A 63,338-nucleotide genomic window follows, 5' to 3' on the forward strand; every position below is an offset into this window, starting at 1 on the left:
AAGGAATAAATCAACTGGGCCGAAAAATTACCTCCAAAAAATCTAGATAAAATCGTTCTGTCTAAGTAAAGGACAAATTGTCAGAAGTGGAATTCGAACACTCGCCTCTAGAGGAAATTACAACCTAAACAGAGCGCCTTAGACCATTCGGTCATTCTGACCTCCTGATTCAAAACCTAATGACCCTGCAGTTACACACTGAGGTAAACAAAACGCGAACTGTTGCTGGAAGGCCCTGGGATTTCACTGTCAATGTGTTCTGTGTATGAGGAGGCCTCGCTGGGCCATGTGGTATCTTGCTTCACTGGCAGTAATGCGCTGCTTTCGCTGCAGTGGGTCCCCCGGTGATGGGTATTAGGATTATTTCTTTTCTTGTTTTATATAAATGACCTGGAGTTGGGTATAGCGAGTCAAATGTCAAAGTTTGTGGATGTGTTGGCAACGTAATAAGTAGTGAGTATGTTATTGGCAGATTTCAGGAGGACATAGACAGACCGGCGAAATGGTCATGGCAGATGAAATTTGACAAATTAATTAAGTTTGGTAGGAAGTATCAGGAGAGTCAAAATAAACCACGTGTTTCATTTAAAGTGGGGGCAGGAACAGAGCGACCTGGGGGTGTACGTTCACATGTATTTGCAGGTGGTGGGACAAGTTGAGAAGGCTGTAAGGAGGGCATTCACGGTCCATGACTTTATAAATCGAGGAATTGAGGAAAAAGCAAGGAATTTATGTTCAAACTTCATAAAATACTAATTAGGCACAAGCTGGAGTATTGTGGCCAATTCTGGGCTCCACAGTGAGGAATCATGTCAAGCCCTCAGAGAGTGTGCAGTGGAGATTTACTGGAATGGTACAAGTGATGAAAGACTTCAGTTAGGTGCAGAGCTGATTCAATACTAACATTTAAAAGGTAATTAGATAAACACTTGGAAATAAAACAATATGCTGGACTATGGGGAACCCGCAGGGGAGTGGGATTAATTGGTTCACTCTTACAAAGGCTCGATGGGCCGAATGCCCCCTACTGTGCTGTAATATTCTATGATTCTATGTTATCGATCTCCATGGTGTCACCTATAGGCGAGAGATGCAAAGCTCTGCAGAACTCTGCTTCAGTGGTATCTTGTTCCCCAGAAATGGGCTGTAATGCGCTGTCTGAGGCCACATTCGCTGCTATTTGCCAGCAGCGGGTTATTGAAGAGAGCTGCTTTCGCGGCCTCACTCATTCCAGGCTCTAGAAAACAGCAACCAAACGATAGATTTGTTGCCGTGTCTGAAATGTAGATTAAAACAGTTGTTATTAACCGAGGCAGCCCTGCAGGATCTTATAATGATCTCTCACAAATCAACTGAAGCCAGTGAGGATGTGAATATCATTTTGCTTTTCTAAAATAAACGGTGTGACATTCATTGTGGAAACATGGAGAGAGTCTGGTGTGGCTCACTGCGGAAATATCCATGTCACAGTGAACCAGCTCTCCTGCAACCAGTGCGGCCTCCCATCCGTCCTTTCGGGGCCTAGTCTGCTAAGATGAATTCTGATTTCCGTGAAGCCAGTCTCAGGCTTTTATATATTTTTGATGTGCTTGCTATCCGACCGCAGGGTAAATGTTGGGAATATCAGCCGGGCCCAGCTGGCAATGTTTGCAGCACATTTGTGTTCATTCGTTGAAACCTGAAACAGTGAGACAATAAGGTAAAGATTACTCGATCGTTAATGGAACCATCAGTTATTTGAGCTGACAGCTGACCTTGTCAACCGATTGTGCCAACGAGACCCAACCCTTTCCAAACTGAAACACCGAGCTACAACCTCAGATTACAGCGACCAGTATGGATCGATGATGTATTACAAATTACTTTCAGTCTGATGCAGATAAGTGGAGCATTGGAGACTGCATTTTATACATTCCGAATTCCAATGCCCTGTCAGCTCAGCCCGCTGATCTATTCCCATTCCCAGCCCTTTTTCAAATTTCGATGACGTCCACCCTATAACCAAGTTTGCTGATGGCATTAAGTTAGGCGGCAAAGTAAGTAGTGTAGGTGGGAGCAGAAAGTTCCAAAGGAACATTGATAGATTAAATGAGTGGGCAAAACTGTGGCCGATTGAGTTCAAAGTGGAGAACCGTGAGATCATCCACTTTAGACCTGAGAAATATAGATCAGAGTATATTCAAAAAGGTGAGAATTTAGGAACCGTGGAGGAGCAGAAAGTGTTAAAAGTCTACGTACATTAATTACTTCAAACTGCTGGACAGGTACAAAAGAAGATGAAAGGTTCATGGAATTGTAGCCTTCATCTCAAGTTGGCAGTAATACAGAGTGGTGGAAGGTCTGCTGGACGTCTACAGGAAAGATAGGGAAATGGTACAGGGGGGAGCAGTAGTCTTAGTGACTAAGTGTGAAATGACTTCAATCATAAGAGAGACTATAATGAGAGACAAGCAGGCAATGGAGACTTTATGGTTAGAATTAAGAGCTAGGAAAAATTTAAGACTGCAGTGGGAGTTGAGTAGAGGCCCTCTGATCGCAGCTGTGAAGTGCTAGATTTTATAAAGAACATAAGAACATAAGAAATAGGAGCAGGAGTAGGCCAATCGGCCCCTCGAGCCTGCTCCACCATTCAATAAGATCATGGCTGATCTGATCCTAACCTCAAATCTTCTATCACTCTGCATCCACCCGAACCCATGTGAGGCGAAAAACCAGATAAAGACCCAATGGCCAATTTGGGAGAAAAAAATCTGGGAAATTCCTCTCCGACCCATCTAGGCGATCGAAATTCTTCCAGGAGATCACTCTGTCCCTATATTTTCTACAGTACTTACCTTCTGTAAAGGCGATCTCCACCCCAGCCAGGAACAGGAATAAAACCATCTCCTGAAATCTAACACAGAATTAGAGCACAGTAGGTGCAGAACAAGGCTACACGGCCCCTGGGCCCACTCGACTACCCACAGGGCCATGACCATTCCGAACCTAGACTCATGTCCAATTTCCTGCCCGCTCCCCGTAACCCTTAATTCCCTTTACTTCTAGGAAACTATCTATTTCTGTTTTAAATTTATTTAATGATGTAGCTTCCACAGCTTTCTGGGGCAGCAAATTCCACAAACCTACCACCCTCTGAGTGAAGAAGTTTCTCCTCATCTCAGTTTTGAATGAGCAGCCCATTATTTTAAGATTATGCCCCCTAGTTCTAGTAAAAGCAGAAATTAGACAAGCGTGTAGGAAAAGCAGAGTGGTTTTAATGGAGGATGTAAATTTTCATATAGATAGGGATAAGCAGACTAGCACCTATCAGAAAGTTAATTTATTGAGTGCATCCGGAATAGTTTTCGACAACAATATGCCTTAGAAACAACACACGGGCAGGCCATATTTGATTTAGGAATGAGTAATGAGTCAGATTTATTCAACAGACTAAAGGTGCATGAACATTTATTTAATAGTGATCATAACATGATCAAGTTCAACGTAGTGTTTGAAAGGGAGAAACGCGACACAACTACTAAGATTCTAGATTTGGGTGGGGCCGACTTCAACGGATGAGGAAGAGACTGTCCACATTAAACTGGGCAAATCTGTTAATAGGTAAAATGACAGAAGATCAGCGGGAGGTGTTCAAAATAAATTTAACATGGTACGGAATCAGTTTATATCCCTGTGGGGCAAGAACTCTACTGGACAAAAAAACAGGCATGGACGACTAAAGAGGTAAGAGACAGACAGCGTTAAAATAAAATAAAAAGCATACAAAAATGCTAAACATAGCACAGATCCTGGCGAATGGGAAAGATACAAAGAACAGAGAGTAAGAGCAGATAGTAATAGCTACAAAGAGGGAGTATGAACAGAAAGAGACTGGTGAAATGGGCAGACACATGGCAGATGAAAGTTAACGCAGAGAAGTGCAAAGTGATATATTTTGGTCGGAAGAATGAGGAGAGGCAATGTAAACTAAATGGTACTAATTTAATGGGGCCGATTATTTCCTTTTATCGGCTCCCTCTGGAGATCACTGGCCCCGAAACTGCTCACAATGCTCTCCCCTGCAATTTATTAACCAGCTCTAAATGGTTCAATTTTAAAGAGGGTGCAGGAACAGGGAGACATTGGCTGTGTGCACACAAATCTTTGAAGGTGGGAGGACAAGGTGAGAAGGATGTTAAAAATGATTAGGGTTCCTTTCTTTTATTAATAGATGAATAGAGCATAAAAGCAAGGAAATTATGCTAAACATTTATAAAGCACAGGTGTATTGCGTTCAATTCTGGGCACCACATATTAGGAAAGAAGTCAAGGCCTTGGAGAGAGTGCAGACTAGAGTTACTGGAATGGTACCAGGGATGGGGGACCTCATTTATGGGAAGAGACTGGAGAAGCTGGGATTTTTCTTCTTGGAGCAGTGAATGTCAAGAGGAGATTTGATAGAAATATTCAAAATTATGAATGGTTTTGATAGAGATAAAAAAGGAGAAACCTTAAAAATGTAAAAAAAATATGATAAAATCCACCCAGGCGCAGTTGGGGGTCGAACCCATGATATTCGGCTTATGTGACAGATGGCCTTACCACCTGGCCACCACGCCGTACATCAGCCTTTGCCTTGAGGTTGAGGGAAGGCAGAACAGACACTTGTATACAGGAATAAAATGAGATGGTGGAGCCAGCAAATAACCGCCTCATTTAGATGAATCTTTTCATAAAACCTTTCAGAGAATCAGAGAATCCTACATCACAGAAGGAGGCCATTTGCCCCGTCGTGCTCTTGGAAGAGCAATCCAATTATTCCCAGTTCGTTCCCCATACCCCTGCAAAATTTTCCAATTCAAGTATTTATCCAATTCCCTTTTGAAAGTTACTATTGAATCTGCTTCCTCCACCATTTCAGGCAGAGCATTAAGATGATAATAACTTGTAATGTAAAAAAGAAAATCTCCTCATCTCCCCTCTGGATCTTTTCCAATTCGATGTCGTCTGTTGTCGTCTGGGTGTTGCCAGGAGTGGAGGATTTTGACTCTGAGGAAAGATTGGAGAGTCTGGAGTTGCTTTCTTTGGAACAGAGGAGGCGGAGGGGAGGCTTAATTGAAGTGTATAAAATTATGAGCGGCCGAACTATAGTGGATAGGAAGCACCCATTTTAGTTAGCAGAGAGGCCAATAACAAGGAGGAATAGATTTAAAGTAATTGGTAAAAGAATTAGAGGGAAGTTGAGGAGAACTTTTATCACCCAAAGGGTGGTGGGGTCTGTAGCTCACTACCTGAAATGGTGGTAGAGGCAGAAACCCTCATCATATTTGAGAAGTACTTGGATATGTACTTGATGTGCCGTAAACTGCAAGGCTATGGACCAAGAGCTTGAAAGTGGGATTAGGCTGGATAGCTCTTTCGACCAGAGCCGATGACCCTCCTTCTGTGCTGCAAATTTCAAAGATTCTATGATTCTAAGAGGTACTGATTTTCCTAGCTGTCCTGGGCATAGCTGTGTCCGACTGCCAACATCAATTCAATTTCAATTTTATTTGTCACGTAACCAAATACAACAAGTGAAATCCAGTAAGTGAAATGCTTTTTCCTTAACAAACCGAGCGCACCAAGCAGCAAGGACACTTTGCTACCTGGTACACACGGAGCCCGCAAGGACGGCAGCCATCTTCATCGGCGCCATAAAACAGCGCCCAAACAGGGACAGGAACAACATCACAGTGGGACCTTTCTGTGTAGAAATCGGCCGCCGTGTTTTCTTATATTATAAGCAGTGACTACGCTTCAAAAAGTACTTCATTTTCTGTAAAGCAATTTAAACAAAAATCACCATTCATGGGATGTGGATGTCGCTAACAATATCAGCATTTATTGCACAATCCCACTTGCCCTTGAGAGGGTGGTGATGAGCCCCTTTTTGAACCACTGCAGTCCGTGAGGTGAAGGGACCCAGAGTGCTGTTAGGGAAGGATGTCCCGGATTTTGACCCAGCGACAATGAAGGAATGACGATATATTTACAAGTCAGGATGGTGCATGCCTTGGAGGGGAACTTACAGGTGGTGGTGTTCCCATGCGCAAACTGCTCTTGACCTTCTAGGAGGTACAGGTCGCGGTTTTGGGAGGTGCTGTGGAAGAAGCTTTGGCACTTGTGCAGCGCGATTTTTACTTTCCACATATCAGCCCAAGCCGGAATGTTGTGCAGGTCTTTCTGCATGCAGGCCAGGATTGCTTCATTATCTGATGAGATGTGAATGGAACTGAACACTTTGCGATCATCGCTGAACATCCCCACGTCTGACCTTATGATAGAGGGAAGGTCATTGATGAAGCAGGTGAAGATTAACTCCTGCAGTGATGTCCTGGTGCTGACATGATTGACCTCCAACAACCACAAGCATCTTCCTTTATGCTAGGTATGTCTCTAACAGTGGACTTTCCCCTGTGTCCCCCCACAGGTTCCATTGACTTCAATTTTACTCGGGCTCCTTGATGCAACACTTGGTCTAATGCTGTTTTGCTGCTAAGAACAATCACTCTCACCTCGCCTTTAGAATCCAGCTCCTTTGTCCATGTTAGGATCAAGGCTGTAATGAGGTCTGGAAACTAGTGGTCCTGTCGGGACTCAAACTGAGCATTGGTGAGCATTAGGACGTCCCAAGGTCGTGAAAGTTGCTATAGGAGTGCAAGTTCTCTTTTTTACTGTTTAAAAACGACTAACATATGCATGATGTTTATTTGTAGGAACAGATGGTCATCGAGCTGAAACCTTAACCCTACCTTCCTCTTCCCACAGATCGTGCCAGGGTGTCCCAGCATGGCTCATTTATAAATGTTGATATTAAATAAGTGGTTCCTTCTGCAGTGGGGGAAGAGTTAAACTGACACCGCTGGCAGTTTTACTGAATGGTGTAATAAAGAAAAAATCTAATAGGTATTTGCTGTAGTAAACTTTTTCTAAAGTGCTGAACTGGCAGTTGAGACAACCTAAGCAATAGTGTTAGAACTGCATACTGTGTCAATTAGAGACAATTGGAAATAGTCGGATGTGGAAACCATAAGAGGCCTAGAGGATGTAAGTTCTGTTCTGGCAGGAAAGTAAAATAATGAGTTGGAAGTAAAGAGACCTACAGAGGCAGGAATGGAGGACAATGAGTCAGAAGTACAATGTTGATGAGACCCTATCTGGCATAAACAAAGGTCATAGGTGCAACAATAGCTTGGGGGATAACGGACATATAGGTTTGCGATAATAAAAGTGGTACATTAATGTAACGCAGCATAGGCAACCAATCAGTGAAGATGCATACGAGCCAAGATCCAATCAGGTGGCAGGAATGAATTCTGACCGAGCTGGACAGAGCGGAAGATTGGGAACAGTTTAAGATAGAGCAAAGGAGGGCAAAGGGCATAATCAAGAGGGGCAAAATAGCTTACGAAAACAAGCTGGCGGAAAATATAAAAACTAACTCCAAAAGCTTTTATAAGTATATCAAAAGGAAAAGACTGGTGAAAACCAAAGTTGGTCCATTGCAGTCAGATACGGGGGAATATATAATGGGAAATAAGGAAATGGCAGATCAACTAAATGCATACTTTGGGTCAGTCTTTACGAAGGAAGACACAAAAAACCTCCCTGGGATATCGGGAAAAATAGGGACATTGGCAAAGGAGGAACTGACGCAAATCAATATCTCTAAGGATATGGTGTTAAGGAAGCTAAAGGGATTGAAGGTGGACAAATCCCCAGGGCCTGATAACATGCATCCTAGGGTACTGAAGGAGGTGGCCCTAGAGATAGCGGATGCACTAAGGATGATTTTTCAGAATTCATTAGACTCGGGAACAGTGCCGATGGATTGGAGGGTAGCTAACGTTACCCCACTATTCAAAAAGGGGGGTAGGGAAAAAGCAGGTAATTACAGACCTGTAAGCCTTACATCAGTTGTGGGCAAAATGCTGGAGTCCATCATTAAGGATGAAATAGCGGAGCACTTAGCAAATGGGGACAGGATAGGACAGAGTCAACATGGATTTACAAAGGGTAAATCGTGCTTGACTAATCTATTGGAATTTTTTGAGGGAGTAACTGGTAGAATAGATGGGGGAGAGCCAGTAGATGTGGTGTACCTGGACTTCCAAAAGGCCTTCGATAAGGTCCCACATAAAAGATTAGCATGGAAAATTGAGGCTCATGGGATAAAGGGGAAAGTTTTGGCGTGGATAGGGAACTGGCTGTCAGATAGAAAACAGAGAGTTGGAATAAACGGCTCATTTTCTGAATGGCAGGCAGTAACAAGTGGGGTACCACAGGGATCTGTCCTGGGCCCCCAGCTGTTCACAATTTACATTAATGACCTGGATCAGGGAGTCGGATGCAGCATTTCCAAATTTGCAGACGACACTAAACTAGGAGGGGGGGTGGGCTCAGAGGAAGAGACCAGGAAGCTCCAGAGCGATTTGGACAGACTGGGCGATTGGGCGGATAAATGGCAGATGCACTATAATGTGGACAAGTGCGAAGTTATCCACCTTGGGTGCAGGAACGGGAGGGCAAATTATTATTTAAATGGCAATAGATGGGAGAGGGGGAAGTACAGAGAGACCTGGGTGTTCTTGTACACCAGTCACTGAAGGCGAGCATGCAGGTGCAACAGGCGGTCAAGAAGGCAAACGGTATGCTGGCCTTCATAGCAAAAGGGTTAGAATACAGGAACAGGGATACCTTGCTGCAGCTGTACAGGGCACTGGTGAGACCACACCTCGAGTACTGTGTACAGTTTTGGTCGCCTCATCTGAGGAAGGATGTTCTTGCCATGGAGGGGGTGCAGCGGCGATTCACCAGGCTGATACCAGGAATGGCGGGAATGACCTATGAGGAGAGACTATGTAGTTTAGGGATGTACACACTGGAGTTTAGAAGATTGAGAGGGGACCTCATAGAAGTGTATAAAATTCTGACAGGTCTAGACAGACTGGATGCAGAAGGAATGTTTCCCTTGGCGGGTGAGAACAGAACTAGAGGACATAATTTAAGGATAAGGGCTAAACCATTTAGGACAGAGATGAGGGGGAATTTCTTCACTCAGAGAGTGGTGAACCTGTGGAACTCATTGCCACAGAGGGCAGTGTATGCCAGCTCATTAAATATATTTAAGAGGGAATTAGATATATTTCTACGGGCAAAAGGGGTTAAGGGTTACGGAGAGAAGGCGGGGACGGGATACTGAATTAAAGGATCAGCCATGATCTCATTAAATGGCGGAGCAGGCACGAAGGGCCGAATGGCCTACTCCTGCTCCTATCTTCTATGTATCTATGTATCTATGTATATGTTTTAATGTATAAAAATGTAGTGTTTGCTGCACCAATTTGGTGAAATCTGGCTATGACAGAGCAGATTGTCTCCCCACCAATGTAATAAAGATGATTGTTTATCGATCCGAAAACCTTGTGTCGAGTGTTGGTTTAAAATACTCCACAGCAATTGGCATCACGAACAGGATCCCACATGGATGGGTGGCATGGACGAGTGAAGCTGAGCAAAAATGTGAGTTATTTTGAAAAACCACGTACAGTTAGGGCAAGGCAACACCGTCTCGTGTCCACCGCCCCCTTTGGAATCAAAGAACTAAAAGATTTGAATCAATAAGTCAAGCGGTCTTGGGGTTCAGGTGAAATACGCAGAACTATAGGCGTGGTATGTGTTGCAAGTAGTGCGTTAACTTTGGAGTAAAAGTCTAAAGCATACCTCTGACAGCTCGAGTTACAAGCAATGCAGAAAGTTTAAGCTTACCTCTGACAACTCCAGTTGCAGGTAGTGCTAAGCATACATCTGACAACAAATTACCCGAACAAAATTGTTGCAAGTATGGACTCACCCTGCGAGAGTAAATAAGGGAGCTACCTCTGACAACTGCGGTTGCAAGTACCGTCTCACACTGTGAGAGTAAAGCAAGGATGGTACCTCTGACAACTGCGGTTGCGAGAGTAAAGGATGGGACATACCGCTGACAACAATTAACCATGGAAAGTGAAAAACTCGAGGGGGCTCGGTGGGGTTGCTGATACACTATTTAATGGACAAAAATAAAAGATTCAATGACAAAATTGTTAATAACGATTGGCAACCGAACGACCCACCGGCCAAACAAAGAGAATGGTGGGCTAAAGAAACAAAATTAAAGGAAGAAAGGGCCATCATTTTAGTGGCTCATGCATATTATGAGTTGAGCAGCTGTGCTCGAGTTTGGACCAAAAACGGGTGCCAAAATTGTACCCAAGTACCCATAATGGCAACAGCTCCTGTAGTGCCATCTGAGGTGAAAAGAGTAGAGGAGGACAGGATAGACTGGGATGCGCTGAGCCGAAAAGTTGCTGAACATGACCCCGACTATAATGATGGGGAAAACTCGCCCCCATATGACGACATAAAAGTGGCATCTATTAAGGTGGAATTTATTCCGGTCACCCCGGCGGTGCCTATACTTTTAGGGGCACCCCCAGGCACCGTAGCGATCCCAGCAGTACCAGTTCAGGTATAAATCACTTATGTATCTTTCTCCACAGGAGATAAATTAAAGTTGCTTCAAATTCTGCTGGAACTAAAGCTCCGACAGAGTAATGCCATATTCTGGCAGAAACTAAGCGAAATGAGAATATGTCACAACTTCCACAACTGGGATGTTGATGGATTAGCGAGGGCAAAAATGAGCGAAGATATGTTGGGTCAATTACCTCAACAATATAGGGAGGGGACATGGTGTCAAGATGTAGCCCCTGTAAACCAGCAATGAGATGTGGATTATACAGCTTTTTGGACCGCTGTTACACAAGTTTTAGGATTAGTACCAGTAAACTGGGGACTAGTCATGGGAATTAGTCAGGGGAAAGGGGTGTCAACCCATGATTATGGAGAACGGAAGTGGACTAGTTTTGTAGCCCACTCCAGTATAATAGCACCACAACGAGACAATTTGGCATTTTTGAAAATGTACAAGGGCTGAGTCGTGCCCATCAGGCCATAGTACAAATTGGATTGGTCACCATACAGACCTTTGATGAATTGATCAGATGGGCGACTGAGGTAGACAACCAGCAGAAAGTTAAGGTGGCTGCCTTGGAGGAACAGATAGCTGCAGTAAAGGAGATGGAAGTCTGTATAAAATGCAATAGGCTTGGGCACAAGAGTTATCATTGCACATTAACTAGGAAAGACACAGGAAGGAGATGTAAAAACTGTAACAAACCTGGACACGAACAGCGAGACTCTTGGTCCAAGGGAGGGGGGAAGGAAGGTCAAGGCTCAAGACAACAAGAGGCAGCGTGTAGCGAGAAGATAACGGGCGAGGCCAATATGAATAAGATTCAATTGATCGAACTAATCAAAACCATGTCACAGTCCCGCTAGGTATCATCGGCCCTCGGTACAGGCACCGATCCCCGTCTGGAGCTAACAGCACTGTTATGGGGCCAGCAGTGCTATATGTTAGTTGACACAGGGGCATCAGTGTCTATAACCAATTTGGACCTCCCGTACACAAAAACCTCAAAACCTCAATAATGATACAAGGAGTGGGCGGGAAGAGCAATCGCGCTGACAAAAACGGGACAGAATTATTGGAACTAGGGGGAATTTTTCTCACATTCCAGTTATGGGCATGTGATAACCCAGAGGGATCAATCTTAGGAGTGGATAAAACGAGTGAACTGGACCATGTGACAGATGTATGAAATAAGACTGTATTATGAAAGCGCGTAAGTGATGATAAATTTGAAGCCAGGATTATGGCCAGTTATATGATAAAGATCGGTAGTAAAGCGATTGGGAACAATATGGAATATAGGGAGTCCTATGCCAGGCGGTGGAAGGAGTATGGGTCACCTCTAAACAGGACTGTGGACTAACTACAATTAACCCTATCATGATACCCGGGCCGGAGCACAAGGCGCATAGACAATACCCGATAAAACCAGCAGCCAAAGAGGCCGTATTCAGGATACTAACAGAGTTACTGAAACAGGGAGTGTTAAAAGAAACCACAGCAACCACAAACTCACCAATTTGGCCGGTAGGTAAACCAGACAGATCAGAACTAGTGACTCTCACGGAAGCATTGAAATTGGCAAAAGGAAAATGAGTAAATATATACACAGACAGTAGATATGCATTTGGGGTAGTGAATGATTATATGATAGCATGGAATAGGAGAGGATATGTAACCTCCGGAGGAGGACAAATACAGCATGAGGAAGTAGTGAGAGACCTAGTAGAAGCGGTAAAAGGAGCAGAAGAGGGAGCAGTGATTAAAATAAAGGCACACCGCAAGGTAGTGAGCGAGCAACAAAAAGGAAATATGCTAGCTGATCAGGCAGCAAGAACAGCAGCGGACACAGAGATCCCTACACCAATAGCTGCAGGTAGAATAACAGCAGAGGAAGTGAACATTAAAAGAATCCAAGAGGAGACCGAAATGGAGGAGCAGGAGCCGTGGATAAAGAGAGGCGCAGCCAAAGGTACAGATGGAATATGGAAAAAGGATCACAGGGGAACTTGTTGAAAATGTACCATGAGCCAGACCATGGGGGGCGGAATGGCATGATAGGTAGGCTAAGTACAGATTGGTGGTGGAGTGGAGTGGGAAAAGATGTGGCAAGATACTGCAGACGCTGCATCATCTGTGGACAACACAACCCAGGTAGGCCCATAAAGGTTGGAATAGCCCACCAGCCACGACACAAAGGCCCCTGGGAAAACCTCCAATTAAACTTTACTGGAACCCTACCTCACAGTAGAGGGAAGAAATACTGATTAGTGATCATAGACCAGTTTACAAGTTGGGTGGAAGCATTCCCTACTGTAGTGCTCAGACTATGGCCCGAATATTTGCATACGACGTGATACTGAGATGGGGGTCCCATTGCAAATAGGTTCAGATCAAGGTACCCACTTTACGGGAAAGGTAATGAAAGAAACTTGTAAGTTACTGGGGGTAAGACAGAAGTTCCAAATCCCCTACCATCCGCAAAGCTCAGGCATGGTAGAGCGAATGGACAGAACCCTGAAAACAGCCTTAAGCAAGGCCATAGCCGAAACTGGACAGGGGTGGGTGGATGTCCTTCCATGTATCCTGATGAGGCTGAGAGCCAACTCAAACAGGATGACCGGACTGACACCATATGAACTCATGAGTGGACAAGCAATGTGTCTGCCGGAAGTATTAGCATCTGGTAGCGAGGGACTAGGACCATTAAACAATAAAATTATGAAGTACGTACAAACATTGGATAATCAATTGAAAGTGCTCTAACAAGAAGTTAAAGAACAACAAGACATCAGAGATAAAAATACACAAAAGTAGTGGTCCTCGGAGCACCTACCCCAGGTAGGCGAGCAGGTAGTTATTAAAATATTGCCAGAGAGATCGGGATTCTCACCTAGATGGACCAGAACATTTGAGGTTATCATGACCAGCGATATGTGCGCATGTATACATATGAGGGGAAAGGATAGATGGAAACATTGGACACAGCTAAACCGGTACAACAATAACCCATCTGATCTTATGTCCGACAGAAACAACGGAATAAACACCAGAGATGAGCTACCTCTGGTGACAACCAGACCTCTGTTTAAATTACAGATAAACATGGATCCCGTAAGATGGATTGTCATAACTACCCTGATGACAGCATTTATAAGTACAAGTAACGGGCTGGAAGAAATGGACTGCAGGTTGAGATCCCATAATGGCGACTTCATAGAGGCTTCATCATATCACACAGTTAGGAGTGTGAAAAACAAGGAAAATGATGTTACAGGTGTAACGGTACCTGGGTGAACTTGGATCAACAACCATGCGGACCCTGTAGAATGAATAAATGCCAGCAATATGGTAGAATGTAATAGACACTGGCAGATGTTGGCTCAAGTAGGGGGAGGATATGTCCTGAGCTGCACGGAAAATGATATAAGATGGACTATTGTACACGGCATTACAACACCTCAACCAACAACAACAAGGACCACACCACAAGGGTTAACCCTAGAAACAACAACACCCCAAATCACAACAATACCTGAAGAATGGAGGTGTCCGAAATGGACGCCTGGGCCTGAAAATGGACTGGTGATATTCACTGAGGGAGAACAATTGTATGATAGCGTGAGACACGAAATTGTACCGGTACTAATGAACTTAACCATGTTACAATGGCCAGGATATTCTGAAAGGTTTACTAAAATTAGAAAATTCTATGCATATATGATAAAGAATGTAATTAACCAAGCTGCTGATGTGACAGGGGCTACTGACGTTAGGGGACATGCTGCATTTCACCAAAGGATTAAGAGGAGCTTAGTAACCGATATACCCATGGGAATAAACACGGGGACATCATTCATTAATGCCCTAGATGTACAAGGTGTCCAAAGTAGTGTGGAACGACTACAAAGGGTAATACAACAGATTTTAGAGAAGGAAACTGGTTTGGTTCGACAAGGATCAGAGTTGGGAGGACATACGATAAGGAAGTTACTCAAGGGAATCAAGGTTATAGAGGACCATGCTAGCATTATCAACAAACCAAACCATAGAGATGAGGAACAGGCAAAGGACAGGGTAGGAAGAGGCTTGTGTTAAGCCTATGGCCAATGGATCACCGGACAGTTAAACACAATCTGGCACAGATACAGCGAGGCGAGGTACCAGACTGGATTAACAGCACACAGCTCTGTGGCCTGAGCCAGAATCCAGGCCCTCTGACTGCTTGTATCCTTAAAGGGATGACCAGAGTATATCCAGTGATACAAAAATGTAAAGCAGAAGTGACAGCAATGATAGGCATGGTACTCCTGATGCCAGTGGTGGGACTAGACATGGCTCCATACCCACAGTACCAGGTAACAAACATAGGCATAGTGAGGGGTGAGACATACCTCCAATACTATTCAATTGATACCTATGCCATCAGGAAGAATGATACTATGAGAGGCGTCTCCCTAAACGGATGCCACAGGAAAGGCACGCTTATGGTGTGCCCACATCCAGTAAGAGAAGGCCCTATAGATGAGTGCGCCTATAATAAGACAGAGAGTGTGTGTTGGACTGATCACAAGTTGATCACCATCACACCCGCTCAGGATATGAAGGCGAAGGGGAGTATTGTACAGCCACCACAGAGGCTGAGTACCAATAGAGTAACCTTGTATGTGCAATCACAATGCCTAACTTTTGCTTTACGCCAAAGATCCCTGTCACAATTGGACACACCAGATTGGTGTATGTACATTCAAGGGAGGAGATAAACCTAAATGTGCCAGATAGTCTAAAGAAAGAGTTGGTCAATTATGAAGTACCAGTAGGGACCGCAATACCCCACCTGCAAGAGGATCTGCAAGAATTGAAAGAGGATTTAAGTAAGATGGTGAAACAATACATAGTGCTGCAAAGGGACCTTGGGGAATTAGAAAGGGTAATAGAGATAGAGCTACAGGAGTTCCCGTGGTATGAGAAGCTGTGGGATTGGGGAATGAATGTTAACATACAACCATGGATCCGCATCATTTCCCATATATATTAGTGATAGTACAGTTAGTCATGGCTATATGATGGGGAATAGCAGCATGCACCACTTGTAACAAGAAACGGACCAACAAAGAGCTAAAGTGAAGCGGAAAGAGCTGGAATAAACAAGTTTGCTCTACACATGATGGGTATGCAGGGCCTCCTGAGCCAGCGCCTGATCACCACATGGGGCAGGAGGCACAGCAATGCTTATACATGTTGTTCAACTTGGGCAGTGGCCAAGTACCAAAAGGGGGGATTGCAGTGGGGAATGAGTTAAACTGACATCGCTGGCAGCTTCACTGAATGGTGTAATAAAGAGAATAATCTAATATTTGCAGTGGTAAGCTTTTTCTAAATTGCTGAACTGGCAGTAGAGATAACCTAAGCAGTAGTTGTAGAACTGCTTACTGTGTCACTAAGAGACAGTTGCAAATAGTCGGAGGTGGAAACCATAAGAGGCCTTGAGGATGTAAGCTCTGTTCTGGCAGGAAAGTAAAATAATGAGTTGGAAGTAAAGAGGCCTAGAGAGGCATGAAAGGAGGACAATGAGTCAGAAGTACAATGTTGATGAGACCCCATCTGGCATAAACAAAGTTCATAGGTGCAACAACAGCTTGGGGGATAATGGACATGTACTTTTCCGATAATAAAGGTGGTACTTTAATATAACGCAGCATAGGCAACCAATCAGTGAATATGTATATGGGCCAAGGACCAATCAGGTGGTAGGAATGAATTTTGAATGAGCTGGACATATATGTTGTAATGTATAAAAATGTAGGGCTCGCTAATCCAATTTGGAGAAGTCTGGCTAAGACAGAGCAGATTGTCTCCCCACTGGTGTAACAACGACAACTTGATTATCGATCCGAAAACCTTGTGTCAGGTGTTGGTTTAAAATACTCCACAACACTTCTATAGTTATTAATGACTTAGAAAATTCCTATATCCACGTTTGCTGATGATGCAAAGGCTGGTGGTATGGTAAGTCGTGTAGACAGCAGCATATAATTACAAAGATATATTGATAGATTAAGTGAATGGGCGAAACAGTGGCTGATGGATTACAACGCAGGTAAGTATATCGTCATTCATTTTAGACCTAAAAAGTAGATCCGAGTATTAATTACATGGTGCAGAGTTCGGAACAGTGGAGTTCCAAAGGGGTTTCGGGTCCATGTACACAGACCACTGAAATGTAGCAGTAAGGTACAAAAATAATCAAAAAAATAGAATATAAAGGAGAGGAAGTAATTCTGCAGCTATACAGCGACCTGGTTAGACCACATCTGGAGTTCTGTGTACCGTTCTGGGCACCGCCTGTTAGAAAGGATAGATTGACCTTAGAGGAAGTGCAGTGCACATTCACCAGAACGTTACCAGCGCTCCAATGGTTAAAATATGAACAGAGATTACATAAACTGGGCTTGTATTTCCTGGAATATAGAAGGTTGTGGGGATTTGATTGAGGTTTTAAGATTTTGAAACGAATTGATAAGTTAGATAGAGAGAAACCTTTTTTGGCCGTTGTTGGGGGAGCCGAGGACAAGGGGACATAATCGTAAAATCAGAGGCAGGCCATTCGCGAAAGAAGTTAGGATACATTTCTTCTCATGAAGGTTGATTGCAGTGTGGAACTCTCTCCCACAAAATAGCAATATATGCCAGCTCAACTAATAATGTAAATCTGAGATCGGTACGTTTTTGCTACACATGCGTTGAATTGATGTGTTGCCAAAGCAGCTGGATGGAGTTAAGGCAAAGCTCAGACAGGAATTCAGTGAAGGGCGAACAGGCTCAAGGGGCTGAATGGCCTCCTCCGGTTCCTATGTTCAGTGCACCAATTGTAAATGAAAAAACGCTGTCTTGAAGGGTGAATTATAAATATGGCACCATCCCTTGCAGAGATCATAAGCGTTTTCATACCAAAAATAGCTTTAGGTTTTACTTTCAACCTCGTTGCCTTAGCATCTACCCAGGAGTGGGGTTCAGAACCCACGCAGACACACGCCCATTGAATCTTAAGTCCAACGCCTTAACCACTCGGCCACCCTAGTGGCAGAAGCCCACCCGCGCAGTGCTTGAAAATTCGACAAATCCCTTGCTGACTAAGTTTAGTTTTCAGCGTAGAGCAAACTACGCGTCAGCATAATCTGAAAATGTGAGAGGATAAAGACATTTTCTAAAACTACAGACGGCGAAAAGCTGAACTGCAAAAGCACAGCAGCTGGGCAAGTAACGCATTGAGCTGACCGTTCGTAACTGGACAAGAATCCCCTCGGCTTTTAGCCCACAGAACATGTAACCCTCCCGTCAACACTGAAAACCTTTGAAGGAAGAATGTTAAAATGCAGGTCAAACACCGAGGATCAGCAAGCTCTAAACTGAGCCAGCGCTTAAAGGGTTATATTATAAGGTGCAGAGTAAAACGATGTGGGGGAGCGATGGGGAGAGTGACCGAGAAAGTAATAGTTGGACGGATAAACAGAGACCCAATGAGAAAAGCTTACAGAAAGTGACTGAGACTGAGTGAGACATACAGAGATACTGACAGATGGTAAGAACGACAGAAACAGAGAGAAATAGAGCGAATCATAGAGCGAGAAAAAGAGAAACATCACATTAAAGGTGAGAAAGTCGCTGCCTGCTCGGACGAGAATTAAAGCCGGGACCTGAGGTTTACCGGTGAAAACACAAGCTCACTGAGGGAGAGCATTGTCGCATCATAGAACCATAGAATGACGCAATTTCCCCACAGCCCTGCACATTGTTCGCCATCAAGTATTTATCCAATTCCCTTCTGAAAGTGACTATTGGATCAGCGATCGGATCTACTTCCACCAACAGCTCAGACAGTGAATTCCAGATCATAACTACCCTCTGAGTAATAAAACAATCTCATCGTCTGAGTAATAAAACAATCATCTCACCTCGCGTTCTTTTGCCAATGTAATTAATAATTTAAAGCTCAGGTCGATATTTTTCTGTTAGACAAGATAGGGATTGATTAGAAGTCAAAGCAGGTGGGTGAAATTAAGATCCAGGTCAGACATGATCTCACTGAATGCCGGAACAGGCTCGAAGGGTTAAATGACCTACTCCTGTTTCTATTTTCAGTCAATCGGCGGAGAGCCTGTTGTAAATGTAGGAACACTGCCTGGAAATGTGAGATACAAATATTAAAACTTCCTTTCCAATGGTTACAATTCTCGGACGAATTATCACATCCACCAGCAGCAGTGCTCGAAACCACACAAACTGAAGTACACTCGATCTTTAACACGAATCCTTCAACTGCCCTGCTGATTTAAATAGCGACGCGCAGTTGTACACAATTCAACAAATTCTTTTCACATCAACATACCAATCCATTGATAATGCCAGTGATTTGAAAGCTGCTGTGGAAAAAAACAACAAATACTTTCCAGTTTCCTGGTCCTCATCGTCTCCTTTTCACTGTGGGCGTCCAATCCCTCTACACCTCCATCAGCCACCAGGACGGCAGGAGGGCCCTCCGCTTCTTCCTTGAATGGAGGCCAACACAGTCACCATCCACCAGCCCCTCCTCCGCCTGGCTGCCCTTGTATTGAAAATACATTGAACTAATTCTCCTTTGAATCCATTCACTTCAACCAAATAAGCCCAGCTGCTCCCATAGCTAACTTGACGACACTTCCTCCCACCTTGATTCCTGTAAGGACTCTATTCCTTTTTCTCAGTTTCTCCATCTCCATCGCATCTCTTCTGATGATGCCACCTTCCGATATGTTTTACTTTTCCCTCAACCAAGGACTCCCCTCCACCATGGTGGACAGGACTCTCGACTGTTCCATTTCCCGCACTTCTGCTCTCACCCATTCCTCTTCCTCTCAGAAGCACGATAGGATTTCCCTTGTCCTCACCTTTCACCCCACCAGCCTCCACATTCAACGGATCATCCTCCGCCATTTCCACCACCTCCAGCGTGATCCCATCACCAAACACATCTTCCCCTCCCGTCCCCTTTCAGCAGTCAGCAGAGACCGCTCCCTCTGCGACACTCTGGTCCACTCATCTATCACCCGCCCACACCTTCCCCTTCCCACGACACCTTCCCGTGCAAGCGCAGGAGATGCAACACCGGCCCTTTTACCTCTTCCCTTCTCACTGTCCAGGGACCCAAACACAACTTCCAGGTGCAACAACGCTTTACTTTTCTTCTTGCAATTTAGTAAACTGTACTTGCTGCAGACTCCGCTACATTGGGGAGACCACACAGAGATTGGGTGATTGCTTTGCGGAACACCTCAATTCACTTTTGAAAGTTACTATTAATATGCTTGGATCTCCCTTGTTGATATAATAATGCAAATCTAAGTGAAAGGACGCTGGGATAGTTGGACCAGTGAATCATCTTAAAGCATTCTGACATAAATCATCTTAAATCATGCTAACATTTCCCCCCTTTAGACCCAGAATTTGAGCAATCACTCTGAGCCAATTAACTTTCTTTCTGTCTTTACTGTTGATTTGCTTGGAGTATACAGTCGATTACTGTTACATTGATGTCAGCACACCAAACATGTCCGCATGGCTCCAACGGTTCCTTTGGCCTTATTTCATTGGTTGATCATTATTCCTGAGTTTCCCCGCACTCCAGGCTTGGGAGAGCTCTCTGCTGACCCGGCTCCTTGTTTTTCCTCTTCAATTGTGTAAGGGCTTGTCGAAGCAATGCGGACACAATGATCACCAGGAACAGTAGACGGCATTGGAAAATAATTAACAGTTGTGAAATAATTCTGAACAACAGGTGTATCAAGATGTTATTGACTTGCTCCCACCGTGATTTCCTTCCCACTCCCTCTAGCTCTGTTAGCAGGTTTTCATTTTCCTGGTGTAGTTGGTGCAGGTGTTTTATTGTGATCACGGTTCGTTCTCTAATCTATTTTAGTTTTAGTGACGTGCGTGGTGTGGCGGAGGGGCGTCCAGTGGATATCCAAATCCAATCAATATTGTGTCAGTGTCTAAGAGCATATCACCGTGCACTGTGATGTTAGTAACATTATGCTTGATCACTGGTATCAGGATCTCATGATCTATCTTGGTGACCTGGGTTGGTTCAAAGCAGAAAGAGGAGTGGGTGACAGGGCAGGTGAGGGGTCTGTATTCACAGAGGCTGCGGCCGTAGTGACACAATAGCGCCCCTGTGCGACACAACTAGTATTAGTTTATCTCTGGTGCCAGCATATTACAGACATGGTGCAATTTGGAGTTTCTTAATTCCAAACAAGACCACCATAGTGTTTCATTAACTTCCCTCAGGTGATATGAACACATCCTTTGATTAAAGAACATTTTGCCATGTCTGGCACTGTCTTTCCTTCATTTACTTGAACCATGTACGGTGGGAATGGCTGATATTCATAATGCAATTTCTCTTCCAATATCAGAACTGATTCTACTGACCATACTTTTATGGATATTGGGTCGCTTGTATTGTCAGGGCAGGAATGCTCCCTCCCAGACCCTTCAGTTTAGCATGGCACGGGTGAGTCGTAGCCCAGACTCTGCCCAACCTCCTGAGTTCACAAATGGAAAGCGTGACGTCGACACCTTCCATTCTGCCAGCTGTTTATTTGTCACAAAGTTGGGGATTAGGTTGTTCTTGATATCACCCCATCCCCGGTGTATTAGGGGAAAGAAGGAATACCCCATACATGCTACAAGCAACTCCCTTTGAGGCGTCAATTGAAGCCTGAGCATCCTCTTGGATGGTGCACTGATTTTGACCTGCAGTTTATGTTCATTGGACACTCGGTCCGTCACTGAGAACAACACCTGTCTAATCTCCCCTCCCTGGTCCTTGAACATCTGGTTCTCCTTTAACAACATTCCTTCAAGCTGCCATTGCATCTTTTCCTCACTTCCAGCCAAGGAATCAAAGTCCATCATATTGCACCTGGCAGTGCCCCCCAGTTCAATATCCAACCACTGCTCCCACCACAGCTGCAATACACAACAATTGTCCCCCCGGCTCCAATACTCAACCATTGCTCCCACCACAGCTGCAATACCCAACCATTGCCCCTCAGCTCCAATACCCAACCACTGCTCCCAGCACAGCTCCAATACCCAATCACTGCTCCCACCACAGCTACAATGCACAAACATTGCCCCCACCACAGCTACAATACCCAACCAATGCCCCCAAGCTCCAATGCCCAACCACTGCTTCCACCACAGCTACAGAACCCAACCATTGCCCCCAGGCTCCAATACCCAACCATTGCCCACGCCTCCAATACCTAACCACTGCTCCCACCACTGCTACAATACCCAACCATTGCCCCCAGGTTCCAATACCCAACCATTGATCCCACCACAGCTGCAATACCCAACCATTGCCCATTAGCTCCAGTACCCAACCGCTGCTCCCACCACAGCTACAATACCCAACCATTACCCACCGGCTCCAATACCGAACCACTGCTCCCACCACAGCTACAATACCCAACCAGTACATCCCCCCGCCCCGCAGCTCCAATACCCAACCATTGCCCCCGGCTCCAATACATACACACTGCTCCCACCACAGCTGCCATACTCAACCACTGCCCCCCGGAGCCAATACACAAACACAGCTCCACCAACAGCTACAAAACCCAACCATTGTCCCCGGCTCCAATGCCCAACCATTGCCCCCCGGATCCAATACACAAACACAGCCCCCCCCACAGTAACAATTCCAAACCATTGCACCCAGCTCCAATGCCCAACCATTGCCCCCAGCTCCAATACCCAACCATTGTCCATCGTCTCCAATACTCCACCATGCCCCACTGCAACACGCCCGGCCCTCGGCTCCAATACTCAAATGTTCACCCACTGCACCACCCTTGCACCCCCAGCTCCAGTACCCAAGCATTCAACCACTGCCCCCCGGTGCCAATACCCAACCATTCACCCACTGCTCCCCGGCTCCAGTATACAACCATTCACCCACTGCCCCCCGGCTCCAGTACCCAAACATTCACCCACTGCCCCCTCAGCTCCAGTACCCAGCCATTCACCCACTGCCCCCTGGCTCCAGTACCCAACCATTCGCCCACTGCCCCCGCAGCTCCAGTACCCAGACATACACCCATTGCCCCCTCGGCTCCAATATGCAATCATGACCCCCGGCACCAATACCCAACCATTCACCCATGGACTGCCAGCTCCAATACCCAAACATTCACCCACTGCCCCCCGGCTCCAATACCCAACCGTTCACCCACTGCCCCCCGTCTCCAATACCCAACCATTCACCCACGGACCCGCGACCACAATACCCAACCATTCACCCATGGACTGCCGGCTCCAATACCCAAACATTCACCCACTGCCCCCCGGCTCCAATACCCAACCGTTCACCCACTGCCCCCCGTCTCCAATACCCAACCATTCACCCAAGGACCCGCGACCACAATACCCAACCATTCACCCATGGACTGCCGGCTCCAATACCCAAACATTCACCCACTGCCCCCCGGCTCCAATACCCAACCATTCACCCACTGCCCCCCGTCTCCAATACCCAACCATTCACCCACGGACCCGCGACCACAATACCCAACCATTCACCCACTGCCCCCTCGTCTCCAAAACCCAACCATTCACCCAGGGACCCCCAGCTCCAATACACAACCATTCACCCACTGCCCCCCCGACTCCAATGCCCAACCATTCACCCACTGCCCCCCCGACTCCAATACACAACCATTCACCCACTGCCCCCCCGACTCCAATGCCCAACCATTCACCCACTGCCCCCCCGACTCCAATACCCAACCATTCACCCACTGCCCCCTCGTCTCCAAAACCCAACCATTCACCCAGGGACCCCCAGCTCCAATACACAACCATTCACCCACTGCCCCCCCGACTCCAATGCCCAACCATTCACCCACTGCCCCCCCGTCTCCAATACCCAACCATTCACCCATGGACTGCCGGCTCCAATACCCAAACATTCACCCACTGCCCCCCGACTCCAATACACAACCATTCACCCACTGCCCCCCCGACTCCAATGCCCAACCATTCACCCACTGCCCCCCCGACTCCAATACCCAACCATTCACCCACTGCCCCCTCGTCTCCAAAACCCAACCATTCACCCAGGGACCCCCAGCTCCAATACACAACCATTCACCCACTGCCCCCCCGACTCCAATGCCCAACCATTCACCCACTGCCCCCCCGTCTCCAATACCCAACCATTCACCCATGGACTGCCGGCTCCAATACCCAAACATTCACCCACTGCCCCCCGGCTCCAATACCCAACCATTCACCCACTGCCCCCTCGTCTCCAAAACCCAACCATTCACCCAGGGACCCCCGGCTCCAATACACAACCATTCACCCACTGCCCCCCGGCTCCAATGCCCAACCATTCACCCAGGGACCCCCGGCTCCAATACACAACCATTCACCCACTGCCCCCCGGCTCCAATGCCCAACCATTCACCCACTGTCCCCCGGCTCCAATACCCAACCATTCACCCACTGCCCCCCCCCGGCTCCAATACCCAACCATTCACCCACGCACCCCCAACTCCAATTCCCACCCATTCACCCACTGCCCCACGGCTCCAATACCCAACCAGGTGTTGTATGCATGTGGGTTTGCTTTTAGTCACCTGAGCTTAAAGTAAATGATTTTTGATCCTTGCTTGTGATAAGTACATGAATTGAGTACTGTTTGTATTCTGCTAATTTTACTTGTAACCTCTTGTGGATTTTTAATTAAAAGAAATTTCACAGATTCATTGGGTTTTGTGTTGTCTGTTCCACGAGTCTGAACTCTATAAACTATCAGACAATCAGACTGTCTTACAACTCCCATCTGCACCAGTTCTCCAGCCACACATCAACATGTCTTATCTTACTTCTCCTATATGCTCCAGAACATGACACTGGGAGTAATCCAGGGATTACTGCCATTTTTGGTCCTGCAATTTAACTTGCTCTGGAAAATGTGCCTGTAGGAACACAGCCCGTTTCCTATCTCTGTCATTGGTTCCAACAATGATCATGGCTGCTGGCTGTTCATCTGCCCTTCGCAAAATGTTATGCACCCTATCAATGATGTCCATCACCCTGGCATCAGGGAGGCAACATACTCTGCGAGAATCACGACGACTGATGCTGTAACGCCTGTCTCTCCCCGCTGAATGTCGAATCCCCAAGCACTACTGAATGTGCTCGCATTGCTGCGCCCCCTGTGCAGCCATTTGCCCCACGAAGCCGTTTAGCAGATTCACCCATCTCTCCCTTCACCAAGCTCTTTGCTCTAGGATGCACTCCCCCAGGGTGTCATCACCGTCACTGGTATCAGCACGGAAAACCGGGTTGAGAGGGCCAGATTCGCGGGGGATTCCTGCACGGCCTGCCTCTTCCTCACCTGCCGGCTGGCCACCCACTTACTCCCCACCTGAACTCTCTATAGCTGAGGGGTTACCACCTCCTGCAACTTTTTCTGCGGGGAATTGCCATCACCCGAATGCCCAGCAGTGACTCCCGCCGCTCCTCAGTCTCAGAAACCCTGAGCTCGAGAAACTGGGGGCTCTTCCTGCACACGTGGTTGTCCAGGAAACAGGAAACTTTCTGCAGCTGCTAAATGCCACAAGAATTGCAGGCAGCGGGTCTCAGCTGCCCCTTGATCTTGATTAAAATTGGACCTGTATTTGTAGGGAACTGATTTCCAGGATTAAGAGTAAAACGCTGGGGTCTGGCTTCAAATTTTACCGCTCTTTCAAAGAACAGGCACTGGCACGATGGGCCGAATGGCCCCTTCGGTGCTGTAAACTTCTATGATTCTATTCTATTATTCTATATATATTAATTTAGCACTCCTTACTCCTACTTATTATTTAATTAATGACGTACATCCGATTTTTATTTAATGCAGTTCAGATTCCTTTAATGTTGCTATCCTGAACCTAGTTAATTTTATTCCTAGATCTAATTAGTTACACTATTTTGTGTATTTACTGTTCTTCCTTGATTTAAATTACCGAGCATTTCCTTCCCCCTCTGCACCGAAGTCCCACTCTCACCAACTTCCCATCACCACTCAGTTTAGCAGATTCACCCAACGCTGTCTTCACCAAGCTCGATGCTCACGGCAGGTGGAAAACACTTCTCCATTGAAAGCACATGATGTTCATATTATTGTAGTATTATTCTATCAGCCCCGAGGTTTATTGTTTAAATGTATCTGGAGATCCAAGCTGGTTCTGTTAAAGCAGAATGACAATGAGTGCAGTGGGAAATGTGAAGAAACAGCAGCAATTCCTTCTGCTCACTGTACACACTGAGGGCAATTATTGTTGAGCAGCAGCCGCAGTGGAAACCACAGTCCGCCGGCCCCTCTTCATCTTAACTGTGCTCCCCATTTTATAAATAGTGTGAGGTAACTTTAAACACAATACATGACAATACATTCAGCTGCAATGTAGATTCACGCTGCCATCTTCTGACTATTGTCTGATTTAAAGTCAAAGTTTCCGTGAAATTAATGTAAGGTGGAAATACCGGCCAGGACACCGGGAGAATTGCTTGGGATGGTTTTACGATGTTGAAGAATTAGCGAACAGGTCCCCGTAGAGTTCCTTCTTTCCTATATTTGTTTGAATCCGTCATTCCCGGATTGGGTGTCTGGCAGGTCACTAATTCACCACTTCCTTTAATTACCCCGATTGGCTTCCCGCTCTTCTCAGAGAGATTCTTTCACTCAACAGGACACCTGCAACCTGTCGGTTCCAACAATCCGGGAAGCTCCAGCTCCGTTTCGATACAATGAAGTGGTCCTTCAGGGAGGCCGTGTGACAGCCGTGGCTCAGTTGGTGACACCCTGAATCAGAAAGATATTGGTTCAGAGACCTGGGCACTGCAGTGCCGCACTGATGGAGTGCTGCACTGTCGGAGTTGCCGTGTTTTAGCTGAGACGTTAAAACCAAGCCCCGTCTGCCCTCTCAGGTGGGCGTAAAAGATCACATACGGCAGTACTTCGATAAAGAGCAGGGAAATTACCCGGTGTCCTGGTCAATATTTATCCCTCAATCAACTCAAAACAACAGATTATCTGGTCATTGTCACATTGCCGTTTGTGGGAGCTTGCTGTGCACAAATTGGCTGCTGCGTTTCATAATAACATAGGAAAAAGGAGCAGGAGTAGGCCATAGAAACCCTCGAGGCTGCTCCACCAATCAGTAAGATCATGGCTGAACTTCCACCACAACTTCAGTTTCCCGCCCGATCTTCATATCCCTTGATTCAGTTGGTGCGCAGATATCTATCGATCTCAGTCATGAAGATAGTCATCCACAGCCCTATGGAGATTCCCCTCTCTCTGACCACATTTACCTGCTGCTGATCCTCTTCCCCCTCTCTCTGACCCCATTTATCTGCTGCTGACCCTCTTCCCCCTCACACTGACCACATTTACCTGCTGCTGACCCTCTTCCCCCTCACACTGACCCCATTTACCTGCTGCTGATCCTCTTCCCCCTCTCTCTGACCCCATTTACCTGCTGCTGACCCTCTTCCCACTCTCTCTGACCCCATTTACCTGCTGCTGATCCTCTTCCCACTCTCTCTGACCCCATTTACCTGCTGCTGACCCTCTGCCCCATCTCTCTGACCCCATTTACCTGCTGACCCTCTTCCTCCTGTCTCTGACCACATTTACCTGCTGCTGACCCTCTTCCCCCTCCCTCTGACCCCATTTACCCGCTGCTGACCCTCTTCCCCCTCCCTCTGGCCGCATTTACCTGCTGCTGACCCTCTTCCCCATCTCTCTGACCACTTTTACCTGATGCTGACCCTCTTCCCCCCTCTCTCTGACCCACTTACCTGCTCCTGACCCTCTTCCCCCTCTGTTTGACACCATTTCCCTGCTGCTGACCCTCTTCCCCCTCTCTCTGGCCCGATTTACCGGCTGCTGACCCTCTTTCCCCCTCTCTTTGAACCCATTTACCTGCTGCTGACCATCTTCCCGCACTCCCTGGCCCGATTTATCTGCTGCTGATTCACTTCCCCCGTCTCTAGGATCCCATGTACCTGCTGTTGACCCTCTTGCCCCCTCTCCCTAACCCCATTCCTCTGTCATGACCCTCATTCCCCCTCTGGCTGACCCCATTATCCTCTCTCTGACCTCCCATTCTCTAGTCTCCCCATCCTCCGACCCCCATTGCCCCTCTCTTTCCACGAGGCCCCAATCTGTCCCTCCAATCCATTTTCCAGTCTTCCTTCCTTCTCTCACCTCCCGAGTCCCTCACTGATTATATATAGGCCTTGGAGTTGATGCAGCACAGAATCCCCTGAAATTTACCTGAGCTAAAAGGGTTAAATTACGAGGACATGTTGCAAAATATTGCTTCCATTTCCTTGAGAAAAGGAGATTGAGGGCTGACCTGTAAGAGGTGCTTAAAATGTCTAACGATTCAATAGGGTAGATACCGGGAAACAATTCTGTCTGGTGCAAGAATCATGAACAAGGGGACGTATTGTCGAACTCGCTACCACAATCATTAGTTGAATCGAATTGCACAGATGTATTTAAGGGGAAGCTAGATAAATACATGAGGGTGAAATGACTAGAAGGCCATGGTGATGGGGTGAGAGGAGACTGGTAGAGCAAAAACAGCAGCTTGGACCAGTTGGGCCGAATGGCCTGTTCCTCTGCTGTATATTGTATGTAATTCTATACAATAAGCTTAACATTAGATTTATGTCATTCAGGAGCGAAATCAAGATGCACTTTGTCACACGATGGCTGGTGGGAATTTGAAACTCTAACCAACAAAAAGCTGCAGATGCTCGGGATTATTTGGAGCTTTCATGGCTGTGATCGATACATTGTTGTAAGGTGAGGATATGAAGCGATAAGCAGCAAAGCCGGGGAAACGGAGCTGAGCTGCAGATCAGCCATGATCAAATTGAATGGCGGAGCAGGCCCGAGACGCTGAATGACCTACTCCTGGTCTGAATGCACCTGTGTTCCACGGCCTGACCTTCGATAATATCACTGGACAGATCAAAGTGGAACTACTGGGAATGGGATAATAATAGAACATAATGAAATGAGCAGAAACTCTAAACCCCACCGCAGCCCACAGAATCCTGGGGGATGCAGATTTCCACAGCGATTCTGCTCTAAATGTGGCCCAACCTATTTCAATATTGTATAGTACCCCATACCTAGATTATCCCTCTAAAGGAACAGGGCTCTGCCTTAACCTGTAACCTTTATATAATGTGGATTTCAGTGAAATCCAGGATTTTTCGAGCCCCTGTCCATGGTTTCATTTTTCTACCTGAGATGTTAGATTTTATTTATTCCAGGTGTTGCTGCAAAGCCCGAACTCTTCCCGTCCTAAAGACATAAATTCCTCACTCAATTGCCAGCCTAAACTCCCACATTGAAATGGCTGAGTTTGGATCGCCGGGGGCGGTGTAAACACTGAAAGATGTTTGAGAATTGGGGGAATTCAGTTGCTGCATCGACAGGACTGAGCCGTGTGACGTCACAGAGGGGAGCCTGAAGCTGCTTCTGTTGAAGGTGTTGCAGCGATGCGGTCAGAGCCCGGCTTTCAGTACATTGACAGAGAGAAATGTGAGCAAAATATTATTCCAATCTTTGGGCGGTTTCATTTCAAAACACTTGTAATATCAATTTGTATCTAATTAGTGCAGCACAAACATGACAGTGTAGGGAGTTGACACGCTGCCCAAATGACTGGAAGTAATGTCAATACTCCTGATGCTTCCTGATCCCACGGGAAGTGTCCCTCAATTATAAATGGTTTTATCTTAATCTCTCATCTCACAGAATCAGTTGAGCCCTGTGTCCAGTGCCAAGAGTCACCATCACTTCTCCGACAGAATGAGAGTTCCGTACATTGCATATCCATTTACCATCTTACCACCAGTTATACAGGCAGTAATGATTTACTATCCGATTATAGCAGCCGTTGGAATCCCCGGTAAGTGATTATCTTCCATTACTAAAGTTGTGAATCAGGGTTAACTCTGTTTCTGCTCTTATCTCGGTAAGTGTCCTTTTCTCACTGTTTTTCACAAGTCAATTGAAAGGCAGAAATTCAGTGACTGTATTTCCCGCTGCACCTCGTTCATTGACTGATAATTTTTTGCATTTTTAAGTTTCTTTAAACCCCATAAAAACTGCAGGTTATTTTCTGCATTTAATGTCTTTCCAATGATTCCATTTTAACTGAGACCTCGTGCAATGTGTGATTCCATGGAATATTTTAATTCCATTGTTTCCATGCCCGGCCAAATTTTCTCTCCTCCCCTTCTTTCCAGTAACACTCGGTAATACCTGACAAGGACTATATTTTACTGAACATTCACTGTGTTATAAAATGCTCCAGTTTTTCCCCCTCTGACTCCCGCTGGGGACCGATCGACTGATGGCCGCTCCTGGATATATACCTGGGAATCCGGACAGTCAGGACTGGGATTTGTTCAGTCTCATTAATCAGAATCTTCCCACTCTTCTCAGTCTGTTTCCAGCAAAGTGCTGGATATTGTTCCTGCTGAACACACTCCATGCCGAGGGTGGGTTTGTGCTCCATGCAGGGACATAGGATCTCGCCCTGGTCTTCTCCCCTGACCGGTCACCAGCCTGTTCTCAGACTCCTCTTCACCCACCGGGCGGGCACAGTGCTGCCTGTCACATCCCTTCCAGCAGCTCAGACCGGGAATCCAATGCAGTGAGAGAGTAATTGAAACAAAGCAGCGGCACTCTGTGAAACTCTCCTGGGTTTGTCCCCATTTGAAAAATCCGTTTCAGCTTCCATCACCCGCATTTTACCCAGAGCACCGATCAGAAGCCGGGTTCTGGTCCCTTTATACAAACCGGACACTTTTATTGTTCAGATCATACACTTGCATGTTGATATAACACTGGCTGAACTCTCAGCCAGCCTGTCCGCCCGGTCAAACCGCTGCTCGCTACCAAGTTATAATTAGTTTCCTTCTGATCCTTACAGTTAGAAGATATTTGTAAAGACAGTTAACCAGCCTGTCCCGATATCCCTTCATCGCCTCTTCCTCCATCAACCTATCCACTCTACTCTGAAACTGAGCATAGCTTCTGCCTCAACCACTAACCCTGGAACTGAACTCCACCGCCTCCCAACTCTCTTTGTAAAGATGTTTCTCCCGCTCCCTTTTCCAATGTTCCGAATGTCTTCTGTTCAATCTTGTATCTATGACACCTCGTTCTTGACCCCATCATTTGCTGGAATCAATCTGCTTCTATCTACCTTCTCCCATCCTTGCAACATTTTAAACACTTTGATCATATCGCCCTGTAATCTGTGTCTGTGTTACATTCCTCTGGCTCAGATTCATAGTTTAGTGTGACTGAGCCCTGGGTATGAAACCGGTGTATTTTAACTCCTACTTTACAAAGAATCAAATTCTCCCCTTCAGCTGGGAAACTGAAATCTCACATTCAGTGGAATGAGTTCCCAATACCCGCTGCTACTAAAAGTTCCAGGTTGCTTTTTGAACAAATGTGATCGGCATCAAACTAAAATATTTCTACTATTGGTTTTTAAACTCTGCCAGGTCTGTTTAAAGATGTTACTCAGTAAGGACATAGTGAAGTGAGTTGTCTCACTGTCCCACTGACTCTCACAAATCTCAGGAACAATGCAGCCTAATGCTCCCATTGGAAGCTTCGCTCCTGTATTAATAAGTCTTTCTCTGAATATTACAGCTCACAGGGTCCATTGTGGCTCGGTGTCCTGCACCAAGAGTCCCCATCATTTCTCAGAGATAAATAAAGTGGAATGTATTGTATATCTGTTTGCCATGTTCCCGTTCTACAAGCGGTATTTGGTGTTCCCGCTAACTGATTCTGAACTTACTGACTTTGTGAATCAGGGTTTATGTGTGTCACTGGTCTTTGTACATGCCCGATATTTTTTCTGTTCCTTCTGAAGAATTTGTTTTGCTTTTTCCAAATCAATGTCAGAATTTAATTGAATATCACATCCTCCCTGTCCGCCATCTTCCTTGAGTGATATGTTCATTGAGATCATAATGCACATATAATATCCAGCAAAAGCTCCAATTGTTATCTTCATTCAATGTCCTGTCAGCGGGGGTAATTTTAACTGTAAAAACCGTCAGCACACGATGCAATGGAATGTTGGTCCCCATATTCACAAGTTGTAATACAGTGTCAGTTATTTCCCTGCTTCAGATAAAGTTTCACACAGAAATTATTAACAAAGGTGAGATTGCACAGTATTGGAGGTAACCTTGTGAGACGGGTTGGTAGTTGCTTGCGAGGAAGGAGACAAAAAGCAGGGATAAATGTTGATGGGATTTTGTTTTTTTTCACAAGGGTGTTTAAATTCGAAAGTGAGCAAGTGATGCTTCAGTTAAATCGAACCTTGGTCAGACCCCATCTGGAGCACGAGTTCAGTCTTGGGCACCGCATCGCCGGAAACATGTATTCGTCTTGAAGGGAGTTCAGCGCAGGTTCGCCTGAATTACACCGGGGCTTAAAGGGTTAAATTGTGAGGACAGATTGCATAAACTTAGTTTGTATTCCTTGTGTTTAGAATGTTGAGGGGTGTTATATACGAGTTATTTAAAATGATAAAGAGATTCGATAATGTATATGCAGAGAAACTGTTTCCTTGGTGGAGATTGGAGAACGAGGGGACATGATCTTAAAATGAGAGTTATGCCATTTAGGAGGGAAATCAGGAAACACTTTCTCACACAAAGGGCAGTGGAAACCTGGAACTCGTTTTCCCAAAAGCCCGTCAGTGCTCGGTCAATTGAAATTTTGAAGACTGTGATGGATATAACTTTTTATGGTATGAGTATCATGGGATATGGAACCAAGACAGGTAAATGGAGTTAAGGTGCAGATCAGCCGGGGTCTAATGTGATGTTGGAAAAGGCTTGTGGGGCTGAATAACCTCCTCCTGTGTCCCTGTGTAACTGTGCATCAAGCTCCCAAGTCATCAGCATTTCTGCAATGGGAGTTCCATTAATCGCGTGTCCATTTTCAGTGTAACTGGTATAAGTGATTTCTGAAGTTATACTTGTCGCCCGTGGAGTTCCCGGTGAGGCATTGTAACCGGTTATTGATTGTATAAGTCCGTGTCTCTTTGTATTACTGCTCTCCTTGCGGGTCTGCTCAGTTGCTGTGTTTGTCCGGAGGTGATTATTCTACAGATTACGGGTCACTTTCAGAAATTCTGGGAATATCACGCCCTAACTGTCCTCCCTCTTCCTTTTGCGATATGCTTATTGATATTATAATGTTCTGTGCTTTAATGGTTATATTCGGGACATTGCATGGAGAGTGAGCCCGGAGACTGAAGGAACGGAGAGCTGGGGAAATAGAAACATTACGTCACAGCAGTAAAGATATTTTTATTTCTAACTGACGACATTGGTGGTTGGATTCTCAGAGTGGTGGATATTCTTTTCTTCATATTCCGTCATTGCACTTGGAAATAGAAACAAGTGTAATTGACGGCAATCGTTGCGTAACTAGATCGTTTGTTATTTAAGTGTCACCACTGTTTAAAGTGTGACTCTAAGTAAGGCGGGGCTATAATTAATAAACCATTGAAACACTGATCCAATTGTTGAATCAATTAATGGTTTAGTGCATGATAAATGTGGCGAATAATTTTAGCAATTTTGTATAATGCTGCATATTTTAGATAAATAAATTACTGAAATGGTTTGACTCATTACAAAATATTGGTAACATTGGGAAAAAATTATCCCATCACATTTGGTGCATAGTAACTGTGTCCAAACCTTAGAAGTGCCGCCCTAACAGCCCTGTGGAAGCAACTTCACCACATGGACTGCAGCAGTTCAAGCAGAAGGTCCACCTCAACCTGCTCAGAGTCACTGGACAGCACCTCACATCTCTTATCTCTGATTCGGGGGCAGTACCTTTACAATATATTTCTGTATCCATGGAGATCCCACCAGCTGCTTAACTATTTAAAAATTATACACGCCTAAAATCATGTCATATCATTTCCACCTAAGTGTCTCTTGTCTAAAGACGGTTCTGCAGGAAGACAGTGACTTATTTCTACTTCACCTACCTTATCTTGCAAAGGCTTTTCCTTCTGCACAGAGTTGTCTCTGATATATATAGTTCTCGTTTTTCTCTCTCTCTGTCTCTGTCTCTCAATCTCAATTTTTCTTTCTCCCTCTCTCTCCCCTCCCCCTTTCACTGACTCTCTCTTTTAGTCTCTCCCTATCTCGTTCTATCCATCTCTCATTCTCTCTCTCTCCCACACACTCTTTCTCTCTCTTATTCTGTACCAATTAACCCATGACGCTTCTTTCCATGTCAAGCTGACAACCTGCCATACGACACATTATCCTGAGTGAAACTCTGATATTGTTGATTGTTTATTCCGAATGCTCAGTTGTATATATTTCCCATATCTGCTAGGATGTAATTTTGGAAAATCTTACAGACCAGGGTGACAGGTTCTCAATATTGCTCGTGTGTCGGATTAATTTTACAGATGGATTCGTCCAATTCAGAGGTACAACCTTCCCACTAAAACTTTCTGAAGCTGAATCTCGGCAGGTACTTTGTTGTCATGGGTTGGACAGCAGCCGCTATTGTCACTTGCACTGGTCTTTGCTGTAAGCCTCGGATCGCCGCCATCACCTCCCTCTGAAGTTTCATCCATTATCAGAGGTGACAAAAGCGAGGTCGGGAGTGTGCTCCGTCTTACTACGTGTACTTTGGAAGGTTCAATTGTTCCTGGGATCACAGAACAAGGTCAGCTTGTTTGTTGCTGCTCACATCTGACCTACTCCCCCTTGCGGTGATTGTTGGAGTTTGCCCACATGATGTTGAACTGTTCAAGGCACCGATGTCAGGACCTGGGGTTTCCAGCGAGGGGAAGTCGGTTGATCAGGTGAACTGTCCATCTGACTTTTTCCTGTTCTAACGAAGGGTCATCGACCTGAGACGTTAAATGTGTTTCTCTCTCTGCAGATGCTGCCTGACCTGCTGAGTATTTCCAGCATTTTCTGTTTTAATTTCAGATTTCCAGCATCCGCAGTATTTTGCTTTTGTTGAAATGTCCATCCGGTGGTTTGTAAACAGAAACTGGTCGAGTTGACCCACAACAAGTCGCTTTGTAACATGGTGTTTGACATTTGTCTTTTCAACAGTTTTTAGTCATTCCCCCCAGTCTGAGAATCCAACCTGACAAATACGAGCCTGTTCTGACCCCCGCCTGGTATCTGCTCCCCTCTCCTGGCCACGGATCCAAACCCGGCGATGATCTCACCATCGGTGCTCCCCGTTTAGCATTTACCACATTTCGGGCCGGCTTCATTCTCACTGCTCCTCACCCATCATTTATCTCCCAATTTATAACTGGCCATTCAGTACTTATTTTCAATCACTTTAATTTCGTTTTGTTTTCATTCGTTCTTCTGTCACTGAACTGCTACTTGTTGCTATTAATTATAACTCATTAACTGGCTGTCCATTTGCTCGTACAATTAAAGGGCTGGTAATTTACTCGGGACTCGTCGGGATTCCTTGCACTTCTGAGGAAGCTGTGATGGTGGAAGAGGAGCAGCTCTGAGGAAATTCCCAGAGAATCCATTTTGTTCATGTTTTAATCTTTGCTGGAGGCGTTTATTTTCACTTATTTACTCCAGACTCTCTTATACTGAACATTGCAATTTTATGTTAAAATTGTTATCAACTGCCCAATCCTAGCAGCGGTAATGAGTTCAGTTCCCATTCCCAGATCCTGCAGTAAAGTACATTTCACATCAAATACTGTGAAACTGGCTCCCTTGCTGTAATCTGAAGGCTGATTCCCTGTTTCTGTCTGTTTCCCATTTACAGCGAACGTGATGACGATTGTGATCCTGTCGCGGGGAAAGTGCGGTCTCTCCAGGTGTATCACCCGCTACCTGGTGGCCATGGCAGCGGCGGATCTACTGGTCATTATCACTGATGTGATACTGATTCGGATTAATGATTATTATTTCCCAACTACCTTCCTGTGGCTCACACCTGTGTGTTCTTTCCACGCTGTCCTGGTTCATGTAGTCACAGATATTTCTGTCTGGTTAACAGTCGCTTTTACTTTTGATCGTTTTGTTACCATTTGTTGCCAGAGGCTGAGGACTAAATATTGCACCGAGAAAACTGCAGCCGTGGTCATAGGAACCGTGTGTCTGCTGTTCTGTTTGAAAAACATTCCCTGGAACTTTGCATTTGAACCCTGGTATACAATCGACAACATACCCTGGGGCTGTAATACAAAACTAGAGTATTACACTGTAACTGCGTGGGTAGCATTTACCTGGATTCAGCGCTGTTTCACCCCACTGCTCCCAATAGTCCTGATGCTGCTGCTCAATGCTCTGACCGTAGGACAAATTTTGGCGGCCAGTAGAGTCCGCAGGAGGCTGAGGAGCAGCAAGAATGATGCGAATCACAATGATCCGGAGATGGAGAACCGAAGGAAATCCATTATCTTACTCTTCGCTATATCCGGAAACTTCATACTGCTCTGGACGACGTACGTGATAGTTTTCTTATTAATGCGAATTACAAACCGTTATTATTCAACAGGTTTCAATGACCCGATGCTTATCGCAGATTGGACCAGCTATATGCTCCTGCTATTGAGCTGCTGCACAAACACGTGTATTTATGCAGTAACACAGACTAAATTCAGAGAGGAGCTGAAGATTGGGATGAAATATCCACTGAGAATAATATTTAAATTAGTTTAGCAACGAAAAGATCGGAGGAATTCCCAGCATTAGACCTGCATTGCATCTCATATCCCATCCTGTGTTCTTGCATCTTTTAGCGGAACCCCAACAGGCTCCATCTCTGCCCCAGGCTTCTCCAGATATAACGCTGGCCTCTATCTGACAAGGCCCGCGTGTTTCCATGTAAGAGTCAGTGAGCAAGGTAGAAGAGCTAGCATTATGTGGATGGTAAGGTTATAAAAGCGATAGGTGTTTAATTGGATTAAATCAAACTCTGGACACAAAGAAATACAAGACCCAGCATTGAGGTTTAGGCTGATGTGAGAATGGGATGTTGGTTGCTGGATGAGCGTCAGAACACGTGGGTTACACCAGTTGAGTGTGAAAGGAGAATAAGCCCGTCTGTAATTAATATTTAAATAATATAAGGACATGAACAATAACTGTGGTGGCTTATGTGTGTGGATTGCCTGGAGAACAATAAACAGATCATTAAAACAATCAGCCTGTGTTGCCTTTGGACTTTTATTTTCTCTAGCTCGTGCACAGCTCCTCCATCACCCACGGGACTGTGGGATTTATTGGAACTAAAGCAATGTTGTTTCCTATAGTGAGACTCCTGGACTTGTGCCGAAGAACAGTGGTGAACTCCGTTCCCAGCCATTGACTCCATCCCTCTCCCTAACATCTGTCTGAGGCTGACCCGCACTGTCCACAACCTTGGAGTCATATTTGACCCTGGAATGAGCTTCCGAGTATCCGCAGCATAATGAAGACTGCCTATTTCCACCTCAGTAACATCGCCCGTCTCCACATTTGCCTCAGCTCATCCACTGCTGAAACTCTCATCCATGCCTTTTTTACCTCTAGACTTCACTATTCCATCACACACCTAGCTGGCCTCCCACATTCCACACTACATATACTTGAGGTTATCCAAAATTCAGCTGCCTGTATCCTTACTCGCACCAAGTCCCGTTCACAAATCACCCCTGTGCTCGTTGACCTACATTGGCTCTGGCTTAAAGCCTTGATTTCAAAATTCCCACCATAATATTCAAATCCCACCATGGCATCGCCTCTTCCTATCTCTGTAAACTCCTCCAGCCCCACAACGCCCGAGTTATCTGCGCTCCTCTAATTCTGCCCTCTTGAGCATCGCTGATTATAATCATTCAACCATTGGTGGCCGTGCCTTCTGTTGCCTCGGCCCTAAGCTCTGGAATTCCCTCCCTAACCCTCTCCGCCTCTCTACCTCTCTTTCCTCCATTAAGACACTCCTTAAAACCTACCTCTATGGCCAAGCGTTTATTCACCTGCCCGAATTTCTCCTTATGCATCTCTGTGTCGTTTTTTGTCTTTTTATGCACCTGCGCAGTGCCTTGTGACGATTTACTACTTTAAAGGTGCTATGTAAATAAAAGTTGCTGTTATTGTTGTTGCTTCCAGCATCGAGTTCCCCTGCACTTGTGTCTATGAACAAGGATGCTTCCAATAGTGAGTCCCCTGTCCCGGTGTCTATGAACAGTGGTGTTTCCAGTAGTGAGTCCCCTGTCCCGGTGTCCATGAACAGTGGTGTTTCCAGTAGTGAGTCCCCCCCCCGCTGAATTCCGCCTCCCCCCGCTGAATTGTAAAACTGACTGTAAAAGCATCTATCGATATGTGAAGAGAAAAAGATTGGCGAAGTCAAGCGTAGGTCTCTTGCAGTCAGAATAAGGGGAATTTATAATGGGGAACAAGGACATGGCTGACAAATTTAACACATACTTTGTTTCTGTCTTCACAAAGGAGGACACAAATATACTTCCAGAGATTTCGGGAACATAGGATCTAATGAGAGGGAGGAAATGAATGAAATCAGTATTTGTAGGGAAATGGTATTAGGGACATTGATGGGATTGAAGGCCGATAAATCCCCAGGGCCTGATAATCTACACCTTGGTTACTTAAGGAAGTGGCCCTAGAAATAGTAGATGCATTGCTGGTCATCTTCCAAAATTCTATAGACTCTGGAACAGTTCCCATGGATTGGAGGGTAGCTAATGTAACCCCACTATTTAAAAAAGGTGGTAGAGAGAAAACGGGGAATTACAGACTGGTAAGCCTGACATCGGTAGTGGGGAAAATGCTAGAGTCCATTATAAAAGATGTAACAGCAGAGCACTTGGAAAACAGTGACAGGATCGGACAAAGTCAACATGGATTTACAAAAGGTAAATCGTGCTTGACTAATCTACTGGAATTTTTTGAGGATGTAACTGATAAAATAGATAAGGGACGTGGTGTATTTGGACTTTTAGAAGGCTTTTGATAAGGTCCCGCATAAGAGATTAGCGTGTAAAGTTAAAGCCCATAGGTTTGGTAGTAAGGTACTGACTTGGATAGAGAACTGGTTGGCAGACAGGAAGCAAAGAGTTGGACTAAACGGGTCTTTCTCTGAGTGGCAGGCAGTGACTAGTGGGGTACCGCAGGGATCGGTGCTAGGACACCAGTTATTCACAATTTAAATGATCTAGACGAGGGAACTAGATGTAATATCTCCAAGTTTGCAGATGACACAAAGCTGGGTGGGCATGTGTGCTGTGAGGAGGATGCTGAGAAACTCCAGTATGATTTGTACAGGTTGGGTGATTGGGCAGATGCATGGCAGATGCAGTATAATGTGGATAAATGCGAGGTTATCCACTTTGGTGGCAAAAACAGGAAGGCAGATTATTATCTGAACGGCAATAGATTGGGAGAAGGGGAAGTGCAATGAGACCTGGGTGTCCTTATGCACCAGTCGCTGAAGGTAAGCATGTAGGTGCAGCAAGCTGTTGAGAAGGCAAATGGTATGTTGGCCTTCGTAGCGAGAGGATTCGAGTACAGGAGCAAGGATGTCTTGCTGCAGTTGTACAGTGCCTTGGCGAGACCACACCTTGAGCATTGTGTGCAGTTTTGGTCGCCTTATCTGAGGAAGGATGTTCTTGCCATGGAGGGAGTGCAGCGAAGATTCACCAGATTGATACCTGGGATGGCAGGAATGACGTATGAGGAGAGATTGGGTCGATTGGGCTTATATTCGCTGGAGTTTACAAGAATGAGAGGGGATCGCATTGAAACTTACTAAATTCTAACAGGACTAGACAGACTAGATGCAGGAAGGATGTTCCTGATGGTCGGGGAGTCCAGAACCAGGGGTCACAGTCTAAGGATAAGGGATAAGCCATTTAGGACAGAGATGAGGAGGAATTTCTTCGCCCAGAGAGTGGCGAACCTGTGGAATTCTCTACCACAGAAGACAGTTGAGGCCAATTCATTAAATATATTCAAGAAGGAGTTCGATATATTTCTTAAGGTTAAAGGGATATGGAGCGAAGGCAGGGACAGGGTACTGAATTTGGATGATCAGCCAGGATCTCATTAAATGGCGGAGCAGGCTCGAGGGCACGAATGGCCTACTCCTGCTCCTACCTTCTATGTTTCTATGGCCAGTGTCCAGGGGGTGGGGCCAGTGTCCAGGGGTGGGGCCAGTGTCCAAGGGGCGGGACCTGTGTCCAGGGGCGGGGCCAGTGGGGTCCTGGGTCCAGGGGGGCAGGGCCTGGGTCCAGTGGGGCGGGACCGGTGTCCAGGGGGCAGGGCCTGTGTCCAGGGGTGGGACAAGTGTCCAGGGGGCGGGACCTGTGTCCAGGGGCAGGGATGTAACTGGTAGAATAGATAAGGGAGAACCAGTGGATGTGGTGTATTTGGACTTTCAGAAGGCTTTCGATAAAGGTCCCGCATTAGAGACTAGTGAAGTGAAGCAGCGGCGCCCTTCATGAATTAAGGGGTTAACAATGCAGCTTGCACACTAGACACAGTTGAGACAGTGACCGGCAGAGATCAGATATATTGACCACAAGGTTTCGATGCTTTTGCAAGATCAGATGAAGTTAGCTCCGAAGCACCAACCACAAACTATGGAAGTAAAACCACACGGGGCACAGCAAGACAGAAATGCAGTCATGTGGTTTTACTAAAGGTTATCAACAGGTGAGATCATAAAGATCATGTGACAATAAAATATAGGCGAAAGATTGTGTGACGCGAGATAGGGAATTAGCCAGACAGCAACTGTGCACGCGGGCCTTAAGCCAATTAAAACAGTGTAACGGAATATGCACGAGGATACCACGACTTTTGAACGTATAAATATGTAACGCTTACTGTGTAATTTCGGAGAAGTCCTTACTGGTGCGCCAGTTAAAGATTGTCTCCCCACCGGTGTATTAAAGACCATTTGAATAATGATCTAATACACTTGTGTCGAGTGCTGGTTTAAAATACTCCACAACAGTGCGCTCACTCCTGAGGAAAGCCAAGATGCCGATAGGTTTGAGGATTTTCACTGGAAAATGGCCACAAGTAATGCAGCATTATAATGTACATTTCATCCAAGAGTGCTATTTATTACTGGGACTGGCCAACGACACACATCTCTACAGCCCTCTTTCTCTCTCTTTTGCTCTCTCACGCTCTCACTTTCTCTCTCTCTCTCTGCCCCCTTTCTCTACATAGGATATACAGCACAGAAACAGGCCATTCGACCCAACCAGTCGTGCTGTCATTTATGCTGCACTCGAGCCTCCCGCTTTTCCTCATCTAACTCTATCAACATTACCTTCTATTCCCTTCTCCCTCCTGGACTTATCTACCCTGCGCTTAAATACACCGATACTATTCGCTTCAACCACTCCCTGTAGTAGCGAGTTCCACATTCTCACCACTCTTTTTATCTCTCACTGTCTCACTTTCTCTCTTCCTGTCCCCTCTCTCTGTGTCTCCATTTCTGTCACTCTGCCCCATCTCTCTCACCCACTCTTTCTTTCTCTGTCCTCTATCTCTGTCTTTTTGCCTGTGTTTCGCTTTCTGTCTCCCCCTAATCTTCGTCTCTCTCTGTCGCTATCCCGCTGTCCTTCCATCTTGCCTATTCTTCTCTCCCTCTTGTCTCTGTCTGTCTCTCTTGCTGTGTTTCTATCTATGTCTATTTTTCACCCCGTCAGTCTCTCGCTTTCTCCTGTCTTTCTTTCTGTATCCCTCCCTGCATTTCTCTCTGCTGTGTGATTCTCCCTGTTCCTCTCGCTCTGTTTCTCTCTCTCTCTGTTCTCTCTGTCTCACTCCCCTTCTCTCTCTTTTCTCTCACTGTCTCTCTATATCGCATTCTGTCTTTCTCTCTCTTTATATTTCCCTCACACTCTCATTCTCTGTCCCTCTGCTTTACTCTCTGTTCTTTCCCTCAGTCTCACTTTCTCTCTCTGTCTTTCTCTCCCCCTTTCTGTCTCTCCCATCTCTCTATATTTTCCTCTCACTCGCATTCCTTCTCTGTCTCTCTGTTTTTCTCTAACTGTCACTTTTTGTCTCACTTGATCTCTTTCTTTCTGTCTTTCTGCCCATCTCTCTCTCTCTCCCATCTCACTCTGCCCTCTCTCTGTTCCTCTCTGTATCTGTCTCTCTCCCTCTCTCCCTTCCTCTTGTCTCTGTTTCTCTTTCACTATCCTTCTGTCCCTCGGTCCCACCATCTTGTCTCTGTCTTTCTCACTATCCCTATGTCCCTCTGTCCCTTTATCTTGTCTATCTTTCTCTCCCTCTGTCTCCCCTTCTTCTCTTTCCTTCTGTATCTCCCCCTGTCATTATCTCTCTGTCTTTATTTTGTTCTCACCCTGTCTATCAATGTCTGTCTTTACCACCCTCTGTCGCTCTGTCTAAGTCTCTGCCACTATCTCTCCCTCTTCTCTCTCAGCTCTCTGATTCTATCTCTATGCCAACTCTTTGTTTCTCTTCCCTTATGTCACTCTGTCTCGCTCTCTGTCTCTCACACTCTCTTGATTTCTTTCTTTCTGACACACTATCTCCCTCCCTCCCTCCCTCCCTCCATCCCTCTTTTTCTATCACTCCTGGTCAGCAGTGCTCCTTGCTGGAAGGTGCTGATACTGAGTGTCTGGGCTGACATAGGAGATCAGATCCTTGGGGGGAGAAACATAGAAGATAGGAGCAGGAGTAGGCCATTCCGCCCCTCGAGCCTGCTCCGCCATTCAATGAGATCATGGCTGGCCATCCAATTTCAGTACCCTGTCCCTACCTTCTCCCCATATCCCTTGATCCCCTTAGCTTTAAGTAATATATCCAACTCCTTCTTGAATATATTGAATGAATTGGCTTCTACTGCCTTCTGTGGTAGTGAATTCCACAGGTTCATCACTCTCTGGGTGAAGAAATTCCCCCTCATTTCTGTCATAAATGGCTTACCCCTTATCCTTAGACTGTGACCCCTGGTTCTGGACTCCCCGACCATCGGGAACATCCTTCCTGCATCTAGTCTGTCCAATCCTGTCAGAATTTTATAAGTTTCAAAGAGATCCCCTCTCATTCTTCTAAACTCCAGTGAGTACAAGCCCAATCGACCCAATCTCTCCTCATACGTCATTCCTGCCTTCCCAGGTATCAGTCTGGTGAATCTTCGCTGCACTCCCTCCATGGCAAGAACATCCTTCTCCAGATAAGGCGACCAACACTGCACACAATACTCAAGGTGTGGTCTCACCAAGGCCCTGTACAACTGCAGCAAGACATCCTTGTTCCTGTACTCGAATCCTCTCGCTATGAAGGCCAACATAACAATTGCCTTCTTAACCGGCTGCTGCACCTGCATGCTTACCTTCAGCGACTGGTGCTTCGACCTACCTGTGGAGGGTGAGGGGGGCAGAAAGAAAGGAGAGATCAATGTAAATTCATCACTGATATTACCAGAGTTACTGTTCAATGGGGAGGGTCAATTGCATTTCACCAACAGGCCTCTAGGGGGAGAGGGGATGTGTTAGGCAATGGCGCCGCCTCCTGGTAGCAGGGAGTATTACAACTCAATATTCCTGGAATGATACAGCACAGGACGAGGCTATTCGGCCCATCGTGCCTGTGCCCGCTGAAAGAGCTCTCCAATTAGTCCCACTCCCCTGCTATTTCTGCAAAGCCCTGCAAGTTTCTCCGCTTCCAGATAGATATCCAATTCCCTTTTGTAAGTTGCTATTGAATCTACTTCCACAGCCCTTTCAGATAGTGTATTCCAGATCATAATAACCCGCTGTATAAAAAACAATTCTCAGCATCTCCCTGTTATTTGAGGGAGTGAAGATTGAACCCCATTTGAAAGTCATCCTTTCTCTCCTGTTCCCATTGAACCGGTCAGTGTCCCGCGACCTTGAACCTGGGCAGATAAAGAGGAAGAAACACTGGAACAAGTATTTTGAAATGCGATGATATCGATCGATAGGCACATGCTGGTTTAAATGATGGATATGGTGTGTAAATGTGGCAGCTTTCAATTACAAGAAAACTACTTTAAATAGGCACAAACTGTTTTAATAGATCCATGGTTTAAAATTATTCATCCACTGTTTAAAGTTAGACTCGTTTTCTGAAATTTTAGACATGCCATTTCAATATATAGATATGTTGCATTAAATTACACACGCATATATATATATAGTTTCCACTAATGTTAGCTTATAAATAAAATATTGCCGATATACACTATGTTGAGAGATAAGATTACCCAGTTACATTGTACACAGGCTGCCTTTGATTATATACATGTTGCTTGGATTTATATTTCCAATCTTGTGAGTTACAGCGAGACCATTTTGTTCATACTTAATGTTTTAAATTATATAAATACTGATTTGAAGTATACATATAAAGCATTGAATTATATGCTGTGGATACTTAATTCAAAACACTCTCATATTGATATACATATCGATAAACAACAACTTGCCTTTACCTAGCGCCTCTAACGTAGCAAAACATCACAAGGTGCTTCACAGGAGCGATTATCAGATAAAATTTACCACCAAGTCACCTAATGAGATATTAGGACAGGTGACCGAAAGCTTGTTCAAAGAGGTAGGTTTTAAGGAGCATCTTAAACATAAGAACATAAGAAATAGGAGCAGGAGTAGGCCAATCGGCCCCTCGAGCCTGCTCCGCCATTCAATAAGATCATGGCTGATCTGATCCTAACCGCCAATCCACTATCACAGAACCATCTCCTGAATCTAACAGAATTAGACACACGAAATAGGAGCAAGATCAGGCTACCCGGCCCCTGGGCCCACTCCGCTACCCACAGGGCCATGACCGATCCGAACCTAGACTCAAGTCCAAATTCCTGCCCGCTCCCCGTAACCCTTAATTCTCTTTACTTCTAGGAAACTGTCTATTTCTGTCTTAAATTTATGTAATGATGTAGCTTCTACAGCTTTTTGGGGCAGCATATTCCATGGACCTACCATCCTCTGAGTGAAGTAGTTCCTCCTCATCTCAGTTTTGAAAGAGCAGCCCCTTATTCTAAGACTATGCCCCCTAGTTCTAGTTTCACTCATCATCGAGAACATCCTCCCCGCAGCCACCCAATCCAACCCCTTCACAATCTTATATGTTTCAATAAGATCGCCTCTCATTCTTCTGAACTCCAATGAGTAGAGTCCCAATCTACTCAACCTCTCCTCATATGTCCATCCCCTCATCCCCAGGATTAACTGAGTGAACCTTCTTTGTACTGACTCGAGAGCAAGTATGTCCTTTCTTAAGTATGGACACCAAAATTGTACGCAGTATTCCAGGTGCGGTCTCACCAATACCTTGTACAACTGAAGCAATACCTCCCTATTTTTATATTCTATCCCCCTCGCAATGAAAGCCAACATTCCATTGGCCTTCTTAATTACTTGCTGCACCTGCATACTAACCTTTTGAGTTTCGTGCACCAGGACCCCGAGATCCCTTTGTGTTTCAGTACTTTCCAGTTTCTTGCCATTACGATTTTTCCTGCCAAAGTGCATAACCTCACACTTTCCAGTATTGTATTGCATCTGCCAAATCTCTGCCCACTTACTTAGCCTGTCTATGTCCCCTTGCAGGTTTTTTATGTCCTCCTCACTCACTACTTTCCCTCCCATCTTAGTATCATCTGCAAACTTTGATATGTTACACTCGGTCCCCTCCTCCAAATCGTTAATATAGATTGTAAAGAGTTGGGGACCCAGCACTGACCCTTGCGGAACACCATTAGTTACTGATTGCCAGTCTGAGAATGAACCATTTATCCCAACTCTCTGCCTTTTGTTAGATAGCCAATCCTCTATCCATGCCAGAATATTACCCCCAATCCCGTGATTTTTTATCTTAAGCAATAATCTTTTGTGTGGCACCTTGTCAAATGCCTTTTGGAAGTCTAGATACACTACGTTCACTGGTTCACCTTTATCCACCCTATATGTTACTTCCTCAAAGAACTCCAGCAAATTTGTCAAACATGACTTCCCCTTCATAAAACCATGCTGACTTTGTCCTATTAAATTATGATTATCCAAATGTCCTGTTGCTGTCTCCTTAATAATGGACTCCAAAATTTTACCTACCACAGATGTTAGGCTAACCGGTCTATAGTTTCCAGCCTTCTGTCTACTGCCCTTTTTAAATAAGTGTGTTACATTAGCAGTTTTCCAGTCTGCCGGGACCTTTGCTGAGTCCAGGGAGTTTTGGAAAATTATTACCAATGCATCCACAATCACTACCGCCACTTCCCTCAAGACCCTAGGATGTAAGCCATCAGGTCCAGGTGATTTATCCGCCTTGAGTCCCATTATTTTACTGCGTACCACTTCCTTAGTGATTTTGATCGTGTTTAGCTCCTCCCCCCCCCCCCCTTTAGCCCCCTGTTTGTCCAGTGTTGGGATATTCTTAGTGTCTTCTACTGTAAAGACTGATATAAGATATTCATTCAGTTTTTTTGTCATCTCCATATTTCCCACCATTAATTTCCCGGCCTCATCCTCTAAGGGACCAACATTTACTTTAGCCACCCTTTTTCTTTTTATATAACTATAAAAACTCTTACTATCTGTTTTTATATTTTTTGCTAATTTACTTTCATAATCTATCTTCCCTTTCGTAATCAATGTTTTTGTTATTTTTTGCTGTCTTTTAAAGTTTTTCCAATCCTCTATCCTCCCAGTAGGTTTGGCTACCTTATATGCCCTTGTTTTTAGTTGAATACTATCCTTAATTTCTTTAATTAGCCACGGATGGCTGTCTTTTCTTTTACACCCTTTTCTTCTCAGTGGAATATTTTTTTTTTGGAAGTTGTAAAATAACTCCTTAAATGTACACCACTGATCATATATCGTCTTACCCTTTAATCTATTTTCCCAATCCACTCTACTCAATTCCGCTCTCATACCTTCATAGTCTCCTTTATTCAAGCTTAGCATGCTTGTCTGAGATCCAACCTTCTCACCCTCTAATTGAATATGGAATTCAACCATGTTATGGTCACTCATTCCAAGGGGATCCTTTACTCGGACATTTTTTATTAATCCTGTCTCGTTACACAGGACCAGATCTAAGGTTGCTTGCCCCCTGGTCGGTTCAGTTACATACTGCTCAAGAAACCCATCCCTAATACACTCAATGAAATCATCCTCAAGGCAGCCCTGCCCAATTTGATTTGTCCAATTAATATGATAGTTAAAATCCCCCATAATTATAGATGTTCCCTTATTACAAGCCTCAACCATTTCCTGATTGATACTCCGTCCTGTTGTGTATGTACCTTTAAGGGAATAACTGGTCTCAGACTGCAGTACCGGCAGTGACCACACCTGTACAAAAGGCGCTAGCAAGCCTCTGTAGTTTCAGTTTCTCGATTGACTCCATTCAGTAAAGACTTGTTTAAATCAACTCCTGCTGTCCGTGTCTCAATTATACATGGACATAATATTGGCGACGAGCAGATACGAAATTACCTACAGTCTGCACCACCTCCTGGGATCCATTCCTGAAGCGAAGTGAGCAGAGGTCGAGGCCAGAAGGAAGAAAGAAGCAGTAGAAATGGGTGTCGACCGTGGGCATCCGCCCCTGAGTCAGCGGAGTTGAAGATTGCTGGAGAAGCTGTCGAGAGCGGGGCCTGGTTCCTGTCGACGGTGCTTCAGCTAATCGGGCTGCGGCGGTCGTGAACTCAAGTGGGTGGCTTGCAATGGGGCCAAGCAGCGTTGTCGGGCAGAGGAGAGAGAGAGAGGGTGGAGCACACAGGGCGCGGCCGGTGCTACGAAGCCGGGCAGCGTACAGACCCGAGAAGAGGGAGGCAAGAGTCCCACAGGGTTGTTCCATGATGGGAAAATAATAACAAAACAAATATTAAATGCGCAGGAAACCGCGAGGAGCTGCAGGTTGCAACGGAAACCGCAGAAAGCAGCACTAGCAACAGCAGGGAAGAAGGCAAAGCGCGGGAGGAACCATCTTAATCAGTGGGGAAGAAGGCAAAGCACGGGAGGTACCATTTTGTTAAATTGGGGAAGAAGGCAAAGCGCGGGAGGTGCCATTTTAGATTTTCAAGATGCCGAAGACTGGCTGTATCACTGCCTTTGATAATACAATAGAGGACTGGACCACGTATGTGGAAAGAGTCGAGGTATATTGCGAGGCAAACGAAATAGCCGATGAGAAAAAGGCATCGGTATTGCTAAACTTAATGGGCGCTAGAATGTACGGCCTATTGCAGGACCTGATTACTCCAGCCAAACCGAAGGTGAAGAGGTTTAACGAAATTGTTGCTGTCCTACAGGAACACCTAAACCCTGCACCTCTGCTGATAGCAGAAAGATTTAAATTCCACAGGAGAACTTAGCTTAAAGATGAGAGCAATGCTGAGTACCTTACGGAACTACGCAAGCTATCAAAGCACTGCCAGTTCGGAGCAGGACTGGCAGATACCCTACGGGACAAATTTGTCTGTGGACTCCTGAATGAAGGAACACAGAAGAAGTTACTCTCAGAGAAAGAGCTGACGCTAGATAAGGCTTTCAGCGTGGCAGTATCGTATGAAGCAGCAGCCAGGGGAGCTGTGGAAATACAACAAAAGCCACAGGAATACGGCACCCACGAAATGACATGGGGATTTGCAAAATGTTATCGCTGCGGCAGAACTAACAATGACCAGAAGGACTGCTGGTCCAAGGACAAAATATGCAGGCAATGCGGAAAGATGGGACACATTGCACGAGTTTGCAGGTCTGGGAAGAAGACCAGTGATGACAAAAAGGCTACTAAGGAACCGTACAAGAAAGTACAAAAGATGACGGACAGTAGTTCCGAAGACCAGATGAGCGATAGTGAATCCGGGAACAAGAGACTAAGCTGTCTCAAACTTCACAATGTAATCGCAAAAGAGGATCACTGAACCATTTGGGTCACCCTCACGATAGCAGGGTCCCAAGTTAAAATGGAATTGGATACAGGATCAGCGCTAACCGTCATGAATTGACGAGACTACGAGCAGCTATTCTCACACATACACTTCAGAGAGACATCCATCGTCTTGACGACGTATACGGGGCAAAAAGTATACCCCAGAGGAAAAATAAGGGTGCCTGTCGAATACAACGGCAAGAAAATACGGAAATTGTATCTCTACATACTGCAAAATGGTGGACCACCGTTATTGGGACGTGAATGGATCAGGAAGATAAGCTTAGATTGGCACTCCATTCATGCAATGACGGTGGATGGTAAAAAAGATGAAGACGTCACTCCTGGACGATTGTCAACAATCTTAGCTAACGCCAAAGAGGTATTTCAACAAGAACTAGGCACTCTTAAAGGCGTAACTGCCTCGATAAAAATAGAAGAGATTGCAATTCCCACGTTTTTCAAAGCAAGACCGGTACCATATGCAATTCACCCAGCCGTCGAGGCAGATCTGGAGAATCTGGAGAAGGCAGGCGTGTTGTCTAAGGCCGACTGGAGCGAGTGGGCGACACCCATCGTTCCTGTCATGAAGAAAACGTTAAGCAATAAGCCTGAGGAGCCAAGGAAGGTTCGCATCTGTGGGGACTTCAAGGTGACGGTGAACCCAGTCCTTCACAGTACAATATCCTCTTCCAAGGATAGAAGACATCTTCGCCTCACTATCTGGAGGGAAGCATTTTACAAAAATTGACCTAGCACAAGCATATTTGCAGATGGAGGTTGAAGAATCCTCTAGGAAGTATCTCACGATAAACACTCACAAAGGTCTTTACCAGTATCATCGATTGGTATTCGGAGTAGCATCGGCTCCGGCGATATGGCAAAGAGCGATGGAACAAGCCCTGCAAGGGATTCCGGGGACTCAGTGTTACTTGGATGACATCCTAGTGACAGGTGAAGATGACAGTGAACACCTTAACAACCTAGAACAGGTGCTCACTAGACTACGGGGACATGGGCTACGAGCCAACTGCCCCAAGTGCGAGTTTTTTAAGAAACAGATATCGTATTGTGGCCACATGATTAGTGAAGAGGGGTTACATAAGTCCCCTGACAAAATTGAAGTGGTTGTTAAGGCCCTAGTGCCTGAAAATGTGTCGCAACTGAGGTCATTCCTCGGATTGGTGAATTACTACCATAAGTTTTTACCGAATTTGTCCACAATTCTGCAACCACTGAACACCCTACTACGAACGGGAGTAGCATGGAAATGGAGCAATGACTGTAAGCGGGCCTTTCAGAAGAGTAAGGACTTAATCACTTCAAGAGAAGTATTAGCTCACTACAACCCAGCACTGCCGATCAGACTGGCGTGTGATGCATCTCCCTACGGCATTGGGGCGGTACTGTCACATAAATTCCTTGATGGTTTAGAGAGGCCGGTAGCTTTTGCGTCACGCTCGTTAACTTCCTCCGAGCGTAACTACGCCCAGATTGACAGAGAGGCCCTCAGCCTAGTGTGGGGGGTGAAGAAGTTCAATCACTACCTGCACGGTCAAACATTTACTCTACTAACTAATCATCAACTTCTTGTCTCCATTTTCAACCCTCAGAAGGGCGTACCGATAATGACAGTGCAACGGCTGCAGAGGTGGTCCCTTTTCCTAGGGGCACACCAATATGACATCGAGTACAAAGGAACTAAACAGCATGGGAATGCTGATGGATTGTCGCGCCTACCGTTGCCGACGGTGGAAGAAGACCTTGCAGTGGATCCAATGGAGATATGCCACTCGACTATAGTCGAATGTCTCCCTGTGATGAATGCAAACATAGAAAAGGAAACACGAAATGACCCGACACTATCCCGGGTCTATGATTGATGTGCTATCAATTACTCATAAAAGACTGAGAGTTAAGAGAGTAACTAAAGGCTTATATTAACAAAAGAATGAAGGTCTGCCTCGAGTGGTCGACCGGTCCAGAAATGCAAAGGGCTGGGGAGCAGTCACCTTTATACTAGGACTTGTGGGAGGAGTCAGCCGAGGCATGTCCAGTCATGTACACAGTGGAATACAAACAGTGGTTTACCGCATTCACCCCTTGTTTAAAATTGAGTCCGGCGGGGTGAAGTGTATTAAAAGTTAGTGTATTGGAGTCTCTCCGGAGGTCTTGTCTGCCACTGTGATCGGCGTGGCGATGGCAGGGGTAGTGGAGCTTCCGGCGTCGAGTCCTGCGTGGGCTGTGGCACAGGCGTGTCGTCCTCGTAGATGTCGAGCGGGTCGCGGGGCCCAGGCCTGCCGTCTGCTGGGGCTGGATATCGGATCGTGGGGGGGGGTGGTAATGAGTAGTGGGTTACTGCGGACCCCGAGGGTGCAAGGTCTCTTATGGAGACTGTGTCCTCCCGCCCGTCCGGGTATGCAATGTAAGCATACTGGGGGTTGGCGTGGAGGAGGTCGACCCTCTCGACCAGGGGGTCCATTTTATGGGTCCTCACGTGCCTTCTCAGTAGGACCGGCCCTGGGGACGTCAGCCATGGCGGTAGCGATGTCCCCGATGTGGACTTCCTTGGGAAGACAAACATTTTCTCATGAGGGGTGGCGTTAGTGGCAGTGCAGAGCAGTGACCGAATAGAGTGGAGCGCATCGGGGAGCACATCCTGCCAGCGGGAGGTTGGAAGGCCCCTAGACTTTAAGGCTAGCAGGGCGGCCTTCCAAACTGTCGCATTTTCTCTTTCCACCTGTCTGTTCCCCCGGGGGTTGTAACTGGTGGTCCTGCCTGTGGCAATACCCCTAGTTAGCAGGTACTGACGGAGTCCATCGCTCATAAATGATGAGCCCCGGTCGCTATGGATATAGCTGGGGAAACCGAACAGGGTGAAGAGGTCGTTCAGACATTTAATGACCGTTGCACTGTACATGTCCGGGCAGGGGATGGCGAACGGGAAACGGGAGTACTCATCAATAATATTGAGGAAGTACACATTGCAGTCGGAGGAGGGGAGAGGCCCTTTAAAATCAACGCTCAGGCGCTCGAAGGGGCGAGTGGCTTTTATCAGGTGGGCCCTGTCTGGTCTATAAAAGTGCGGTTTGCACACAGCGCAGACTTGGCAGTTCCTGGTCATGGTCCTGACCTGCTCAATAGGGTAAGGCAGGTTGCGGGCCTTGATGAAGTGGAAGAACCTGGTGACCCCCGGGTGGCAGAGGTCATTGTGGAGGGCCCGCAGTCTATCGATCTGCGCGCTGGCGCAGGTGCCACGCGATAGCGCATCCGGGGGTTCATTGAGCTTCCCGGGCCGGTACAAGATCTCGTAATTGTAGGTGGAAAGTTCGATTCTCCACCTCAAGATCTTGTCATTTTTGATTTTGCCCCTCTGCTTGTTGTTAAACATGAAAGCATCTGAACGTTGGTCAGTGAGCAGGGTAAATCGTTTTCCGGCCAGGTAGTGCCTCCAATGACGCACAGCCTCCACAATCGCCTGGGCCTCCTTCTCAACAGCGGAGTGTCTGGTCTCCGGGCCTTGGAGGGTTCGTGAAAAGAAGGCCACGGGTCTCCCCGCCTGATTGAGGGTAGCGGCCAGGGCAAAGTCGGATGCGTCGCTTTCCACCTGGAAGGGGATGGATTCGTCCACTGCGTGCATGGTGGCTTTGGCAATGTCTTCCTTGATACGGTGGAAGGCTAAGCGGGCCTCTGCCGTCAAGGGAAAAGAGGTGGACTTGATCAGCGGATGGGCCTTGTCCGCATAGTAGGGGACCCACTGGGCATAATAGGAGAAAAACCCTAGGCACCTCTTCAGGGCCTTGAGGCAGTGGGGCAGTGGGAGTTCCATAAGGGGACGCATCCGGTCGGGGTCGGGGCCGATGACTCCGTGTTCCACAACACAGCCAAGGATGGCGAGGCGGTTTGTGCGGAATATGCACTTCTCCTTGTTATATGTCAGGTTCAGGAGTTGGGTGGTGCGGAGGAATTTTTCGAGGTTTGCGTCATGGTCCTGCAAGTCATGGCCGCAGATGGTCACATTGTCCAGATATGGGAAAGTGGCCTGCAACGCATTTTGATCTACCATCCGGTCCATCTCCCTTTGGAAGACGGAGACCCCGTTGGTGACGCCAAAGGGAACCCTAAGGAAGTGGTAGAGGCGGCCGGTTGCCTCAAAGGCAGTATACCGGCGGTCCTCAGGGTGGATGGGGAGCTGGTGGTACGCTGATTTCAGGTCAACGGTCGAGAAGATGCGGTACTGCGTGATCTGGTTGACCATATCAGCTATGCGGGGGAGTGGGTAGGCGTCCAGCAGGGTGTAGCGATTTATTGTCTGGCTGTAGTCGATGACCAGGCGCTGCTTCTCGCCGGTCTAAATGACCACAACCTGGGCTCGCCAGGGGCTGGTGCTGCCCTCAATAATCCCTTCCTTCAGGAGCCGCTCCACTTCGGTTTTAATGAAAACCCTGTCCCCGGCACTGTATCGCCTGCTCTTTGTGGTGATGGGCTTACAGTCGGGGGTGAGGTTAGCAAACAGTGGGGGGGGGGGGTGACTCTGAGTGTGGAGAGGTTGCACCTGGTGCGCGGCGGGCAATTTGGGAGCTGCTGGCTGCGGACTGTGAGTGGGGGTAGGGGTCCACCGTACGCCATCGTAACACTTTTAAGGTGGCACTGAAAATCTAACCCCAGCAGGACGGCAGCGCAGAGGTCGGGCAGGACCAGAAGTTTAAAATCATCGTACATGGTCCCGTCTACTACGAGTGTCACTACGCAGTAGCCGCCGATGTGCGCCGACTGGGACTCGGAGGCCATAGAAATCTGCTGGTGCGCAGGCAGGACTGGGAGAGAGCAACACCGCACCGTGTCGGGGTGGATGAAGCGCTCCGTGCTCCCAGAGTCAAAAAGGCAGATTGTATCGTGGCCATTTACCTTAATGTCCATTGTGGAACTGGCCAGCTGATGCGGTCTCGCTTGGTCCAGTGTAACGGATGCCAGCGTAGGGGTCGGTGTGTCGCTGCGGGTATCAGTTGAGGCGGTGTTGGGGGCCTGCTGTGTTCCGGCTGTCATCCAAGATGGCGGCGTCCATGATCCCCATGTGGCTGGAGGCGTCCAAAATGGCTGCTGTACCGGTGGTTCGCACATGGCCGGGGAGGCCCAAGATGGCGGCCCGCATGGCCCACACGCGGTGCTGCTGGGGTTCGGGGTGGCTTTGGCCCTGCAGACGTTAGCGTAGTGTCCCTTCTTCCCGCAGCCCGAGCAGATCGCGTTTTTCGCCGGGCAGCGCGCTCTGGGGTGTTTTGCCTGGCCACAAAAGTAGCATTTCTGGCCTTGGGGCACTGCTGTCTGGCCTTGGGACACTGCTGCGGTAGTTGGGCCGTTGCTGGGGTGTGGCACGGTGCTATGAGGCTGTCCTACCGTGTCCCAGGCTGTCATTCCCCGCGGCGTCCACGGTGCAGAGGAGTAGGCATCCATGCCCCGGTAGGCTGCATCCAATGATAGTGCGAGTTCAGAGGCCTTGTTGAGGTCGAGGTCACTCTGCTACAACAGTCGCTGTCGGGTGTAATTGGATCTGTGGCCCGCTACAAAAGCGTCCCGGATAAGTTCCTCTGTGTACACGGCGGCCTTCACATCCTTACAACCACAGGCCCGGCCAAGCACAGACAGTGCCTGAAGGTATTCCACGGTCGATTCCCCAGGTTGTTGTTTACGACTCCCCAGAAGGTGCCTGGCGTACACTTCATTCACTGGGCGTGTGTACTGGTCCTTGAGGAGCTTGATAGCGTCCGTGTACGAGGTCGCGTCTTGGATGACTGAGTACACTCGGTGGTTCACTTTGGAGGTCAGGACATCCAGTTTGTCCTCGTCCGATTTGATTGCTGCGGAGGCGGTCAGGAATTTTTTGAAACACTTAAGCCTGTGAGTAAACTTGGTGGATGAGTCCGCCTCCCGATGATCTAAGTCCAGGCATGCTGGTGTGAGGATCTTCTCCATTATAAAAATGTTGTTAATAAAATTGATGCGCTATCAATTACTCATAAAAGACTGAGAATTAAGAGAGTAACTAAAGGCTTTTATTAACAAAAGAATGAAGGTCTGCCTCGAGTGGTCGACCGGTCCAGAAATACAAAGGGCTGGGGAGCAGTCACCTTTATACTAGGACTTGTGGGAGGAGTCAGCCGAGGCATGTCCAAGCATGTACACAGTGGAATACAAACAGTGGTTTACCACAATGATTTAATGGTGAAGGGATGGCCAGCACATGGCGAAGCACTGCTGCCAGCATTCTCGCCGAGAAGAGAACAGCTGTCAGTGTGCAGAGGAACCTTGATGTGTGGATCCAGAGTAGTAATTCCACCCAAATTGCAGGATAGAGTGCTGAATGAGCTTCATGAGGGTCATCTGGGAGGGGTAAAAATGAAGAACTTAGCCAGAGCGTTATTGTGGTGGCCGGGAATCGATAGAGAAATCGAAGAGATGACCAAGAGCTCTGCAGGATGCCAGAAGGTCCAAAACGCCCCACCACAAGCTCCTCTACATCCATGGGAGTGGCCCTCATTTCCATGGCAAAGGGTGCACATTGATTTTGCTGGTCCCTTCATGGACTCGATGTTTTTAATTACGGTGGATGCACATTCAAAGTGGCCAGAAGTAATAGAAGTGTCCTCAAACACCACAGAAAAAACTATCACAGTTTTACGAACCATATTCGCCAGGAATGGGCTGCCTGAACAGATTTGCTCTGACAATGGACCACAGTTTGTGTCTGAAAAGTTCTGGAGTTTCTTAAAGAACAATGGTGTTAAGCATTACACATCTGCCCCATATCATCCAACCACTAATGGATTGGCCGAGAGGTTTGTTCAAACATTCAAGAAGGCTATCAAGGCAATGTGTAATGAAGATATAACCCTACAACACAAGGTGGACAACTTCTTGTTTGCCTACCGGAATGCGACACATGCGGTTACCAACCAAACTCCAGCCATGACGTTCTTCAATCGAAGACGACGATGCCGCTTGGATTTGTTTAAGCCAAACATCCGAAGAGATGTGGAGAACAGGCAGTTTCAGAATATGAATGAAAGTCCGACCAGGAGTTTTAAGATAGGGCAGCCAGTTTTGGCCCGGGACTACCGCACTGAGAAATGGCAGCCAGGAACGATTTGTACACGGCAAGGACCTCTCATGTATACTGTGGACGTTGGAGAGAGCATTGTAAGACGCTATGCTGACCAGATTCTAGAGTCACTGGAAAACGTCAACCCCACACCACGATCTGATACACCTGGCGATGAAACCGACGTACCAATTGCAGCTACCACAGAATCAGTGATCTTGGAAGCAGATGAACCAAACAACGACATTGATCCAGACAGAATCAGGAAGCCTCCTCAAAGACTGAACTTATAATTGCTTAACCTCAACCAATGTATCTAGCAACCGTAATTGTGATTGTAATTAGTTATCATTTAGTTGTTAAATGAATGTTATGTACTGTTTATCTAAAAGGGGAGGAATTGTTGTGTATGTACCTTTAAGGGAATAACTGGTCTCAGACTGCAGTACCAGCAGTGACCACCCCTGTATAAAAGGCGCTAGCAAGCCTCTGTAGTTTCAGTTTCCCGATTGACTCCATTCAGTAAAGACTTGTTTAAATCAACTCCTGCTGTCCGTGTCTCAATTATACACAGACATAATACGTTCAATAGAGTTGCCACTGTTCGGAGGCCTATTGACTACGCCCACTACTGTTTTTTTCCCCTTATTATTCCTTACCTCCACCCAAACTGTTTCATTATCCTGATCTTTTGACCCAATATCATTTCTCTGTATTACAGTGATTCCTTCCTTTATTAACATAGCCACCCCACCTCCCCTTCCTTCCTGCCTGTCCTTCCTGATCGTTAAATAACCTGGTATGTTTAATTCCCAGGCATTGTCACCCTGCAGCCACGTTTCTGTAATGGCCACAAGATCATACCCATATGTAGTTATTTGTGCCATTAACTCGTCTATTTTGTTACGAATGCTACGTGCATTCAGATAGAGAACTTTCAAAGATGTTTTGTGACATTTAGTTCCTGCTTTTGCCCTTTTTATTACTTTACCTTTTACTCCATACCTTCTGCCCCTTCCTGACACGCTCTGGTTTTTAATTTCCCCACTGCTACCTAAGTCTATGACCTTCTCTGTTGTCATTTTTATTAATTGCTCTCTAGGAACCTCCCACCCACTAGTTAGTTTAAAGCCCTCTCTACAGCCCTAGTTATATGATCCGCCAGGACTCTAGTCCCAGCACTGGCCAAGTGAAGCCCATCCCAACGGAACAGCTCCCTCCTGCCCCAGTACTGGTGCCAGTGTCCAAGGAAGCAAAACCCATTTCTCCCACACCAGTCTTTGAGCCACGCATTTAACTCTCTAATTTTATTTGTCCTAGCCAAATTCGCTCGTGGCTCAGGTAATAATCCAGAGATTATTACCCTTGTGGTACTGCTTTTTAATTTGGCCCCTAGCTGCTCAAACTCCCTCAGCAGAACCTCCTTCCTTGTCCTATCTATGTCGTTGGTACCAACGTGGACCACGACAACTGGATCCTCCCCCTCCCACTCCAAGTATCTCTCCAGTCCAGAGGAGATGTCCTTAACCCTGGCACCGGGCAGGCAACACAGCCTTCGGGGCTCTCGCTCTCGGCTGCAAAGAACTCTATCTATCCCCCAAACGATACTATGCCCTACCACTACAACAATTCTTTTAACTCCCCCCACTTGAATGGCCCCCCGCTTCACGGTGCTGTGGCCAGGTTGCTCATCCTCCCTGCAGTCCCTGCTCCTGTCCCCACAGGGAGTAAGAGCCTCAAACCTGTTGGACAAGTGCAAGGGCTGCGGCTCCTCCAACACTACCTCCTGGATCCCCGTACCTGCCTCACTTCTAGTCACACCATCCTGACCCTGGCCACGGACTACATCTGAATTAATTAATCTAATTGGTGTGAATACCTCGTGATACACAGAGTCCAGGTAACTCTCCCCCTCCCTGATGTGTCTCAGTGTTTGAAGCTCGGACTCCAGCTCTTCAACACGGAGCCGGAATTCCTCGACCAGCCAACACTTACTGCAAATGTGATCACCGTGTGCATCAATGGTGTTCACCAGCTCCCACATATTGCAGCAGCAACACATCACCTGATCTCCCATTCTATGTAATTAATTACATTTATTAATATTATTCTTAAATACCCTCTGCCCCGATTCTAGATGGTGAATATCACACCTTAGAAACTATAAATCAAAGAGATTTAAGCTTAAAAATGGAGAAATACTTACCAACCAATCACTTACCCGCTTTCTGGTGACGTCACACTTGGATTACTTTTTACCTCTCTCCTTCCCTCCAAGTTCCGAGACTGGAGACTGGTCTCTGGGGCCTTTTATAGCCCCGCTCTGCCGCTCGAAATGCCCGCTGACGCTCTGAGGCCTTACCTGGTCTCTGTGGCCTTTTATAGCCCCGCTCTGCCGCTCGAGATTCCCGCCGACACTGAGGCCTTACCTGGTCTCTTGGGCCTTTTATAGCTCCACTGCTGCTCGAGATTCCCGCCGACACTCTGAGGCCTTACCTGGTCTCTGGGGCCTTTTATAGCCCTGCTCTACCGCTCGAGATTCCCGCCGACGCTCTGAGGCCTTACCTGGTCTCTGGGGCCTTTTATAGCCCCGCTCTGCCGCTCGAGATTCCCGCCGATGCTGTGAGGCCTTACCTGGTCTCTGCGGCCTTTTATAGCCCCGCTCTGCCGCTCGAGATTCCCGCCGACGCTGTGAGGCCTTACCTGGTCTCTGTGGCCTTTTATAGCCCCGCTCTGCCGCTCCAGTTTCCCGCCGATGCTGTGAGGCCTTACCTGGTTTCTGGGGCCTTTTATAGCCCTGCTCTACCGCTCGAGATTCCCGCCGACGCTGAGGACTTACCTGGTCTCTGGGGCCTTTTATAGCCCCGCTCTGCCGCTCGAGATTCCCGCCGACGCTGTGAGGCCTTACCTGGTCTCTGCGGCCTTTTATAGCCCCGCTCTGCCGCTCGAGATTCCCGCCGATGCTGTGAGGCCTTACCTGGTCTCTGGGGCCTTTTATAGCCCCGCTGCTGCCGCTCGAAATGCCCGCTGACGCTCTGAAGCCTTACCTGGTCTCTGTGGCCTTTTATAGCCCCGCTCTGCCACTCGAGATTCCCGCCGACACTGAGGCCTTACCTGGTCTCTGGGGCCTTTTATAGCTCCGCTGCTGCTCGAGATTCCCGTCGACACTCTGAGGCCTTACCTGGTCTCTGGGGCCTTTTATAGCCCTGCTCTACCGCTCGAGATTCCCGCCGACGCTCTGAGGCCTTACCTGGTCTCTGGGGCCTTTTATAGCCCCGCTCTGCCGCTCGAGATTCCCGCCGACGCTGTGAGGCCTTACCTGGTCTCTGTGGCCTTTTATAGCCCCGCTCTGCCGCTCCAGTTTCCCGCCGATGCTGTGAGGCCTTACCTGGTTTCTGGGGCCTTTTATAGCCCTGCTCTACCGCTCGAGATTCCCGCCGACGCTGAGGACTTACCTGGTCTCTGGGGCCTTTTATAGCCCCGCTCTGCCGCTCGAGATTCCCGCCGACGCTGTGAGGCCTTACCTGGTCTCTGCGGCCTTTTATAGCCCCGCTCTGCCGCTCGAGATTCCCGCCGATGCTGTGAGGCCTTACCTGGTCTCTGGGGCCTTTAATAGCCCCGCTGCTGCCGCTCGAAATGCCCGCTGACGCTCTGAAGCCTTACCTGGTCTCTGTGGCCTTTTATAGCCCCGCTCTGCCGCTCGAGATTCCCGCCGACACTGAGGCCTTACCTGGTCTCTGGGGCCTTTTATAGCTCCGCTGCTGCTCGAGATTCCCGCCGACACTCTGAGGCCTTACCTGGTCTCTGGGGCTTTTATAGCCCTGCTCTACCGCTCGAGATTCCCGCCGACGCTCTGAGGCCTTACCTGGTCTCTGGGGCCTTTTATAGCCCCGCTCTGCCGCTCGAGATTCCCGCCGATACTGTGAGGCCTTACCTGGTCTCTGGGGCCTTTTATAGCCCTGCTCTACCGCTCGAGATTCCCGCCGACGCTCTGAGGCCTTACCTGGTCTCTGGGGCCTTTTATAGCCCCGCTCTGCCGCTCGAGATTCCCGCCGATGCTGTGAGGCCTTACCTGGGCTCTGGGGCCTTTTATAGCCCCGCTCTGCCGCTCGAGTTTCTCGCCAATGCTGTGTGGCCTTACCTGGTCTCTGGGGCCTTTCATAGCCCCGCTCTGCCGCTCGAGTTTCCCACCAATGCTGTGAGGCCTTACCTGGCCTCTGGGGCATTTTATAGCCCCGCTCTGCCACTCGAGTTTCCCGCCGATGCTGTGAGGCCTTACCTGGTCTCTGGGGCATTTTATAGCCCCGCCCTGCTGCTCGAGTTTCCCGCTGGCACTGTGAGGCCTTACCTGGTCTCCGTCACATTCAAATCTGTCGTCATCACCCCTTCTTAAAAAATCCACCCTGGACCCCTCTGTTCTAGTCAACTACCGCCCCATCCCCAACCTCCATTTCCTCTCCAAGTTCCTTGACCGTGTTGTCACCTCCCAAATCCATGCATATCTTTCCTGCAACTCCAAATTTGAAACACTCCAATCAGGTCTCCGCCCTGCCACAGCCCAGAAATGGCCCATATTGACTGTGACCATGTCAAACTGTCCCTCCTCATCCTTCTCGACCTGTCTACAGTCGTTGACATGACTGACCACTCCATCCTCCTCCAACGCCTCTCCTCTGTCAACCAGATGGGTGGGGCTTCAATCACCTGGTTCCATTCTTATCTCTCTAACAATAAGCAGAGAATCGCCTGTAATGGCTTCTCTTCCTGCCCACACACTATTACCTCCGTGTCCCCCAAGGGTCTATCCTTGGGCCTCTCCTATTTCTCATCCTCAGCGGCATCATATGAAAACACAGCGGCAATTTCCACATGTACGCTGACGACACCCAGCTCTACCTCACAACACATCCCTCGACCCCTCCACTGTCTCTAAATTGTCACACTGCTTGTCCGACATCCAGTACTGGATCAGCAGACATTTCCTCCAACTGTATATTGGCAAGGCCGAAGCCATTGTCTTCGGTCCCAACCACAAACTCTGTTCCCTGTCCACCAACTCCATCCCTCTCCCTGGACACTGTCTGAGGCTGAACAAGACCATTCACAAATAAAAACAGACAATGCTGGAGATACTCAGCAGGTCAGGCAGCATCTGTGAAGAGAGAGAGGGAGAAACAGTTAACGCTTCAGGTCGATGACCTTTCATCAGAACTGGAAAAAAGCAGGAAATGGAACAGATTTTTAAGCAAGTGTAGAGGCTGGGAAATGGGGGAGGGGATGAAAGAACAAAAGGGAAGGCCTGTGATAGGACAGAAGGTGGGAGAGGTTCAGACAGATCAAGAGATGTTCAAGGCAGGAGATGGTAATGGGACAGGTAAAGAGACGAAGGATGGCTCTAGATGAAGTGTAAATTGTGCTGGCGGAATGAAAGACAGCTGCCACGTGGGAGAGAAGAAAGGACACAAACAAAAAACGTGGATACAAAATATACATATGATAATGGCTGAGGTTATGATCTGAAATTGTTGAACTCGATCTTGAGTCCGGAAGGCTGTAAAGTGCCTAATCGGAAGAGGAGGTGCTGTTCCTCGAGCTTACGCTGAGCTTCTGTGGAACAATGCAAGAGGCCGTGGATGGTGAGGTCCGAGTGGGAGTGGAGCGGTGAATTAAAGTGACAGGTGAGCAGAAGCTCGGGGTCCCCCTTATGGACTGAACGGAGGTGTTCCGCAAAGCAGTCACCCAATCTGCGTTTGGTCTCCCCAATAGTGGAGATAAACCACATGACTGTGCTCCAATTGGTCATAGTGCGGCCGCAGTGCCCAGTGATTGGTTCAATGAGCTGTCCGTCACAATGTCTGCGAGCGGTTGCACTGTGCTAAGCCGCACTGTGATTGGTCCATCATCTTACGCGCTGCGCTCTGATTGGTTGAGAGCGCTGCCAGTCACATACCGGCCGCTCCGATTGGTCGCCAGACCTCCTCAGTGGGCGGGGATTGTCTGCGTTCCGGCGCCGATGGATCAGTGTTGAGTGCCAGCAGCAGGCAATGTCCCAGCCCACGGCCCTGGCTCCTAATCCAGCAGGGGAACTCCAGAGGGGAAGAAGGGGTTTGGGGCCGGGAATCCCTGCATGGCCCGGGTGTAAATCCCCGGCTCAGGGTTTCCAATGGGAGCTTCCTATGTAAACAAGTCACGCTGCAGTACCCCGCTTCCGCCAGTGGCGGTGTTGCGGCAACTCTTCAAACCCCCTGGCGTCAGCCTGAAAGCCCGGCCCCATTCAGTGGGTACTGGGCACAGGCTGGGCATGGAGCATGAGATCTTCCTGCTCTGTGTGTTGGGCTCAGTACCACACTGGGTGAGGGCAGCTCACTGGGCACAGGCCGGCCATAGAGCACCGGATCTTTCTTCTCTGTGTGTGGGGCTCAGTAACACAAAGGATGAGAGAGGGCAGCTCACTTAGCACAGGCCGGTCATGGAGCCTGGGATCTTCCTGCTCTCTGTGTGGGGCTGAGTACCACACCGGGTGAGAGAGGGCAGCTCACTCAGAACTGGCAGAAATGGAAATACATTTGGAATAAAAAGCTAGTATCAGTAATGGTAACCATGAAACTGTCGAATTGTCGTAAAAACCCATCTGGTTCACTAATGTGACGGAGGGCGTCGGAAGAGTCGCGGATGTAGGTGGGAAGTGATTGGACAAGGGGAGATAAAATAGAGTCGAGATAGGAAGAGTTAAGTTCCGTGGGGCAAGAACAGGCTGAAACGATGTGGTCGAGATAGGAAGAGATAATTTCCGAGGGGCAAGAGTCAAGATAGGGAGAGATAAGCTCCGAGGGGCAAGGATCGAGATAGGAAGAGATAAGTTCCATGGGGCAAGAATCGAGATAGGAAGAGATAAGTTCCATGGGGCAAGAGTCGAGATAGGAAGAGATAAGTTCCATGGGGCAAGAGTCGAGATAGGAAGAGATAAGTTCCATGGGGCAAGAGTCGAGATAGGAAGAGATAAGTTCCATGGGGCAAGAGTCGAGATAGGAAGAGATAAGTTCCATGGGGCAAGAGTCGAGATAGGAAGAGATAAGTTCCATGGGGCAAGAGTCGAGATAGGAAGAGATAAGTTCCATGGGGCAAGAGTCGAGATAGGAAGAGATAAGTTCCATGGGGCAAGAGTCGAGATAGGAAGAGATAAGTTCCATGGGGCAAGAGTCGAGATAGGAAGAGATAAGTTCCATGGGGCAAGAGTCGAGATAGGAAGAGATAAGTTCCATGGGGCAAGAGTCGAGATAGGAAGAGATAAGTTCCATGGGGCAAGAGTCGAGATAGGACGAGATAAGTTCTTTAACAGTTTAATACTTTAACAGTTTCCAGTTTCCTGGCCCCAACCATCTCATTTTCACCATGGACGTACAATCCCTCTACACCTCCATCCCCCGCCAGGATGGCCTGAGGGCGCTCCGCTTCTTCCTTGAACAGAGGCCCAACCAGTCCCCATCCACCACCACCCTCCTCCGCCTGGCTGAACTTGTTCTCACATTTAACAACTTCTCCTTTGACTCCACTCACCTCCTCCAAAGTAAAGGGCCCAGTAATTCCGGTCCCAACGCGTGAGTA

General features: G+C 47.1%; 1 protein-coding gene across 1 annotated transcript; it reads left to right on the top strand.

Moving 5' to 3' along the window:
* The first annotated feature begins 10,285 nt into the window (after positions 1–10,285).
* On the top strand, positions 10,286–36,394 carry LOC147093708 (putative G protein-coupled receptor 139). Its single transcript, XM_085974216.1, has 3 exons — positions 10,286–10,531; positions 29,421–29,574; positions 35,496–36,394. Exons 1-3 carry the CDS (start codon positions 10,286–10,288, stop codon positions 36,392–36,394), a joined length of 1,299 nt encoding a protein of 432 aa, XP_085830342.1.
* The last annotated feature ends 26,944 nt before the right edge of the window (positions 36,395–63,338 follow it).

The sequence above is a fragment of the Somniosus microcephalus genome, unplaced genomic scaffold, assembly GCF_052327205.1.
Source record: "Somniosus microcephalus isolate GS21.2 unplaced genomic scaffold, FLI_Smic_1.0 unresolved_chr1, whole genome shotgun sequence".
Taxonomy (NCBI): domain Eukaryota; kingdom Metazoa; phylum Chordata; class Chondrichthyes; order Squaliformes; family Somniosidae; genus Somniosus; species Somniosus microcephalus.

Coding starts and splice junctions, on each gene's coding strand:
- LOC147093708 (XM_085974216.1), top strand. CDS start 10,286: ATGGCAACAGCTCCTGTAGTGCCATCTGAGGTGAAAAGAGTAGAGGAG. Junction 10,532..29,420: donor TCCCAGCAGTACCAGTTCAG/GTATAAATCACT, acceptor CTCATCTCACAG/AATCAGTTGAGCCCTGTGTC. Junction 29,575..35,495: donor AGCAGCCGTTGGAATCCCCG/GTAAGTGATTAT, acceptor TCCCATTTACAG/CGAACGTGATGACGATTGTG.